At 35.1% G+C, this 72,089-nt stretch overlaps 1 protein-coding gene and 1 long non-coding RNA gene across 3 annotated transcripts; one reads left to right on the forward strand and one right to left on the reverse strand.

The window, feature by feature from the left end:
• Positions 1–28,669: 28,669 nt before the first annotated feature.
• On the reverse strand, positions 28,670–30,942 carry LOC128293939 (uncharacterized). The gene is made up of 2 exons (XR_008284098.1): positions 30,876–30,942; positions 28,670–28,954 (listed from the first exon to the last, which is right to left on the reverse strand). It is a non-coding gene; the product is annotated as an uncharacterized LOC128293939 (long non-coding RNA).
• Positions 30,943–45,024: 14,082 nt separating this feature from the next.
• Positions 45,025–49,576, forward strand: LOC108484298 (equilibrative nucleotide transporter 3-like). 2 transcript variants are annotated; one of them, XM_017788033.2, is made up of 10 exons: positions 45,025–45,253; positions 45,368–45,437; positions 45,547–45,651; positions 47,717–47,872; positions 47,966–48,109; positions 48,184–48,289; positions 48,382–48,554; positions 48,666–48,814; positions 48,917–49,175; positions 49,265–49,576. In XM_017788033.2, the coding sequence occupies exons 2-10, from the start codon at positions 45,396–45,398 to the stop codon at positions 49,376–49,378; spliced, it is 1,248 nt and encodes a 415-aa protein (XP_017643522.1). In that variant the 5' UTR covers positions 45,025–45,253; positions 45,368–45,395; the 3' UTR covers positions 49,379–49,576. The 2 variants fall into 2 exon arrangements, with proteins under 2 accessions (XP_017643522.1, XP_017643520.1); XM_017788031.2 differs by having other exon boundaries at positions 45,114–45,437.
• The last annotated feature ends 22,513 nt before the right edge of the window (positions 49,577–72,089 follow it).

Genomic DNA, 72,089 nt, shown 5'->3' on the forward strand with positions numbered 1-72,089 from the left:
TAAGGTTCATACGGGGCTTTCGAATGTCGTAACTCGATTGGAATGAATTTAGAAATATAGTAATCAAGCTTTATCATGTTCGGCCATAGCATATATAATTTCATGAATTTCATTTCAGCATGTACATTTAGTATTTAATTAAGATTAAATACGCCTATTTTCTTATAAACTTACCTCGGACGATATAAAACGGAATATGGTAGTTAGTCTACAACTTTCGTCTTTCCCCGATCCAAATCTGATTTCTTTGGTTCTTGATCTAAACATATTCTAATTAAGCTCATTCAAACATATTTTCATTCAATTTAGTCCAAAAACACATAAAAGGGAAAATTACCATTTTACCCCTAACATTTACACTTTTTACAATTTAGTCTCTATTGCACAAAACACAAAATATACAAAATTTCATTATACCTATGTTGGGCCGAATTTTACCCATACTCATGCCAATCCATATATTTCATTTATTTCACATTTTAGTCCCTCAAATTATTATTTTTGCAATTCAGTCCTAATTACTCAAAATCATCAAAAACTCCAATACAAAACATGTTAAATATCTTTCATAATTCATCATCAAACAACAAAAATCACAAGCTCTCAACAATGGCATAACTCAAAATATTCATCAAAATAAAAAATTCAAGCATGGGTTTTATAGTACTCGATGCAACAATCTCAAAAACGTAAAAATTATCAAAAACTGAACAAAAACGAACCTTGATTGAGCTTGAGTATGTGTCAAACCCTAGGTTTATTTTCCCTTTTCTTTTGTTTTAATTTCGGAAATGGTTAAATAATATGAACATGGATTCCTTATTTTACTATATTATAACTTATTATAATTTAAAGTTTAATTTACATATATATCCTTAATGATATAATATAAAAACCATATAATATATGCCTTATACAGTCCTACCAATGTATTAATGGTATATTTACAACATAAATGCCCCAACTTAGAAAGCCACTAACAATTCAGTCCTTACGTTTTAAACTATCAAGTTTTTAATTTACGCGATTAAGTCCTTTTATTAAATTGGGCACTCAAATGATAAAATTAAATCACAAGAATTTCACAGATATAAATTCACACAAAATAAACACAGAAAATAATTTAAAATATTTTTCTGACTCAAATTTTTGGTCCCAAAACCACCGTTCCGATTAGGGTCTAAATCGAGCTGTTACATATCCGATCTATATCAACATAACATGGACACATGAAACACGTCGTGAATCTTTTCCAACTTTAAGGGCAAGGCCAATCAGTAAGCAACAGGCCCTACTCTCTCGGTAATCTCATAAGGTCCTATAAAACGAGGGCTCAGCTTGCCTTTTCTACTGAATCTGAGGACTTTTCTCCATGGGGATACTTTAAAAAACGCCCTATCACCGACTTGAAACTCAATTTCCTTTCATTTCAAATCCGCATAGGATTTCTGTCTATCAGAAGTGGCCTTCAAACAGTCACTAATCACCTTAACTTTCTCTTCCTTTTCTTTGATTAAATCAACCTCGTGAATCTGATTTTCTTTAAGTTCAGTCCAATATAAGGGCGTCCAACACTTGCATCTATATAAAGCCTCATAAGGCGCCATTTTCAAGCTCGACTGATAATTATTGTAGGCAAAACTCTACCAATGGTAAGTACTTTTCCCAACTGCCTTGAAACTCAAGAACACAACACCGCAACATGTTTTCTAAGATCCGAATCACTCTTTCTGATTGACCGTCGGTTTGCAGGTGAAATACCGTACTAAAATTCAGTTTTGTTCCCAATGCCTCTTGTAACTTCTTCCAAAACCGCGAGGTAAACCTCGAATCTCTATTCTAAATAATCGACAAGGGTACTCCATGGAGTCTCATAATCTTGGAAACATACAATTTAGCTAATTTCTCAAGAGAATAGCCAGTACTGGTATAAAATGTGTCGACTTTGTTAATCTATCAACAACGACCAAAACAAAATCCTTTTTCCTTGGCGTCAAAGGCAACCCTGACACAAAATCCATTATTACACCGTCCCATTTCTACTGGGAACCATCACAGGCTGAAGTAAACCTGAGGGTACTTGGTGTTCGGCCTTCACTTGTTGACAAACTAGACATTTAGAAACAAACTTCGAAATGACTCTTTTCATTCCTAATCAGCAGTACATTTTCTTCAAGTTATTATACATTTTCACAGTACCTGGATGGATAGATAAGAAACCACTATGTGCTTCTCGTAAAATCTTTTGAATAATTTCATCATCCTTAGGCACACAAATCCTGTCTCGGTACATCATGCAACCGTCGGTACCAACATAAAATTCTGACTCATTTCTCGTCTCACACTGAGCCATCTTAGCTTGTAAATCCTTATCAACTTTCTGAGCTTCATAAATCTCTTGAAGGAACATTGGTTTAGCTCTCATCTCGGCTAGAATTGAACCATCATCAATCACGGTCAATTGAGTATTCATAGCCTCAAGGTGAATAATGATTTCCTACTCAATGCATCGGTGACTACATTCGCCTTTCCGGAGTGGTAGTCGATCACCAACTCGTAATGTAACACCCCGAACCCGAGACCATCGCCGGTGTCGGACACGAGGGGTTAGCAAGCCAAGTTCACTTGTTTTGCCCATCCATTGGACATTTCCAGTCAGGCTGGAAAAACTGCGTCACTGTCGCCTTAAAAATCATATCTCGAGTTTCAAAACTCGGAAACTGGTTTCGTAAATTTTCCTGAATTTAGACTCATATATCCATCCATGGATTTATTTCTAGAATTTTGGTCGGGCCAATTGGTACAGTTTATTAGTTAAAGTCACCCATGTTACAGGGATCGACTGCTCTGACCTTCGCGCGGTATAACTTGAATATCTCTCTGTACAGGGCTTTAATGCTGGTGCCGTTTGTTTCAAATGAAACTAGACTAAAATGGAATCTGTACATATAAGGTATGTCGCCTAATTCTTTCTGGATAATTTATAGTAAATTTTTAAAGTTGCGACAGGGAACCCAGAAACCATTCTGGCCCTGTCTCACAATAGCTTTAATATCTCTTAACCTGTAACTCCTATGACCATTTCGTTTCTTCCATAAGAAAATAGACTCATCAAGGTTCATTTACATAGCTTATTCACTATTTAATTCCATTCCTATGAATTTTGGTGATTTTTCACATTCACGCCACTGCAGCTGGCAGCATCTGTTTTAAGGTAGGTCTTACCTATTTGGTAGTCTCCATGAACCAACTAGTCTTGCCATACATAGGTTCATATATGATCATTTTAACCATGCCAATGGCTGATCATATGACCAACATTCCCATTTCCAATCCATAGCCACATCATGACACCAAATATATACATACAAACCACAATTAGTCTAAGTTCATGCTTCCTTTTCGAGCCATTTTCGCATGGCCGTACATACTTACATTACAACATATTTAACAAACAAGAGGTAGTCCTATACATGCCATCTCAAGTTCAACCAAAATTTATACCAAAATGGAGGCTTGATAGTGTGGATGACTTGACTTCAACGATCCCGAATCCGATTGCTATCGAGCGAAATCTAGAAAACCGAGAGCCAAAGCAATGAGTAAGCATTTTATGCTTAGTAAGTCTCAAGGAATATAATCAACTCTAATTACAGCAATACATTCACATAGTTAAATGCATCATTTCATTAATGCACATTCACATAATCATACTTACTTCACCATCCCAACTCTTATGTTCATACACAAATAACGGCTTCATTAAGGCCGATAACTCGTTCCATCATAGGAGCGGATATTCACACGCTCTTACTCCTAGCGCAGCAAAGCACACACCGCACTTACCTTGTCATTGGGAAATTTCACAAGTGCATTAGCTGAAATTTTCCAGCAAGCTTATAATTTTCAAATCACATACCTTCGGAGTTTAACCGGATGTCGCTACTCGATCAATCGCCTTGGGACATAGCCCGGTTATGGTAACCCGCACCAAGGCCTCACGGACTTAACCCGGATATCACGATTTGCACAAATGCCTTGGTCTTAGCCGGATAGAATGACTCGCACGAATGCCTTGGTCTTAGCCCGGATGTAGCCACTAGCACAATTGCCTTCGGTCTTAACCGGTTATAATTTCCAGCATAATTGTCTTGGGCTTAGCCGGATATCATTCAATTTCTCATGCACACATACATCAATAATCATTGGACATACATATTTCATTTTCGTTACTAAGGCTCAAACACAATTATAATCATTAGCATATTCGCCGGGACTTAGCCGGGTGGAATTCAAATACTCATACACACATAATCAATAATCATACACATCCATATTTCATCTCACATAATTCAAGTAAGGTCACTTCTTGAGGACTTACCTCGGATGTTGTCGAACGGCTTTTACGGCTATTCGATTACTTTTTCCTTCCCCTTGTCCAATTGTGGCCCTCTTAGCTCTTGAGCTAATTCAAACAAATTCAATTTATCAAAACCTCATTGTGCTAGCTTATGGCCGAATATGACAAGGAATTTAAATGGTCATATGGCCACCCTTTAGCTTGAATACACAATGGTCATGCACATTTTATACTACATCAAGCAATTCAATACAATTTATTCGAGCATCAAGGAAAAGCTAAGGCCTTCAATAGGCTACCCAAGGCCGAATATTCATGTACATGTTGAGGTCAATTTTGCACTTAATACCTCACAAAACAGCATGCAATTTACTAATTAATGCTTTGCACATTGTGGCTCAAAACTTATAATATAGCATCAAGCACTTATATGTGTGCTAGGTCAATTGTGCTTGCAATTTCACAAGCATTCTTCCACATTTTCTTCTTTAAACCAATATATTCATCACTTAGTTCATAACCAAACATAATGTGCAATCATATATATGCATATATGAGCATGGCGAATTTTCAAGGTGTCCATAGCCATCCAAAACACAAATTTTAACTAACATGCAAGAAGCATGAATCATGCTCAAGAATGCATCATGGCGAATATGACAATCATGCTCCTTTTCAATTTCAATCATGATAAAACAAAGAAAACTCAAAATCTTACTCAAGAGTAGACAATCCATCATTGCATGCATCATCATCAAGCTTCACACTTAGCATGCAATGGCTTTATCACCATAACAACTTTGGCCAAATACCATTTCCATGGCTTAACAAAGATTTGAGCCATGGCTAACATGCACATCAAGTTAGCAACCAAAGCATGCATGAAACTCCTAACACAACCTCATACATACCTTAATCTTGATGCAAACTTAGCCAAATCTCCTTCTAGATCTCTTCCAAACCAAGCATGAAGCAAAAATCCTCCTTCTTCCTTAGTTTTGGCTCAAAGAAAGGATGAACAAAATTTTTTCTTTCCTTCTCTACAACTCACGGCAATGGGGGATTACCACACTCACACACATTTTTTTTCATTTTTTATCACCCATACACCTTTGTTTATTATTTCACCCTAATGCACCAACAAAACATGTTTCATGACATGTTTAGCCCATCCTCCTTGTCATGGCCGGCCACCACCTATAAAGGGGAATTTGACATGCAAGTCCATTATTTTGCATGCATGCTTTAATTAGTCATCACACATTTCCTATCATACTTTCAAAGTTCATTACTAAGTCCTTTCTTGTGGAATTCACCCTTATAACACTAAATCAATCATCATAAAATGTCATACATGAGCACACACATATTATAGGCATCAAAATAAATTTTAATTATTTTTATGCCTCGGTTTTGTGGTCCCGAGACCACCTTCCGACTAGGGTCAATTTTGGGCTGTCACAACTCTCCCCACTTAAGAAATTTTCGTCCCAGAAAATCTTACCGTAAATAGGTTTGGATATCGCTCTTTCATAGAGTTCTCGGTCTCCCAAGTAGCTTCTTCTATCCCGTGCTTGAGCCATAACACTTTTACTAGCGGAACCCACTTGTTTCACAACTCTTTCACTTCTCGTGATAGGATACGAATCGGTTCTTCCTCATAACTCATATTAGCTTGAATTTCAATTTCGATGGACTAATCACGTGCGATGGATCGGATCTATAGCGTCAAGCATCGAAGCGTGAAAGACATCGTGAACCTTTTCGAGTTCGGGGCAAAATCAAACGATATGCCACTGGATCGACTCGCTCGGATATCTCATATGGCCCAACGAACCTCGGGCTCAACTTGCCCTTACTACCGAATCGAGTATCTTTTTCCAAGGCGATACCTTGAGAAACACTTTATCACCCACGATACTCGATATCCTTACGCTTCAGTCCGCGTCACGACTTCGACGACGATCGGAGGCTATCTTGAGACTTTCACGGATTACTTTCACTTTCTCATTCAGCATCCCTAATCAAATCCACCCGAAAATCTTGCTTTCACCGAGCTCGGTCCAAAACAATGGTGTACGGCATTTACGACCGTACAAGGCCTCGTAGGGTGCCATCTTAATACTTGATTGAAAGTTTGTTGTTGTAAGCGAATTCAATCAATGGCAAATACCGTTCCCATAAACCACTAAACTCGAGGACGCAACATCTTAACATATCCTCAAGTATCCGAATTATCCGCTCGGATTGACCATCGGTTTGGGGGTGAAAGGCGGTCTGAAATGCAACTTGGTACCCAAAGCCTCTTGTAATTTTTTTCCAAAATCGCGACGTAATCTTGGGTCTCTATCCGACACGATAGAAATAGGCACCCCATTCAATCGAATAATTTGGGAGACGATAATTACGCCAATTTATCGAGCGAAAAATCCGTATGACAGGATAAAATGAGCAGACTTGGTCAGTCTATCAACAATGACCCAAATCGCATCTTTCTTACTTGCCGACACTGGTAATCCAGATATAAAATCCATTGTCACTCGATCCCATTTCTATTCAGGTATCATGATTGGCTGAAGTAATCCCGATGGCACTTGATGTTCAGCTTTCACTTGTTGACATATCAGACACCTTGAAACAAATTCAGAAATATCTTATTTCATACCGGGCCACCAAAATTGGCGTTTCAGGTCATTGTACATTTTAGTACTACCCGGGTGGATTGACATTCGACTCATCGTGAGCCTCGCTCAAAATCATCGAAACAAGTTCAATCCTTGGAATACATAATCGACCCTTGAGCGTCAGCGGTCATTGTCGTCAATCTGAAATTCGATTCTTCATCCGAAACACATTCGCTCGCTTAGCGACCAATTCAACGTCGACCTTTTGAGATTCAAGTATTTGATGAATCAATAATGGTTTGGCCTCTAATTCGACTACTAGCACCTCCTCGGGTGAAACGGATAAATGAGCATCCATCGCTCTCAAAGCAGACAGTGCCTTGCGACTTAAAGCATCGGCCACCACGTTGGCCTTTCCCGGGTGATAATCAATGCTGAGTTCATAGTCTTTCAACAACTCAAGCCAACGTCGTTGTCGCAGGTTTAAATCTTTCTGAGTCATCAAATATTTTAGACTCTTGTGGTCCGAATAAATATGACACCTTTCTCCAAACAAGTAATGCCGCCATATCTTCAAGGCGAACACTATGGCTGCTAGTTCAAGGTCATGGGTTGGATAGTTTCTCTCATGCGGCTTTAGTTGTCTCGACGCGTAAGCCACAACTCGACCTTCTTGCATCAACACACAACCTAACCCAAGCAAGGATGCGTCCATCAGATATGACAAACTCTTTACCGGACTCATTTGTACTAGCACTGGGGCCTCGGTTAAACAAGTTTTTAGTCGATCGAAACTTTCTTGACAGCGTTCCGACCAATCGAACTCAACATCTTTTTGGAGTAGTTTCGTCATCGACGCAGCTATCATCGAAAAACCTTTCACAAATCGTCGATAGTATCCGGCAAGCCCCAAAAAGCTCCTAACTTCGGTAACATTCCTTGAGGTTTCCAATTGACTATGGTCGAAATTTTGTTCGGGTCCACCGACACCGATGCGGACACCACATGCCCCAAAAAAACTAACCTCTTTCACCAAAATTCACATTTACCGAACTTTGCATGATAATCGCTTATCTCGTAAGATTTGCAACACTAGCCTCGGTGTTCGGGTTTCATCTCGAATTGACCTAAATGTCATCGATAAATACAACTACGAACCGATCCAAGTATGGTCTGAAAATTCTATTCATTAAATCCATAAACACCGTGAGGGCATTAGTGAGCCCAAACGGCATCACTAGGAACTCATAGTGACCATATCTCGCTCAAGGCGGTCTTGGGTACGTCCAATCTCGGATTCGCAATTGATAATAGCCCGATCTCAAATCTATTTTCGAGAACACCGAGGCCCCTTTAGTTGATCGAACAAGTCATCGATACGTGGCAACGGATATTTGTTCTTTATTGTCGCTTTATTATTGTCGACGATAATCGATGCACAACCATTGGTTCCATCCTTCTTTTCACGAACAACACCGGCGCACCCCAAGGCGAAAAACTCGGGTGAGCAAAACCTCTATCCACCAATTCTTGCAACCGAGCTTCCAACTCCTTTAATTCCGTTAATGCCATACGATACGGAGCTATCGAAATTGGAATGGTACCGGTACCAATTCGATGCCAAATTCTACTTCCGAACAGTGGTAAGCCGGCAATTCTTGGGAAAACATCCGGTATTCACAAACCACGAGCACAGATTCGGGTTTCTTTTTCGATTCCTTGTCATCGAAAGCACGACGCAAGGTACGCCGCCCCTTTTCTTACATATTTCGGGCCAACATCGGCGATATTACGGTGGCAACTCCTTTAAGTCCGTAGACTCAACCCGTATTATCTTGTTATTCGAGCTCCTCAAATCGCGGTCTTGCTCTTTCAATTTACAACCGCATCGTGCATGGTCAACCAATCCGGACCAAGAATAACGTCGAACTCATCGAAGCGGCAAAAGCATCAAGTTCGCGGAAAACAAGAACCTCGGAACACTAGGGACTTTTCTTGCACACTTTGTTGACAAGCACGTAATGACCCAAGGGGTTTGACACCGAATTACAAACTCGAAGAGACTCAATAGGAAAAGTCTTCTTTGGATGCTAAGGTTTCACATATATAAGATTGAGTAGAACCGGGGTCAATCAAAGCAATCACATTAGTATTGAAAAGAGTGAAAGCACCAGTAATGACATCCGGAGAGGCAAGATCCTCGCGTCGCGCAGATGGCATAAGTCCTCGCAGAGCACGAGCCTCGGATCGATGGTAGCATCTCTAGATCCTCTCGACCGCCAATCGACATTGCCCATATTTCTAGGTGGCCTACCTCGAGCAGCGAGAGTACCCGAGTTTCCACTCGACTCATATTCTGCTCAAGCATCCTCGGGCAATCCTTCCTAAAGTGGTCGGCCGATCCACACTTATAGCAGGAGCGATCATGAAACCAACAGCTCCCGAATGCCATTTGCCACAATGTTGACACTCCGCCCTCTCGGCGATCATTTCCACCATCGGCGATCGAAGTGACTCGTGTGGTCACAGGGGTCGATCGCGTCCTCGTCTAGAAAAGCCCAAAGCGCCTCTAGACCGGTTCACATCATCTCGAAATCTCTTGATTGCTGTTGAAGAGACTTTCCGAGGACCTCTTCGAATTCTCCGGTTCCCATATCAGCTTTTTGTTTCTCCTTTCTAAGCTCTTCGACTTTACAAGCTCGCTCAACAAGTACTACGATCTCTCGATTTCGAGAATGCCAACGAACATCCTTATATCATCATTCAGCCCATCCTCGGTTTTTACATAATAGCTTCGGACGAAATGCATTCTCGCGTGTACGGCTAAGCCTCACAAACTTTCGTTCGTAGTCGGAAGCGGACATAGAACCTTGCTTAAGATCAAGGAATTCCCTCCGCTTTTGGTCGATGAATCTCTGACTAATATACTTTTTTCGGAACTCGGTTAGAAAGAATTCCCAAGTCACTTGTTCTCTAGGCACCACAGAAGTCAGAGTACTCCACCAATAGTAGGTGGAATCACGTAGCAAGGAGATGGTACACTTTAAGCACTCATCGGGTGTACAAGATAGCTCATCGAGCACCCGGATAGTGTTGTCCAACCAAAATTCAGCTCGTTAAGCATCATCATCATCCGTAGCTTTAAATTCAGTGGCCCCATGTTTTCGAATCCTATCGATTGGGGCTTACTTGACCTTATTTGGTCGATTACGAGGTATTGTATAAAGGGGTTGCATTTGTCGGGAATGGAGGTTGTGGGACGGTACCGTGTTAGTTCGAATGTATTGATTAAACCATTCGTTCATCACACTATAAAAGGCTTGCCTAGCCTCATCATTCGGATTGCTGGCCATAGGTTGAGAGTCCCGGCGCTGTCCCTTGTACGGAGCAGCGCCACACTCTCCACATCATCAGCTATTGCTCGGTTGGGATCGGGATCCATTGCTATAAACAAACTCAAAGTCAAATTGTCGAAATCACCACACTATCGATTCATCATTTAATGGCATGTATAGCTAGACCCCAAACACCTCACGGTAGTCCTAGAATCGACTAAACCGTGGCTCGATACCAATAAAATTGTAACACCCGAACCCGAGACCATCGCCGTGTCGGACACGAGGGTTAGCAAGCCAAGTTCACTTGTTTTGCCCATCCATTGGACATTTCCAGTCAGGCTGGAAAAACTGCGTCACTGTCGCCTTTAAAATCATATCTCGAGTTTCAAAACTCGGAAACTGGTTTCGTAAATTTTCCTGAATTTAGACTCATATATCCATCCATGGATTTATTTCTAGAATTTTGGTCGGGCCAATTGGTACAGTTTATTAGTTAAAGTCACCCATGTTACAGGGATCGACTGCTCTGACCTTCGCGCGGTATAACTTGAATATCTCTCTGTACAGGGCTTTAATGCTGGTGCCGTTTGTTTCAAATGAAACTAGACTAAAATGGAATCTGTACATATAAGGTATGTCGCCTAATTCTTTCTGGATAATTTATAGTAAATTTTTAAAGTTGCGACAGGGAACCCAGAAACCATTCTGGCCCTGTCTCACAATAGCTTTAATATCTCTTAACCTGTAACTCCTATGACCATTTCGTTTCTTCCATAAGAAAATAGACTCATCAAGGTTCATTTACATAGCTTATTCACTATTTAATTCCATTCCTATGAATTTTGGTGATTTTTCACATTCACGCCACTGCAGCTGGCAGCATCTGTTTTAAGGTAGGTCTTACCTATTTGGTAGTCTCCATGAACCAACTAGTCTTGCCATACATAGGTTCATATATGATCATTTTAACCATGCCAATGGCTGATCATATGACCAACATTCCCATTTCCAATCCATAGCCACATCATGACACCAAATATATACATACAAACCACAATTAGTCTAAGTTCATGCTTCCTTTTCGAGCCATTTTCGCATGGCCGTATATACTTACATTACAACATATTTAACAAACAAGAGGTAGTCCTATACATGCCATCTCAAGTTCAACCAAAATTTATACCAAAATGGAGGCTTGATAGTGTGGATGACTTGACTTCAACGATCCCGAATCCGATTGCTATCGGCGAAATCTAGAAAACCGAGAGCCAAAGCAATGGAGTAAGCATTTTTATGCTTAGTAAGTCTCAAGGAATATAATCAACTCTAATTACAGCAATACATTCACATAGTTAAATGCATCATTTCATTAATGCACATTCACATAATCATACTTACTTCACCATCCCAACTCTTATGTTCATACACAAATAACGGCTTCATTAAGGCCGATAACTCGTTCCATCATAGGAGCGGATATTCACACGCTCTTACTCCTAGCGCGCAAAGCACACACCGCACTTACCTTGTCATTGGGAAATTTCACAAGTGCATTAGCTGAAATTTTCCAGCAAGCTTATAATTTTCAAATCACATACCTTCGAGTTTAACCGGATGTCGCTACTCGATCAATCGCCGGGACATAGCCGGTTATGGTAACCCGCACCAAGGCCTACGGACTTAACCCGGATATCACGATTTGCACAAATGCCTTGGTCTTAGCCCGGATAGAATGACTCGCACGAATGCCCTTGGTCTTAGCCGGATGTAGCCACTAGCACAATTGCCTTGGTCTTAACCGGTTATAATTTCCAGCATAATTGTCTTGGGGCTTAGCCGGATATCATTCAATTTCTCATGCACACATACATCAATAATCATTGGACATACATATTTCATTTTCGTTACTAAGGCTCAAACACAATTATAATCATTAGCATATTCGCCCGGGACTTAGCCGGGTGGAATTCAAATACTCATACACACATAATCAATAATCATACACATCCATATTTCATCTCACATAATTCAAGTAAGGTCACTTCTTGAGGACTTACCTCGGATGTTGTCGAACGGCTTTTACGGCTATTCGATTACTTTTTCCTTCCCCTTGTCCAATTGTGGCCCTCTTAGCTCTTGAGCTAATTCAAACAAATTCAATTTATCAAAACCTCATTGTGCTAGCTTATGGCCGAATATGACAAGGAATTTAAATGGTCATATGGCCACCCTTTAGCTTGAATACACAATGGTCATGCACATTTTATACTACATCAAGCAATTCAATACAATTTATTCGAGCATCAAGGAAAAGCTAAGGCCTTCAATAGGCTACCCAAGGCGAATATTCATGTACATGTTGAGGTCAATTTTGCACTTAATACCTCACAAAAACAGCATGCAATTTACTAATTAATGCTTTGCACATTGTGGCTCAAAACTTATAATATAGCATCAAGCACTTATATGTGTGCTAGGTCAATTGTGCTTGCAATTTCACAAGCATTCTTCCACATTTTCTTCTTTAAACCAATATATTCATCACTTAGTTCATAACCAAACATAATGTGCAATCATATATATGCATATATGAGCATGGCGAATTTTCAAGGTGTCCATAGCCATCCAAAACACAAATTTTAACTAACATGCAAGAAGCATGAATCATGCTCAAGAATGCATCATGGCGAATATGACAATCATGCTCCTTTTCAATTTCAATCATGATAAAACAAAGAGAAAACTCAAAATCTTACTCAAGAGTAGACAATCCATCATTGCATGCATCATCATCAAGCTTCACACTTAGCATGCAATGGCTTTATCACCATAACAACTTTGGCCAAATACCATTTCCATGGCTTAACAAAGATTTGAGCCATGGCTAACATGCACATCAAGTTAGCAACCAAAGCATGCATGAAACTCCTAACACAACCTCATACATACCTTAATCTTGATGCAAACTTAGCCAAATCTCCTTCTAGATCTCTTCCAAACCAAGCATGAAGCAAAAATCCTCCTTCTTCCTTAGTTTTGGCTCAAAGAAAGGATGAACAAAATTTTTTCTTTCCTTCTCTACAACTCACGGCAATGGGGGATTACCACACTCACACACATTTTTTTTCATTTTTTATCACCCATACACCTTTGTTTATTATTTCACCCTAATGCACCAACAAAACATGTTTCATGACATGTTTAGCCCATCCTCCTTGTCATGGCCGCCACCACCTATAAAAGGGGAATTTGACATGCAAGTCCATTATTTTGCATGCATGCTTTAATTAGTCATCACACATTTCCCTATCATACTTTCAAAGTTCATTACTAAGTCCTTTCTTGTGGAATTCACCCTTATAACACTAAATCAATCATCATAAAATGTCATACATGAGCACACACATATTATAGGCATCAAAATAAATTTTTAATTATTTTTATGCCTCGGTTTTGTGGTCCCGAGACCACCTTCCGACTAGGGTCAATTTTGGGCTGTCACACGTAATCCTTTATCAACTCCAACCATCTTCATTGTCATAAATTTAGCTCCTTTTGAGTCATCATACTTTAAACTCTTATGGTCAGAAAATACCCAGCATCGCTCGTGCATACAAATGGTGTCTCCAAATTTTTAACGTGAACATGATGGTGGTAACTCCAAATTGTGGGTCGGGTAATTTTTCTCGTGCGGTTTAATTTGTCTCGACGCATATGCTATCATTTTGCCTTCTTGCATAAGCACGCATCCCAATCCATTTAAGGAGGCATCGTTATACACCACGAATTCTTTTCCCGGTTCCGGTTGCACTAAAACTGGAGCTTCGGTCAACAAGGTCTTTAGTTTCTCGAAACTTTGTTGGCACTTCTCCGTCCATTCAAACTTGACATCTTTTTTGTAACAATTTTGTCATCAGAGTAGCTATCATTGAGAATCCATTTACAAATCTTCTGTAGTACCCAGCCAAACCTAAAAAGCTTTGAATCTTTAACACACTCCTCAGCGGTTTCCACTCAACGATAGCCGAGATCTTATCGGGTCAACTCTGATCCCGTCACCCGACACCATGTGTCCCAAGAATCTGACCTCTCGTAGCCAAAATTCACTTTTACTAAACTTGGCATACAACTACTTATCTCTTAAGGTTTTTAAAATCATCCTCAAATGCTCTACGTGCTCACTCTCATCATGCGAATAAATCAATATGTCATCGATAAAGACCACCATGAACTTATCCAAATACTGCCGGAAAATGTGGTTTGTCGAATCCATAAATACCGTAGGGGCATTTGTTAAACCGAAGGGCATGACAAGGAACTCATAGTGCCCGTACCTAGTCCTAAGCGCAGTTTTCGGTACATCTTGCTCCTTTGCTCTGAGCTGGTAATAACCGGACTTCATGTCTATCTTGGAAAACACGGTGGCTCATTTCAATTGATTAAAAAAATCATCGATCCTTGGCAAGAGATACTTGTTCTTCACTGTCACCTTGTTGAGCTGTCTGTAGTCTATACATAACCTCAACGACCCGTCTTTCTTTTTCACAAAGAGCACCAGAGCACCCCATGTAGAAAAGCTCAGTCTCACAAAACCTTTATCCGTTAACTCTTATAGCTGAACTTTCAACTCCTTTAACTCTATCGAATCCATCCTATATGGAGCAATCGAGATAGGTGCCGTGCCAGGGACTAATTCAATTCCAAATGCAACTTCCCTCACCGGAGGCAATCCGGGTAATTCCTCCAGAAACATATCTAAGAACTCACATACCACTAGTATTGACTCGATCTTCAATTTATATGTTTGAATATTCAATACAAAAGTGAGGTAAGCTTTATACCCATTTCTCAAATATCTCTCTGCAGTCATAGATGATATTACTACAGGCAAATTGTCTAATTCATCCATTTCAACCCGAAGAACATCCCCGCTCCCATATTTCAACTTGATGACTTTTAGTCCACAGTCCGCTATAACACCATGAGAAGTTAACCAATCCATCCCAAGGATTACATCAAATTCATTAAACGGCAACAACATTAAGTTAGCTAGTAAACAATGACCTTTAATCATCAAGGGACAATTTGTACACACTTGGTCAACCAATATATGTTTGCCTAAAGGGTTGGACACTTTTACCACAAATTCAGTGGACTCGACTATCGCATTCATACAGGTTATCAATTTCATACAAATATAGGAATGGGTAGACCCCGGGTCAATCAAAGCAACAGCAGATATATCATGGATAGAAAAGGTACCCGTAATCACATCGGGAGACTTTGCCTTTTCACAGGAACGTATAGCATAAGTCCTTATAGGAGCTCTTCCCTTGGACCTCACAGCAGCATCTCTAGGTGCACCTCTACTGCTAGCCCCACTTTCCGGGTTCTTATGTGGTCTACCCCTTGAAGAAGCGTTACCCAATCTCACACTTTGATCCTTATCTTTCTCGACCATCTCGGGATAGCTACGACTAAAATGGTCCAATGACCTACATTTAAAGCATCTTCTTTCATTACCTCTGCACTCATCAAAATGACGTCTGCCGCACTGTGAAAATTCTGGTCTATTCAAGCGAGCACTACCAACACTTGCGATAAAAGTGGTTTGGGCTTTTGTCATTACGTATTGCTTATTCTTGCACTTGGTCGAGAACCCCACTGACACGTTTGGTTGAGTAGGAAACTCTCTCGATCTCTTGGATGAGGTTTGATGTGATTTCCCCATCTGTCTTTTCTTTGAGTCATAAGACTCAATGTCAGCTTTTCTCTTGTCTTTGGCCAATTCTTCAGCCTTACAAGCTCTCTCGATAAGTACCACAACTCCCTCAAATCTAAAATACCAACTAATAAATGGATGTCTTCGTTCAAACCATCTTCAAACCTCTTGCACATAATGGCTTCTGTAGATACGCACTCTCGCGCATATTTGTTGAGCCTCACAAACTCACGCTCGTACTCAGTCACCATCATATGACCTTCCTTCAGCTCAAGGAATTCTTTCCTCTTTTGATCTATGAACATTTGACTAATCTACTTTTTACGAAACTCCTCCTAGAAGAAATCCCAAGTTACTCTCTCTTTCTCGGTACCACTTAAAAGAGGGTATTCCACCATTGATAGGCTGAATCTCGTAAGAGTGACACTACACACTTCATACACTACTCAGACGTGCACGATAATTCGTCAAATACCCTAATGGTATTTTCCAACCAAAACTCGGCCCTCTCTGGATCATCATCAATATTTTCCCAAAATTCCTCAGCCCCATGCTTATGAATTTTGTCTACTAGAGGTTTCTCTCTTCTAGCCATTTCTGCTACTTGAGGAGCTATAGGGATGGGTTGAGGAATTAGAGGAGGTGGGGGAGGTGGAGTATTCAAATTTCGCATGAATAAACTCCGAGTACCACGCGTCCATCATATGGAGGTAAGCTTCTTTAACCCCTCCGCTCTGACTCATTGTCACGGGCACACTATCAACTGGCGCGGTCCTTTCAGCGGGAGTCGGCGCATTACTTTTTCACGTCATCTGCCGTAGCCACATTAGGATCCATTTACTATATATGAAAACACAATTTATTTTGTCAGAAGTTGTCACACTATCAATATACAATTATGGCATGTATAGCTAGACTCGTACTCTTGCTAGCTTAGTCCTAGAATCGACTAAATCATGGCTATGATACCACTAAATGTAACACCCCTCACCCGAGTCTGAGGCCGGGACTGGGCACGAGGTATTACCTAACTTAAAAACATGCATATGATCATTTTTTAATTATAAAAACTAAATCAAATTTAAAACTTTTCGCTCTTAATCTAAAAATTCTTAATATGGGCCTACAAGGCCCAAATCATCCTTAGGAAACTATCTGGGATTAAATCAAACATCTTTAAAGGCTTTGAAAAGACTGTAACTTGAGATAGATGCACATGCCTATGTGGAAAGATGACACGCCAGTGTGGCCATTTTGACCTAGCCATGCTGAAGGCCCGTGTGATTCACACAGCCTAAGCACAATGGGACACGCCCGTGCCCCAAGCCCGTCTGAATTAAATTCCAAATTCGAACCTACAGGAGTTTTCATATGGCCGAGCACACACCGGTATCTATAGCCTGTGTCCCTTACACGACCATAACACGCCCGTGTTGCAGCCCGAGCGTAAAAACCTTGACATTCTATTTCTGACGTCAACAACCAATTTGAGACACCCGACCAAGGCACACGCCTGTGGCCAAAGGCCGTGTCCTCTACACGGCTGAGACACACGGCGGTGTCTCTGCTCATGTGTTTACTACCATGCATACTGACTTGCAAATTCGAGGTGCAGGGGACACACGGTCGAATAACACACCCATGGGGCTGATCTTGTGTCACACATGGCTTAGGCACATGCCCCGTGTGTCTAGCCGTATGGACAAAAATAGGCTACCTACCAAGCCTTTTTTCCACCCTTACTTACATCTACCTATAAAGTAATACATACCACCAATTTACACAGCAACACAAAGCCAATTCAACCATAACACGATATCTAAGACAACCACAATACACTTTAACAATCTATCAAGAACTTGATTAGTTATGCGATTACTCATCTACAAAATCATCATCATTTGCACTTATCAATAACCAATATTATCCACCATCCATGGCATTGTACAAAATGACTTAAGAGCTATGACAAGCCACTCATTTGGCCTAAAACAATGTGACTATTACAAAAAGACTAGCTCCTATACATGCATTAATCAAAATGATAAAACTAGCTCTACCAATTGCTTTAGGGATAGTGTGACTGGCTTCTCTGACGTAAGGCGATGACACACGAGCTACTTTGGCAGAACTATAAGAAAATAGAAAGGAAGAGAGGTAAGCATAAAGCTTAGTAAGTCGCATGCAATAATAAGTAACTATAAGTGTAATATCCTGAATTAGGGCTTAATCGGAATAGTGGTTTCGTGACCACAAATCCGAGATAGAAATAATTATTTTACAATGATTTTGATGTTTATGATATGATTGCATGATTGTGTGAAAATTTTGTGATGAAATTATATGCCTAAAGTGCTTAAATTGAAAGTAGGGACTAAATCGAATAAGTTGCAAAACTTGCATTCTAGAAGTTTTTAGTATGAAATTGTTTTGGAATATTAATGAGGAGGTCTTAAATAGCAATTTGACCAATTTTAAGTTCATGGACAAAATTAGGACATGGAAGGAATTTTTGGAAAGTTTAGTAGTAAGGGTATTTTGGTTATTTAGTTATTAAAATGAATTAAAAACAAAATTAAAAGCCAATTTTTGTCCATCTTCTTCATTAGGCTGAAATTTCAAGGGTTCTCCATAGCTAGGGTTTGTTTCAAGCTTCCAAGCTCCATAGTAAGTGATTCTAAGCCCTGTTTTCAATGTTTTTTACGTTTTGGAATCCTTAAGCTCGATTAAGCTTATGCTAGCAATAATTCAACCTAGGGTTTATATTTGGAAAAATACCCATAGGTGAAATTTGTGTATTTTGATGTTTTATGATAGAATATGGGGTTTTAAATTATGTTAGACAACTTGTGCTACTCGATTTTTAGTGAAAAGCAGTAAAAGGGCTTAATCGACAAAAATACCTAATAGTCACAAGTATATGTTAGAGAGAGAATTTGATGTTGCCATAGAAGGAAAAGTGATCAGCATGTTATAAAACATAAGAATAAGGAATAAAGTTTAATTCCCGAGCCTAGGGGCAAAAGTGTAATTATGCAAAAGTTTAGGGGCAAAAGTGTAATTTTTTTAAAGTTCGTATTAAATGCTGTTTTGATAAATGTATGTATTAAATACGATTAATTTGGTATTATAGATCAAGAAAAACGAGATTCAAGTCGTGATCGAGGAAAAGAAAAGATTGTGGACTAAATTGCAAAATCTTTATATTTTGGTACCAAGGTAAGTTCATGTGTAAATAATGTAGTATAAATGTTATTTTTAAGTTATTAATGTTAATTATATGATATGCTGATTTTTAATCGTGAAATATTATGCTTTGTGGTTAATGTTGAGTAATATGCAAATTATGTTTACTACTTGATAAATATGAATTGCTACCGAGTATCAATTCCGATATTCCATGGAAGACGGCAAATGTGAGATTGAGGGAAAAAGCCCGTTTGAACCTTAGGAATAGATTAGGATACAAGTGACATGTCACTAGGATGCTTGAGCATCCGAACTCGTTGAGTTGAGTCTGAGTTCACTTATGGATGCAAATGTCCGAACTCGTTGAGTTGAGTCCGAGTTCGTGAGATGTAACTAGGCATCCGAACTCGTTGAGTTGAGTCCGAGTTCATTTATGGATGCGAATGCTCGAGCTCGTTCAGTTGAGTCCGAGTTCACTTAGGGGCGGGTTACATGATTTCTTGATTACATATGTGGCACTTATGTGCAAATTATCCATGTATCCGAAGTTATATTCGATGTGTTCAACGGGTGAAATTTCTAGTTTAATGGAAGAGCACTTAAGATATAAGTGACGTTTTGGGTAAGTGTTGTGAAATGGACACTTTGGACAAGTATGTTCTTAACCCTCGGGTTGAAAATAGATACAACAACGATAAGGTGGTAAGATGATGAATGATGTTTAAAGATGTGATATATATTTTGGTGGTACCATGCTAAAGTTGTTTGGTATATTTGTATTGTTATGTTACTTGTTATTTACATATGAACTTACTAAGCATTTATGCTTACTCCTTCCTTTTCATTCACTGTAGTTTTGAACAAGCCGGCTCAGGAAACGGGACAGGTCGAAAGTTCGATCACACTATCCAAAGGACTTTTATCTTGGTAAATGGCTTGTACAACAACTTAAGTATGGCATGTATAGCAATATACCTATTTTGTGTAAATAATTTTATGATATGGCCATGTTTGGTTGAGAAAATGTTTGATATTGATAAGTCATGGTGATGGCTAATTTAGATCATGTTTGATATCATGGAAGTTTAAAAGTTATCTAGTTCATAAAAATTCATGGAAAGATGAAACTTGCCTTAAAAGCGAATATTCTTGCAGCAATGACATGAATTTGAAAAATCACTAAAAATAGTAAAAATAGAACTAAATGATGAGTAAGTTATGAAATTTAAGATTAATGAGTCTATTTTCAAATGGATTGAACAAAACAGGAATATAAATTATATTTTATGAGATATTTAAACTTTTTTAAACAGGGCGAGTGATTTGGATCCCTATTCGACTTTAAAAATTCATAATAACTTTTACTAAAATAATTAGAAGTTATTATTTATATGTACAGATTCCTTATTGAGTCTAATTTTAATAGAAACAAACCTAATAGTCATTGAAATTTTGTATAGAGATATATCTATTTCGTAATACAGAGGTCGAGCAATCGAACCCTAAAACAGGGGATACTTTAATTAATAAACTGTACAAATTTTCCCAATAAAAAATTCAAGAAAAACATTAGTAAATAGATATATGAGTCTAGATTTAGGGAAAATTTACGGATGTTGATTTTGAGTTTCGTAACTCGAGATATGATTTTTCTTGTAACTGTGACGCGAGTAGCTAGAAAGCTATGAATGTAGAAACAAATGATTTGAAGTTCTTAAATTGATAAATTATGTTTGGTAACCCCTCAAGCTCGACTCCGGTGATGGTCTCGGGCGTGGGGGCGTTATATTTAGTGGTATCAGGGCAGGTTTAGTCAGTTCTCAAACTACGTGTTGTATGTACGGATTTTGCTGTACATGCCATATGTATGAATTGTGATAGTGTGACGACTTGACCTTTTAAATGATTTTATATAGTAAATGGATCCCGATCCATTGTGGCGAGATGAAGTAGAGAGTAATGCGCCACTCTCCGCTGAAGGGGCAAGACCGACCGAAAACCCACCTCCTCATTGTTGGTCGGGGAGGAGGAGAAAGGATCGAAACCTTTCTCTAAATGATGAGTGCATGGTACACTCGAGTTCGTTTCAGACGAACCCAAATGTACGACCTCCCCACCTCCCCAATTCCTCAACCTATGCCTCCAATGCCTCAAGGAGTGGATATGATAAAATTTCACAGAACCCCGTTGATAGAATTCGTAAACAAGGGGTGAAGAATTTAGAGCAAATATTGATGATGATGCGAGAAAGCGAGTTCGCTTGAAAATTCTATCCGGGTATTTGATGAATTATCTTGTGCACTGAAGAATGTTTGAAATGTGCTACATCTTTGTTGAGAGATTCACCTATAATTGGTGGAAGACTTTGATTTGGTGGTACCAAAAGAGAGGGTAACCGGGAATTCTTTCAAGAAGAGTTTGGAAGAAATATATTAGTGAAAGATTTATTGATCGAAATGTAAAGAGTTTCTTGAGTGAAGCAAGGTAATATGACGATCTCGAATATGAAAGAGAGTTTGTTCGATTGAGTAAGTATGCTGGGAATATGTTCCTCTGAAGCCAAGATGTGCCGACGATTTGAAGACGGGCTCAACGAAGACATTAAAGTATTTTTCGGGATCCTTGAACCGAAAGAAATGGTAGTCCTAGTTGATCGAGCTTGTAAGGTCAAGAACTACTTAAAGAGAAGAGGAAGGTAGAGGTGAGACACGAAATTGGAAGAAAAGTCCAATGAGTAAGGCACCTTCACAAAGAACCCGGAAAGTCAAGAAATATGAATCCTCGCTCCCAAGTTTCATTTGGGCAATCATATGGAAATTTTAAGAAGCGAATGTGGGTCCTAAATCTCGAATACATACGCAATCAATGTAGGGAACTCGAGATTTGTTAAACCCGAGTGCCGGTGTGTGGTAGAAATCATTTTTCGTGCAGAGCAAATGAATGTTTTCAATGTGGTTCTCCGGATCATTTTATTAGAGACGCCAGAGAGAGTGAGAAAGAAAAATTTGAGTGTAAAAGCTAGTGGTGCAAACTCGAGGGAAGGTATCCGAGAAAAGTGGAAGTGAAACAAGCAGAAGAATGTAGCCGAGATGCAAAGCAGTTAGATCCGAGGGAAGAGCTCGACTAGAACTTATGCTATTAAAGCGCGTGAAGATGCTTCCTCACCCGACGTGATTACCAAGACATTTCTCTTTATGATATTAATGTTATTGCTTTGATTGATCCTCGGTTCTACTCATTCATACGTATGCATTAAACGGTGTCTAGTATGAATATACTGTTGAAAACACGTAATTTATGATTAGAGTGTCGAACCCGTTAGGCAAATGCGTGATAGTTGATAAAGTAAGCAAGAAATGCCCTTTAATGATTCGGGGTCATTACTTTTCGGCCGACTTGATGTTGTTGCCGTTTGATGAATTTGATGTTATTTTGGGTATGGATTGGTTGACATTGCATGATGCTATAATAAATTTCAAAGAAAAGGTTATAGAATTAAAGTGTGAAAGTGGTGAAATTCTGCGGGTTGAGCCAGACAAATCAGAGGCATTATCTAGTATGATTTCTTCGATGTCGGCTCAGAGATATTTGAGAAAGGGTTATGAAGCTTATTTGGCGTATGTAATTAATACAAAAGAAGTTGAAAAGAAAGTTGAATCAGTGCCGGTTGTGTGTGAATTTGCGGACGTATTTCCAGAAGAATTGCCGGGTTTGCCTCTAGTCAGGGAAGTAGAATTTGGTATTGATTTAATACCGGGAACAGCTTCGATCTCGATTGCTCCATATAGAATGGCACCAACTGAGTTGAAAGAATTAAAGTCGCAGTTGCAAGAGTTGACTGATAAAGGCTTTGTGAGACCGAGTTTTTCCCCTTGGGGTGCTCCCGTGTTATTTGTGAAAAAGAAGGATGGTTTTATGAGATTATGTGTTGATTATTGGCATTTAAACAAGGTGACAATCAAAAACAAGTATCCATTGCCGAGAATTGATGATTTGTTTGATCAGCTAAAAGGAGCGACATGGTTTTCAAAGATTGACTTGAGATCCGGTATTATCACCGCGAGTAAAGAGTCGATGTGCCTAAAACCGCTTTTAGAACAAGGTACGGTCATTATGAATTTTAGTTATGCCATTCGGGTTGACAAATGCTCTCATTGTGTTTATGGATTTAATGAATCGCATATTTCGCCATACTTGGACAGATTTGTTGTGGTGTTTATAGATGATATTTTAATTTATTCAAAAGATGAGACAGAGCATGCTAAGCATTTGAGGATAGTTTTGCAAAGTTTGAGAGATAAGCAGCTGTATGCTAAGTTTAGTAAAAGTGAATTTTGGCTCCGGGAAGTTGGATTTTTGGGTCATATTGTTTCAGGTGATGGTATACGGGTTGATCTTAGTAAAATTGCAGCCATTGTTGATTGGAAACCACCAAAAAATGTAACTGAAGTTAGAAGTTTCTTGGGGCTAGCTGGGTATTATCGGCGGTTCGTAAATGGATTTTCTATAATTGTTGCTCCTATGACTAGAATACTCCAAAGGATGTTAAATTTGAATGGACGGAAGAATGTCAACAGAGTTTCAAGAATTGAAAAGTTATTAATCAAGCACCGGTGTTGATACAACCCGAATCGTAAAGAATTTGTGGTGTATAGTGATGCTTCTCTAAATGGTTTGGGGTGTGTACTCATGCAAGAAGGAAAAGTGGTGGCTTATGCTTGAGAGATGTTAAAACCTCATGAGAAGAATTATCCTACTCACGATTTGGAATTGGTCTGCGGTGGTATTTGCTTTGAAGATTTGGCGACATTACTTGTATGGTGAAAAGTGCCGAGTATATACCGATCACAAAAGCCTTAAATACTTGATGTCACAAAAAGACTTGAATTTGAGACAGCGAAGATGGTTGGAGTTATTGAAAGATTACGAGCTTGTTATCGATTATCATCCAGGAAAAGTGAATGTGGTTGTGACAGCCCAAAATTGACCCTAGTCGGGATGTGGTTTCGGGACCACAAAACCGAGGCATAAAAATAATTTAAAATTTATTTTGATGCCTATAATATGTGTGTGCTCATGTGTGACATTTTTTATGATTGATTTAGTGTTATAAAGGTGAATTTCACTAGAAGGGACTTAGTAGTGAACTTTGAAAGTACGATAGGGAAATGTGTGATGACTAATTAAAGTATGCATGCAAAACTATGGACTTGCATGTCAAATTTCCCCAAAACAAGCTAGTGGCCGGCCATGACATGGTTTATGGGCAAAGAAAACATGTTGAAACATGTTTTGTTAATGCATGATGAATTAAATGATAAAATAATTAATGATGTTGGATGAGAAACAAAAAATCAAAAAATAGCTCATCCTTTCCCCATTCTTTGTGCAAGTGAAAGAAAAACAAGAAAAAATTGTTCATCCTTGTTCTTTCCTTTTTGGCCGAAAATACTAAGGAGGAGATAGGATTTTTGCTTCATGCTTGGTTTAGAAGAGATCTAGAAGGAGATTTGGCTAAATTTGCATCAAGATTAAGCTCAAGAGCTTAGAGGGCCACAATTGGATAAGGGGAAGGAAAAAGTGATCGAATAGCCGTCAAAGCCGTTCGACAACATCCGAGGTAAGTCCTCAAGAAATGACCCTACTCGAATTATGTGAAATGAAAAATTGATGTGTAATGACTATTGATTTATGTGTGTATGAGTATTTGAATGATGCCCGGGCTAAGTTCAAAAGGCGATTATGCTAGTGATATGTTTGTGTTTGAGCCTTAGTAACGAAAATGAAATATGAATGGGAAATGATTATTGATGTATATGTGTGCATGAGCAATTGAATGATATCCTGCTAAGTCCCAAGACATTTATGCTGGTAATTACATCCGGGTTAAGACCCGAAGGCAATTGTGCTAGTGACTACATCCGGGCTAAGACCCGAAGGCATTTGTGCAAATTGTGAAATCCGGGTTAAGTCCCGAAGGCCTTTGTGCGGGTTACCATAACCGGGCTATGTCCCGAAGGCGTTTGAACGAGTAGCTATATCCGGTTAAACTCCGAAGGTATGTGATTTGAAAATTATAAGCTTGCTGGAAAATTTTCAGCTAATGCACTTGTGAAACTTCCCAATAACAAGATATGTGTTGTGTGTGCTTTATGCGCTAGGAGTAAGAGCGTATGAATATTCGCTCCTATGATGGAACGAGTTATCGGCCTTAACGGTTGTTATTTGTGTATGAACATAAGAGTTGGGATGATGAAGTAAGTATGATTATGTGAATGTGTATTAATGAAATGATTCATTTGGCTATGTGAATGTAATGCTTGGTTAAAGCTGATTTTATTGCTTGAGACTTACTAAGCATAAAATGCTTACTCCGTTGCTTTGGCTCTCTGTTTTATAGATTTTGCTTCGGTAGCAAGCGGATTCGGGATCATTAAAGTCGAAGTCATCTACACTATCAAAGCCTCCATTTTGGTATAATTTTGGTTGAACTTTGAAATGGCATGTATAGGACTACCCTAATGTTGAAGGTCATGTACCTTTCGGTTTTGTGTAAGCTTGGATAGCCATGCGAAAATGGCTTATATACGTTTTTAGTATGATTCTATAATAGTTTGTATGATAATCATTATGGGGTATGAAATTGTTTGAAAGGATTAGCCATTGGAATGGTTAATCATAATCACACTTTGTGCTATGTGTGCAAAAAGGGCCATTTGAATCGTGGAAATCATGAAATAGGTAATGGTTACTTTGAAAACAGATGCTGGTAGCAGCACTGGTGTGGTTTTGAAAAATCACCAAAATTTGTAGGAATGGTATTAAATAATGAATAAATTATGAAAATGAACCTTAATGAGTCTACTTTCATGTGGAAGAAACGAAACGGTCATAGGAGTTACATGTTAAGAGATATTAAAGCTATTGTGAGATAGGGCCAGAACAGTTTCTGGGTCCCCTGTTTCAACTTTAAAAATTTATTATAAATTATCCAGAAATAATTAGGAGTCATACCTTATATGTACAGATTCCATTTTGAGTCTAGTTTCATTAGAAACAAACGGCACCAGTATTAAAGCCTTGTACAGAGAGATATTCAAGTTGTAACGCGCGAAGGTCAGAGCAGTCGATCCCTGTAACATGGGTGACTTTAACTAATAAACTGTACCAATTGGCCCGACCAAAAATTCTAGAAATAAATCCATGGATGGATATATGAGTCTAAATTCAGGGAAAATTTACGGAATCAGTTTCCAAGTTTTGAAACTCGAGATATGATTTTTAAGGTGACAGTGACGCAGATTTCCAGCCTGTCTGGAAATGTCAAATTGGTGGGTGAAATATGTGGATTTGGCTTGTTAACCCCTCGTGTCCGACACCGGCGATGGTCTCGGGTTCGGGGTGTTACAGTGGTTGCCGATGCTTTAAGTAGAAAGTTGTTGTTTGCTTTGAGAGTTATGAACACTCAGTTGAAAATTTCAAATGACAGTTCGATTCTAGCAGAGTTAAGGGCAAGATCGATGTTTTTACAAGAGATTTCTGAAGCTCAAAAAAAATGATCAAGATTTGCTAGCCAAAAGAAAACAGTGTGAAGCTGATACGGGATTAGATTTCAGAATCGGTTCTGATGGTTGTTTGATGTTTAAAAATCGGATTTGTGTACCGAAAAATGATGAGTTGATTCAAAAGATTTTGCATGAAGCATATAATGGTTGTTTAACGGTTCATCCGGGCAGTACGAAGATGTATAATGACTTGAAGAAAATGTACTGGTGGAGTGGAATGAAAAGAGATATTTCCGAGTTTGTATCAAAGTGCTTAGTTTGCCAACAAGTGAAAGCTGAACACCAAGTACCTTCGGGATTACTCCAGCCTATTATGGTTCCTGAATGGAAATGGGATCGGATTACTATGGATTTTATATCAGGGTTGCCCTTAACTCCAGGGAAGAAAAATGCCATCTGGGCAATAGTTGACAGACTGACTAAATCGGCTCATTTTATTTCGGTACTTACAGATTATTCTCTTAATAAGTTGGCTGAATTGTATATCCGAGAGATTGTTAGACTTCATGGGATACCTTTGTCAATCATTTCGGATTTTTTGGAAAAAGTTGCAAGAAGCATTAGGTACAAAGTTAAATTTTAGCACTGCCTTTCATCCACAAACTGATGGACAATCAGAGAGAGTAATTCAGATTCTTGAAGACATGCTCAGATGTTGTGTATTGGAATTTCAAGGTAGTTGGGAAAAGTATTTACCGTTGGTAGAATTTGCTTATAATAATAGTTATCAGACAAGTTTGAAGATGGCACCTTATGAAGCATTATATGGTCGTAAATGTTGGACGCCATTGTATTGGACTAAACTCAAGGAAAATCAGATTTATGGAGTTGATTTAATAAAAGAAACCGAAGAAAAGGTGAAAGTGATTCGAGATTGTTTGAAAGCTACTTCAGATAGACAGAAATCTTATGCGGATTTGAAACGAAAGGAAATGGAGTTTCAAGTTGGTGATAAGGTTTTTTTGAAAGTGTCTCCATGGAAGAAAGTCCTTAGATTTGGACGAAAGGGCAAGTTAAGTCCGCGTTTTATTGGACCATATGAAATAATTGAAAAAGTTGGACCGGTAGCATATCGGCTAGTGTTACCACCCGAATTAGAGAAGATTCATGATGTGTTTCACGTATCTATGTTACGTCGGTATCGTTCTGTAACACCCCGTACCCGAGTCCGTTACCGGAGTCGAACACAAGGTGCACACAGACTTAGCTTAATTGTTTTCACGGTCCATAAAAAAAATTTTCCAGACTAGCTGGTTACTGCGTCACTTTCGCTTTAAAAATCATATCTTGAGTTTTAAAGCTCAAAAATCAGTTTCGTAATTTTTACCTGAAACTAGACTCATAAGTCCATCAACATATTTTTTTCTAGAATTTTTGGTCAGGCCAATTAGTACAGTTTATTAGTTAAAGTCTCCCCTGTTGCAGGGACCGACTGCACTGACCTTCGTGCATTACGAATTGGATATCTCCCTGTACAGGGCTTAAATACTGATTCCGTTTGCTTCTATAGAAACTACACTCAGAGAGGAATCTATACATATATGGCATGACTCCTAATTATCTCTGGTTAATTTACAATGAATTTCCAAAGTTGGAATAGGGGATCCAGAAACCGTTCTGGCCCTGTTTCACGAGAACTTTAATATCTCTTAATATATAACTCATATGACCGTTTCGTTTCTTCTATATGAAAGTAGATTCATCAAGGTTCATTTACATAATTTATTAACTATTTAATACCATTCCTACTATTTTTAGTGATTTTCACATCCACATCACTGCTGCTGTCAGCATCTGCCTTTAAGGTAGGCTTGACCTATTTCATGGTTTCCATGATTCAATTGGCCCCTTTGCATACATAGCACAAGGTGTGATCATGATTAACCATTCCAATGGCTAATCGTTTCAAAACAATTCCATACCTCATAATGATCAACATACAAACGATTATAGTACTATGCTAGAAACGTATATAAGCCATTTTCGCATGGCTATCCGAATTTACACAAAACCGAAAGGTACATAACCTACAACAAAAGGGTAGTCCTATACATGCCATTTCAAAGTTCAACCAAAATTGTACCAAAATGGGGGCTTTGATAGTGTGGATGACTTCGACTTCAATGATCCCGAATCCGATAGCTAACGAGCAAAATCTATAAAACAGAAACAGAGAAAATGGAGTAAGCATTTAATGCTTAGTAAGTTTTAAGCAAAACAAAGTGTTCTCAATCACTATCATTGGTCATTCATATCAACTGCTCGATGAAGTTAATCCGGGCTTCATCTCGATCTATAATATCATTAAACGCAACACTTGGCTGCCACATAAATACTTTCGAATAATAATGACCTAGATGGTCAAATATTTCCCAAGCACATTCTTCATCGATTTTCAACTTCAATAATCCTTTCCACTTGTTCATAATCACATCCATGCTTTTAAGTATTTCAACATGACAAGTACTAAATTACCATAGGCACATAAAGAACCAAACATATTCCTTATCACATATCGTAAGCTTACAAATCATAATCCTTACCTTGTACTGGCACATCTAGCTCAACCCAACCCATACTCAAATCATAGGCTTTTGGGCAGAATATGCACTAATACATAAGAATATTTCATCGCATACTTTACTATACAACATACCATTACCAATTAGATCATTCTCATATTTGGAGTTATAATATTAGTCACATTTACCTACCTCTTTGATACTGATAATTCACCTCGAAATCACCCCACCGATGGGTAAGTAATACGTACCTGAACATCTTAAATACATAATACTTATTTGATGGTAACTTAATGCGATACTCAATATCAAAGTCTTACTTGAATCCTAGCCTTTAGCCGTCGGGTCTTTAAAGCTCGGATCTAGTACGAGCCACAAGCCTCACGGACATTAATCAGATAATATTCTCGCATAAAGCTGCGGGGTTTTAACCGGATATAATATTGACACAAATGCCCTCGGGACTTATCACATTTATACACTTTCATATTCATCGCATTGGCCATTCGGCCTTATCACTTATATACACTTTGACATTCATCACATCGCCATTCGGCCTTATCACATATATACATCTCATACATGTTTCATACTAGCCATTTGGCTTTACCACACATATATCTCATACATATTTCACACTAGCCATTTGGCTTTACCACACATATATCACATACATATTTCACACTAGCCATTTGGCTTTACCACACATATATCACATACATATTTCACACTAGCCATTTGGCTTTACCACACATATATATATTTAACTTGTATATCAATTTCAGCAATGGCTTATAAGCAACTCAAATGGTTTTATTAAGGTTTACAACAAAATCCCAAATTCAGCACAAGCTGTTTTTCCTGAGCAACAGTCATTAAATTATTCATAAATGGAGCTACGAAACTCCAAATGAAGTGCCGTTAATTTTTCCTGAATATAGACTCGTATATCTTCCATCTATAAATTTTTCAGAATTTTTGGTTTGGCCAATCAATACCAGATTTTTCTTAAAGTTTCCCCTGTTTCACTGTTTGACTAACCTGACCAGTCTTCACTACGAATCAAAATTATCATTGTACAGAATTCAAAGTATGTTCTATTTGATTTCATTTGAAACTAGACTCATTAAGGAGTCTAAGCATATAAATTTTATCTTGTAACCATTTTTGTACAAATTATAGTGATTTTCTCAAAACAGAACAGGGGATTTCGATGTCATTCTGACCCTGTCCCACACAACTTTAAATATCTCTTTATAGGAAATTTCTTTGCTTCCACGGTCTCTTTTATAGGAAACTAGACCAACTAAGCTTTGATTACATATTTTATTCAGCCTATAATTCCACAAAAAATTTATAGTGATTTTCTAAAATCACGTTACTGCTGCTGTCCCAAGCAAACTATTACATTTTGCTCTTAAATTTCCAAGTCCAAACACTTATGAACTTACCATTTGAGTTTAAGACATATCATGGCCACATCATATCTTATTAAATCAACTCATTATGTCCTAATATGATTGAATTTACTCAATGTTTAATACTTAAAACTTACCTCGGGAGTGGTCGACGATTAGATGTCCACGGCTATTCGTTTACTCTCTTTTCCCCTATCCGACTTTGATCTCTTTGCTCTTAAGCTTAAGTAAAACAATAGATTTGCTTAAGTACTTAACTAATATTATTCACTTAACAATCACATATCATTTAATCTTTATCTCAATACCAAACCGAGTTATGAGATCATACACCACACCATCAATTGAAGGTTAATTCATGGTAACATTAGTATTGAAAGGTTGCGTTGTGGGCAGCCTAAGAGGACCCGCAACACTTGGCTTAATTGTTGTAATATATCACGTTCGGAGGCTGATTCGGACAGCATTAATAGTACAACATTTAGACAGCATGAACAGGGCAGCAATTAACGATACCAACAAGGTAAAATTCGGACAGCAATTTAACGGTTTCAACAATTATCAAACACAAGAAAATAAAAGTTCAAGGAAAACTCACCAAGGTTCCCAACACCGATTCCACCTATTCAATTTGCTCTTTCCTTGTCTACTACCACCTTCTCCTACCTTGTTAGCTAAATACAATCAACCCCAAAGTTACAAAATAGATTATAACAACACAAGCATTCACTAGATTCTTTTAACACAAGTGAGAAACTCTTCATCTACTAGACATGCAACATTTGCAACTAGAAAAGAGAATCTTCTCTTCTCCCACATATTCGTCAAGCTCAAATCAGCAATGCAACCAGAATTTGTCAACGAAAAGCTATGGGCAAGGGAGAGTTTAGAAGAGTTACCTTCTACTTGAAAATTTTAACTTCTAAGCAAACAAATTCCATGGTTTTCCACTACATGCATTGCCTCTCCTTTCTAGCTTCATTCCTTTCTTCTTCTTTTCATTTCAGCTAAGAAGAACCGATTTCTTCTTTTCTTTTGCTTCTCAAGTCACGGCAATGGGGAAACATGGATGAGACAACCTTTTTTTTTTTTTCTTCATCACCCTCCCTTTTCATTTCTTTATTACTAACCCTTTATTTTATTCTTTCTCCCCGACACACTAACACAACATGTTTCCAACATGTTTCACCCCATAACATTTTGTCCCTCTCATGCTCATGGCCACTACCAAATTAGGGGAAATTGACATGCAAGTCCCCCTTTTATTTCATGCACTAATAGATCCTTATATTTTGACCTATCACATTTCAAAAGTGTCGCACATAAGTCCTATTGACTAAATTCACATGCAATTTACTAAATCAAAGCTTAAAACTTTCACACATTCAGATTCACATATAATAGTCATAAAATATGACGGCTAATTATTTTATGACTCGATTTTGTGGTCCGAAACCACTTTTCGACTAGGGTCAAATTAGGGTGTCACAACTCTCCTCCTTTAGGGATTTTCGTCCCCAAAATTTCTACCGATGCATAGTTTAGGATAACGTCCTCTTATTGAATTATATTCATATGAGCATTTCTACAAGTATGCACATATATCTCATTTTCTTGATTTCATAAGCAATAATCACTTAATTTAATTCACAAATGCATTTCAAACACATATTAAGCACATATTAACATGTATAATTCACATCATCAACCCACATATTTGTAACCCACATTTTCATTCATGTATAAGCTGTAACCTGACCGAAAGTATAAATATACTCAAACATCCCAATAAATATCCTTTATAACTCCATCGTATCTCAATATTCAACTTAACTTATTTCCAATGAAAATTCAACTTCCACACACGAACATTTAATTCATTCAAGACATACTAATATACCTCATTGCTGGAATTTTTGCAAGCGTATTAACTGAAATTTTTACAGCAAGATTGCTCATTTCGAATCACGTACCTTGAGATTTAACCGGATATAGCGACTCGCTCGATTGTCTTGGGACATAGCCCGTTATAGTGATTCGCACAATTGCCTTGAATTAGCCGGATTTAGTAACTCGCACAAAAACCTTGGGACTTAGCCGGATACCATTCAATAACCAAGCACATATATCAACAAATCAATACACATTCTTATTACATTCTCATTACCAAAGCTCAAACACAAGACACTTATCATATTTACAATTTCGGCTCAATAGCCACACACCAAGAGCATGATTTCGATTTGCTTAAAACATGATCTAATCAAATCATAATTTAAGCTCTATTTACTCAAGAACTTACTTCACATTACCAACCCTTATGTTCATACACAAAAGATCAACTTAGCTAAAGGCGGTAGCTCGTTTATCAACCGGCGAATACTTACTTGTAAGGGCTCAACTAATTCAAGCACATATGGCTCTTACAATGCCATATCCTAGATATGGTCTTACATATTCTCACATATCGAGCCGATGCCATGTCCTGCATGGTCTTACATTATCTCAAATCAATGCCTTCGTCCCAGACGAGGTCTTACATGAATTCCACTTCACACACTTAGTGCTCTTATTCATTCGTTATTACACATTGAAATGACTTACCCAAGTCTATAAACATCACGTATGTACACTTTTAAACATATCGTTTCATATAAATTTGAATTCGTATAATAATGAACACTTAAACTTTGCTCAATTTACCGACACGAAGCCTACTAGGCACGGAGGCGAATACGCCACCAAGATGATTGCTCTTGGGACCTAGCCCGGATACATCACTAGCACGAATGCTCCTCGAAACTTAGTCCGGATACATCACTAGCACGAATGCTCTTCGGAACTTAGTCCGGATACGTCACTAGCATGAATGCTCTTCGGAACTTAGCCCGGATATATCACTAGCACGAATGCTCTTGAACTTAGCCGGATATATCACTAGCACGAATGCTCTTGAACTTAGCCGGATCGCCACTAGCATGAATGCTCTTGGGACTTAGCCGGATATATCACTAGCACGAATGCTCTTGGGACTTAGCCCGGATCATCGTCGAGACCTTTAGCTCGGATGAAATCTCCACACAAAGCCGTAATTTTAATCCGGACATAATCTTTGTACCTAGCCATCGGGTCTTTACCCGGACATAATCTCTTCATACGGTCAATGGGTCTTTAAACTCGGATTCACATCATGAGTCTCATACATATTTATTCACATGTTATCATGTTTCACATGGCACAAATCACATTTATAATTTAATCAATTCATTCACATGTAAACATATAACATGATTCTTGACTTTAAGTCGTAAATATCATTCAAATCTAATACATGTATGCTTCTTTTACTAAACTTTCAGCTCAATAAGTAATCACACAAAAGCATATATCCCCAATCTCTTCCTTTGTTCATTTCTCTAATAACCTTATTATGATAAGGACAATGGGACATCATTCATCTATCATAAATGTATATCATGGCATTTTAAATTAAATACCAAATTCACTTACTCAAAACGTACTTATGTTATACCCTTCTTAATATTGACACATCATAAGCATGTCTCAGTCCTCTCAATACCATCTGCTATAGCTCGATCGGGATCGGAATTCATTACAATAAATAAATACATTTTCAATTGTCAGAAATCACCACACTATCAAATAATCACATAATGGCATGTATAGCTAGACCCAAACGTATTACGGTAGTCCTAGAATCGACTAAACCGTAGCTCGATACCAATAAAATTGTAACACCCGCACCGAGTCCGTTATCGAGTCGAACACAAGGTGCACACAGACTTAGCTTAATTGTTTTCACAGTCCATAAAAAAAATTTTCCAGACTAGCTGGTTACTGCGTCACTGTTGCTTTAAAAATCATATCTTGAGTTTTAAAGCTCGAAAATCAGTTTCGTAATTTTTCCCTGAAACTAGACTCATAAGTTCATCAACATATTTTTTTATAAAATTTTTGGTCGGGCCAATTAGTACAGTTTATTAGTTAAAATCTCCCCTATTGCAGGGACCGACTGCACTGCCATTCATGCATTACGAATTGGATATCTCCCTGTACAGGGCTTCAATACTGATGCCGTTTGTTTATATAGAAACTACACTCAGAGAGGAATCTATACATATATGGCATGACTCCTAATTATCTCTGGTTAATTTACAATGAATTTCCAAAGTCGGAACAGGGGATCCAGAAACCGTTCTGGCCCTGTTTCACGAGAACTTTAATATCTCTTAATATCTAACTCATATGACCGTTTCGTTTCTTCTATATGAAAGTAGATTCATCAAGGTTCATTTACATAATTTATTCACTATTTAATACCATTCCTACTATTTTTAGTGATTTTTCACATCCACATCACTGCTGCTGTCAGCATCTGCCTTTAAGGTAGGCTTGACCTATTTCATGGTTTCCATGATTCAATTGGCCCCTTTTGCATACATAGCACAAGGTGTGATCATGATTAATCATTCCAATGGCTAATCGTTTCAAAACAATTCCATACCTCATAATGATCAACATACAAACGATTATAGTACTATGCTGGAAACGTATATAAGCCATTTTCGCATGGCTATCCGAATTTACACAAAACCGAAAGGTACATAACCTACAACAAAAGGGTAGTCCTATACATGCCATTTCAAAGTTCAACCAAAATTGTACCAAAATGGGGGCTTTGATAGTGTGGATGACTTCGACTTCAATGATCCCGAATCCGATAGCTAACGAGCAAAATCTATAAAACAGAGAAACAGAGAAAACGGAGTAAGCATTTAATGCTTAGTAAGTTTTAAGCAAAACAAAGTGTTCTCAATCACTATCATTGGTCATTCATATCAACTGTTCGATGAAGTTAATCCAGGGCTTCATCTCGATCTATAATATCATTAAACGCAACACTTGGCTGCCACATAAATACTTTCAATAATAATGACCTAGATGGTCAAATATTTCCCAAGCACATTCTTCATCGATTTTCAACTTCAATAATCCTTTCCACTTGTTCATAATCACATCCATGCTTTTAAGTATTTCAACATGACAAGTACTAAATTACCATAGGCACATAAAGAACCAAACATATTCCTTATCACATATACGTAAGCTTACAAATCATAATCCTTACCTTGTCTTGGCACATCTAGCTCAACCCAACCCATACTCAAATCATAGGCTTTTGGGCGAATATGCACTAATACATAAGAATATTTCATCGCATACTTTACTATACAACATACCATTACCAATTAGATCATTCTCATATTTGGAGTTATAATATTAGTCACATTTACCTACCTCTTTGATACCGATAATTCACCTCGAAATCACCCCACCGATGGGTAAGTAATACGCACTGAACATCTTAAATACATAATACTTATTTGATGGTAACTTAATGCGATACTCAATATCAAAGTCTTACTTGAATCCTAGCCTTTAGCCGTCGGGTCTTTAAAGCTCGGATCTAGTACGAGCAACGAAAGCCTACGGACATTAATCAGATAATATTCTCGCATAAAGCCCTGCGGGTTTTAACCCGGATATAGTATCGACACAAATGCCCCTCGGGACTTATCACATTTATACACTTTCATATTCATCGCATTGGCCATTCGGCCTTATCACTTATATACACTTTGACATTCATCACATCGGCCATTCGCCTTATCACATATATACATCTCATACATGTTTCATACTAGCCATTTGGCTTTACCACACATATATCTCATACATATTTCACACTAGCCATTTGGCTTTACCACACATATATCACATACATATTTCACACTAGCCATTTGGCTTTACCACACATATATCACATACATATTTCACACTAGCCATTTGGCTTTACCACACATATATATATTTAACTTGTATATCAATTTCAGCAATGGCTTATAAGCAACTCAAATGGTTTTATTAAGGTTTACAACAAAATCCCAAATTCAGCACAAGCTGTTTTTCCTGAGCAACAGTCATTAAATTATTCATAAATGGAGCTACGAAACTCCAAATGAAGTGCCGTTAATTTTTCCTGAATATAGACTCGTATATCTTCCATCTATAAATTTTTCAGAATTTTGGTTTGGCCAATCAATACCAGATTTTTCTTAAAGTTTCCCTGTTTCACTGTTTGACTAACCTGACCAGTCTTCACTACGAATCAAAATTATCATTGTACAGAATTCAAAGTATGTTCTATTTGATTTCATTTGAAACTAGACTCATTAAGGAGTCTAAGCATATAAATTTTATCTTGTAACCATTTTTGTACAAATTATAGTGATTTTCTCAAAACAGAACAGGGGATTTCGATGTCATTCTGACCCTGTCCCACACAACTTTAAATATCTCTTTATAGGAAATTTCTTTGCTTCCACGGTCTCTTTTATAGGAAACTAGACCAACTAAGCTTTGATTACATATTTTATTCAGCCTATAATTCCACACAAAAAATTTATAGTGATTTTCTAAAATCACGTTACTGCTGCTGTCCCAAGCAAACTATTACATTTTGCTCTTAAATTTCCAAGTCCAAACACTTATGAACTTACCATTTGAGTTTAAGACATATCATGGCCACATCATATCTTATTAAATCAACTCATTATGTCCTAATATGATTGAATTTACTCAATGTTTAATACTTAAAACTTACCTCGGGAGTGGTCGACGATTAGATGTCCACGGCTATTCGTTTACTCTCTTTTCCCCTATCCGACTTTGATCTCTTTGCTCTTAAGCTTAAGTAAAACAATAGATTTGCTTAAGTACTTAACTAATATTATTCACTTAACAATCACATATCATTTAATCTTTATCTCAATACCAAACCGAGTTATGAGATCATACACCACACCATCAATTGAAGGTTAATTCATGGTAACATTAGTATTGAAAGGTTGCGTTGTGGGCAGCCTAAGAGGACCCATAACACTTGGCTTAATTGCTGTAATATATCACGTTCGGAGGCTGATTCGGACAGCATTAATAGTACAACATTTAGACAGCATGAACAGGGCAGCAATTAACGATACCAACAAGGTAAAATTCGGACAGCAATTTAACGGTTTCAACAATTATCAAACACAAGAAAATAAAAGTTCAAGGAAAACTCACCAAGGTTCCCAACACCGATTCCACCTATTCAATTTGCTCTTTCCTTGTCTACTACCACCTTCTCCTACCTTGTTAGCTAAATACAATCAACCCCAAAGTTACAAAAATAGATTATAACAACACAAGCATTCACTAGATTCTTTTAACACAAGTGAGAAACTCTTCATCTACTAGACATGCAACATTTGCAACTAGAAAAGAGAATCTTCTCTTCTCCCACATATTCGTCAAGCTCAAATCAACAATGCAACCAGAATTTGTCAACTAAAAGCTATGGGCAAGGGAGAGTTTAGAAGAGTTACCTTCTACTTGAAAATTTTAACTTCTAAGCAAACAAATTCCATGGTTTTCCACTACATGCACTGCCTCTCCTTTCTAGCTTCATTCCTTTCTTCTTCTTTTCATTTCACTAAGAAGAACCGATTTCTTCTTTTCTTTTGCTTCTCAAGTCACGGCAATGGGGGAACTTGGATGAGACAACCTTTTTTTTTTGTTTTTCTCATCACCCTCCCTTTTCATTTCTTTATTACTAACCCCTTTATTTTATTCTTTCTCCCTAACACACTAACACAACATGTTTCCAACATGTTTCACCCCATAACATTTTGTCCCTCTCATGCTCATGGGCCACTACCAAATTAGGGGAAATTGACATGCAAGTCCCCCTTTTATTTCATGCACTAATAGATCCTTATATTTTGACCTATCACATTTCAAAAGTGTCGCACATAAGTCCTATTGACTAAATTCACATGCAATTTACTAAATCAAAGCTTAAAACTTTCACACATTCGTATTCACATATAATAGTCATAAAATATGACGGCTAATTATTTTTATGACTCGATTTTGTGGTCCCGAAACCACCTTTCGACTAGGGTCAAATTAGGGGTGTCACACGTTCGGATCCTTCACATATAATTTCACCGACAGAAATTGAACTGCTATCGGATATGACTTATGAAAAAGAACCGATTAAGATTTTAGCTCGAGAAGTCAAACAACTAAGAAATAAAAGTGTTGCACTTGTAAAAGTGTTGTGGCAAAAGCATGGGGTAGAAGAGACTACATGGGAACCTAAAGAAACTATGAGAAACCAATACCCACACCTGTTTACCGGTAAGATTTTCGAGGACGAAAATCCTTAAAAGGGGGGGAGAGTTGTAATATCCTGAATTAGGGCTTAATCAGAATAGTGATTTCGTGACCACAAATCCGAGATAGAAATAATTATTTTACAATGATTTTGATGTTTATGATATGATTGCATGATTGTGTGAAAATTTCGTGATGAAATTATATGCCTAAAGTGCTTAAATTGAAAGTAGGGACTAAATCGAATAAGTTGCAAAACTTGCATTCTAGAAGTTTTTAGTATGAAATTGTTTTGGAATATTAATGAGGAGGTCTTAAATAGCAATTTGACCAATTTTAAGTTCATGGACAAAATTAGGACATGGAAGGAATTTTTGGAAAGATTAGTAGTAAGGGTATTTTGGTCATTTAGTTATTAAAATGAATTAAAAGCAAAATTAAAAGCCAATTTTTGTCCATCTTCTTCATTAGGCCGAAATTTCAAGGGTTCTCCATAGCTAGGGTTTGTTTCAAGCTTCCAAGCTCCATAGTAAGTGATTCCAAGCCCGCTTTTAATGTTCTTTACGCTTTTGGAATCCCGGAAGCTCGATTAAGCTTATGCTAGCAATAATTCAACCTAGGGTTTATATTTGCAAAAATACCCATAGGTGAAATTTGTGTATTTTGATGTTTTACGATAGAATATGGGGTTTTAAATTATGTTAGACAACTTGTGCTACTCGGTTTTTAGTGAAAACGAGTAAAAGGGCTTAATCGGCAAAAATACCTAATAGTCACAAGTATATGTTAGAGAGAATTTGATGTTGCCATAGAAGGAAAAGTGATCAGTATGTTATAAAACATAAGAATAAGGAATAAAGTTTAATTCCAGAGCCTAGGGGCAAAAGTGTAATTATGCAAAAGTTTAGGGCAAAAGTGTAATTTTTTAAAGTTCAGTATTAAATGCTGTTTTGATAAATGTATGTATTAAATACGATTAATTTGGTATTATAGATCAAGAAAAACGAGATTCAAGTCGTGATCGAGGAAAAGAAAAGATTGTGGACTAAATTGCAAAATCTTTATATTTTGGTACCAAGGTAAGTTCATGTGTAAATAATGTAGCATAAATGTTTTTTTAAGTTATTAATGTTAATTATATGATATGCTGATTTTTAATCGTGAAATATTATGCTTTGTGGTTAATGTTGAGTAATATGCAAATTATGTTTAATACTTGATAAATATGAATTGCTACGAGAGTATCGGCCCGATATTCCATGGAAGACGGCAAATGTGAGATCGAGGAAAAGCCCGTTTGAACCTTAGGAATAGATTAGGATACAAGTGACATGTCACTAGGATGCTTGAGCATCCGAACTCGTTGAGTTGAGTCCGAGTTCACTTATGGATGCAAATGTCCGAACTCGTTGAGTTGAGTCCGAGTTCGTGAGATGTAACTAGGCATCCGAACTCGTTGAGTTGAGTCCGAGTTCATTTATGGATGCGAACGCCCGAGCTCGTTCAGTTGAGTCCGAGTTCACTTAGGGGCGGGTTACATGATTTCTTGATTACATATGTGGCACTTATGTGCAAATTATCCATGTATCCGAAGTTATATTCGATGTGTTCAACGGTGAAATTTCTAGTTTAATGGAAGAGCACTTAAGATATAAGTGACGTTTTGGGTAAGTGTTGTGAAATGGACACTTTGGACAGGTATGTTCTTAACCCTCGGGTTGAAAATAGATACAACAACGATAAGGTGGTAAGATGATGAATGATGTTTAAAGATGTGATGTATGTTTTGGTGGTACCATGCTAAAGTTGTTTGGTATATTTGTATTGTTATGTTACTTGTTATTTACATATGAACTTACTAAGCATATATGCTTACTCCTTCCTTTTCATTCACTGTAGTTTTGAACAAGCCGGCTCAGGAATCGGAACAGGTCGAAAGTTCGATCACACTATCCAAAGGACTTTTATCTTGGTAAATGGCTTGTACAATTACTTAAGTATGGCATGTATAGCAATATACCTATTTTGTGTAAATAATTTTATGATATGGCCATGTTTGGTTGAGAAAATGTTTGATATTGATAAGTCATGGTGATGGCTAATTTAGATCATGTTTAATATCATGGAAGTTTAACAGGTTATCTAGTTCATAAAAATTCATGGAAAGATGAAACTTGCCTTAAAATAGAATATTGCTGCAGCAATAACATGAATTTGAAAAATCACTAAAAATAGTATAAATAGAACTAAATGATGAGTAAGTTATGAAATTGAAGCTTAATGAGTCTATTTTCATATGGATTGAACAAAACAAGAATATAAATTATATTTTATGAGATATTTAAACTTTTACGAAACAGCGCCAGAGTGATTTCTGGATCCCCTGTTCTGAGTTTAAAAATTCATAATAAATTTTACTAAAATAATTAGAAGTTGTTATTTATATGTACAGATTCCTTATTGAGTTTAGTTTTAATAGAAACAAACCTCATAGTCATTGAAATTTTGTATAGAGATATATCTGATTCGTAATACACAGAGGTCAGAGCAGTCAAACCCTGAAATAGGGGATACTTTAATTAATAAACTGTACTAATTGGACCAATAAAAAATTCTATTAAAAAAATTAGTAAATAGATATATGAGTATAGATTCAGGGAAAATTTACGGATCTTGATTTCGAGTTTCGTATCTCGAGATATGATTTTTCTTGTAACTGTGACGCGAGTAGCTAGAAAGCTGTGAATGTAGAAACAAATGATTTGAAGTTCTTAAATTGATAAATTATGTTCGGTAACCCCTCAAGCTCGACTCCGGTGATGGTCTCCGGCGTGGGGGCGTTACAACACATGTCTTACACTAACTCTCGTCTCAATGTCGATGCATGTCCCAGACATGTCTTACACTGATTCTCATAATGTGGCCGATGCATGTCCCAGGCATGTCTTACACTAGTACACATATCACCCAATGTCATGGCATGAATACACAAATTTATTCCTAATGTTCAACCAAGAGTCTTTATTTCATTAATTTCTCAACATGCATACTCAAATTCACAATCAAAACAATTTATGCAATATCAATTCAATTACACATCATAACAATATAGTTGCATTATTAACATACAACTTACATCAGATTACAAAATGTAGGTAATTAGACGATTTACTCTACTTGCTTGGCCTTCCCCTAGTCTAAGTCCAGTTTTCGTGTTTCTTGATCTAAAATAATGAAATTTACTCATTTAACCTCTAAATAAATTTAAGCAATCATAAATTCACATTTTTGGCAAAATGACCATTTCACCCCTAAGCTCGAAAATCGATTTTTATTGAATTTCTTCAAATCTTAAGCCTAGCTGACCCCTTTTTTACTCTTATAGTGACCCAAAATTCCCATTGTTTAACAACATTACTATTCATTTTACAAACTTTACAAAATGGTCCTATTAGGGTTTTCATGAGAAGTCTTTTCACAAAAGTTGGTTACTACACAACTAAGATTCATTTTCTTCCATAAAAACTCAGCAAACATCATAAATCCTTTCATTGAAAATCCCTAGACTATCAACCATTTTGCAAAATGGTCCCCTCATTAGCTAGCTCATGCCATAAGGGTTCTAAAAGTACCAAAATTATCAAAATACGCATCTAAATCACTTACTTGAGAGAGATATAAGTTGTTGAAATTTCAAGCTTCCAAAACCCTTAGAATGGCTGAAAATTTTGGTGGAGGAGAAAGAAAGAATGAAAAAGATCAAGGCTAGTCTCTAGGGTATTATTTTATCATACATTAAGTTAACAACTCCTTTGACCATTTGATTTTCTTGTCCCCTATGGCCGCCCATCAGCTTCTAAAGGGTCTAATTGCACTTTAAAGACCCCCAATTTTGGTTTCTAGCTATGTGGTACATCTATCAAGTAAAATATAACTTTTACCCCTTATGCGATTTAGTCATTTTTCGAAATTAAGCTCACAAATGCTAAAATTACCTCACCAAAATTTTCATGCACTAATATAATCATGCTATAACACCAAAATAATAATAAAAATAATTTCTTGACTTCAAATTTGTAGTCTCGAAAGCACTGTTCGACTAAACCCAAAATTAGACTATTATAGTAATATTCACCATATAAGTAATTTTTAATTTAAAATGTCATAATTAAATTGAACAAAAATCATTTGATTATTTAATCCACTAAACTTTCTAATATTAAAAATATAAAAAAAACTGTAAAGTAGGAGCATAATTAAACTTTTTATATAAAACAATTGAACCAATCACTCTCCATATTAGAAAAAGTTAGCAAAAACTCAAATTTTAGGTGCCACTTTATCAGTCAACTCTTGAAGAAAAAACGATTTTCTAATCACTTTTATTTCGATTAATTGCATGATTTTTAAGTTAAATTAATTGATAATTAAAATTTTAAAAATTATTAATTAATTTTTAATTAAATTAAATTTGACCACTAATCAATTGACTAAATTAAATCGATTCAATGATTAATTAAATTTTAATTGAATTATCAACATCCTTACCCTTAATTCAAAAATTAAATAGAGTTAAAAACAATATATTTTTTAAATTTTTTAAAAAGTGGTATTTACCACTAATTTTACCATTGGGTTATCCTTAATTTTCTTTACTTTTTTTGGTAGCCTAAAGTAAATCGCTAGGTTGCCTTAGCTTGGAAACTTGGAGGCTGCCCATGTGGGCCACTCCTTATCATAATTCCATGGCCATCAATATCTAATCATATGGTATGCTTTTACATTAATAAATATCTATGCGCTGATCGTTCCATCGATACACATGCCGAGGAGGTCCATAACTATTGCTTGCCTTTCTTCTGCAAATGATAGTTATGATAATTTTGAATTCAAATTAATAAGTTAAATTTTAAAATGATTTTATTTTTTATTCATTTGAACTCAATTTTTTTTTTAAAAAATTCGGTTACTGCCCATTTACGATGACAGCTGCTTTGTTCTTTTATATCTGCCTTTTCCACCTTATTTCCATTTCTCCCAACTCCACCTATTGGAGTTCACATTCATTAATTGGCACTAAAGAATACCTCAGCTTATCTTGTTGACTTTCTTATACAGTGGAGCACAAAATACTCCTACTAAATATTTTCTCTCATCGTCTTAACTCCTTTGATTAAATCCTATTTTTAATACAATAATAATAAATATATATGTTTGTGATGATTATAGTTGAGTTGCGCCTTTTGAATATTTATTAATTTAATTGCGAATATTAATCATTGAATGTAACTTTTCTTTTAAAATTTATTTTCTTTTAAATTTCAACTACATATTGATCATTAGTCATTAGATATAAATCGAATTTCAATATCATTAAATAAGTAAGTGTAATAATTCAAGTTGCTTAATTGGAATCACCAGCAATCACACTAATTTCATCCCAAAAGGAATTTTTTTGTAATTTTCATGAATAAGGAAAGAATCTTTTATATAAAGCAAAATTTTTATTTCAAATTAAGTATAATGATAAATTTAGTAGTTAATATTTATATTTTTATTAATTTAATTTTTATTTTTATTATTTAAATTTGATTATTAGTCTTTAAAAATGAAAATATTAATTAAAATATTAATTTTAATAATATTGGCATAACAACTCACATGACAGTTTACGTGCGCTTCATGCTAACGTGTCACTATTTGTCTAATATGCTATGCCAACAAATAATCTAAAAATTATAAAAAATTTAAAAATAAAATAAAGTTCATAATTTTTTAAAAAATTTAGCCTAAAATATGTGGACAATTTTTTAAAAATAATTTAATTAATATTTTCATAAAAATAATTAAATTGTTTTCTGAAAACTAAATTTAACTTAAAAATAAAGAGTAAAATAAAAAATATAAATATTAAAAATTAAAATTATACCTTTAAATTATTCATATCAATAAATAATTACCTTAACTCCATAACTTTCGTATACGGATCCAGCAAAGCTTAACTCGGCCACAACATTAATATGATAAATAATTAATAAAAATAATGCATTAAATATAATGATCTAAAACGGATCCCATCATAAATTATAATCAATTTTGTTTTTGTACATATGGATTTCCTTTTCTTGAGAGAGGGAAAAGAATCTTTATTTATATAATGGTATCTCTTCCTTCATTTATTGTTTTTCCCTTACAAAGTCATGTTGTTGCCTTTCACACCCTCTATTATACTATTCAGCTGTTCACACTTCACATCATCCTTCTAAATATAACTGTAAGCTCTTCTGTGTATATATATTTTTTTCCATTCTTGCTTATGACCCTCCTTGGTTGAAGAACACCCAGTTTTGATTATCCCTACAAAGTTAAGGTCTTCGTTTTCTGACAGAATCTTGAAGAATACCCAGCAAGTAAACATGACTAATGTTAATGGAGGAGAATCCCCTTCAAGGCTTGAGGTTTGTGCTTTCTCGTCTTGTTCGTTTGAGTTATCAATGAGCTTAGAGTTATCTTTTTAAATTTAATTACATGTATTATTGACTTAGTTTATTGTTAAAAAAAAATCAGGGAAAACTGAGTGCCATGATTGTTTGTTGGATTCTGGGATTTGGATCTCTCATCTCTTGGAATAGTATGCTCACAATGGGAGATTATTATTATAATTTGTTTCCTGTAAGTAAACTCTTCTTACTTTGTGTTTAATGTTTATTCTTTAATTTTTTTCAAATGATATATATGGTTTTAAACATAAATTTTAATTTTTTTGAATTACAAGTTTACGTCTTTTTATCTTTCCACAGATATTATAATATATTCTTTTCTCTTTTATTGAATTTAAAACATAAGATAATGAAAATTTTAATATTTATCCCATAGTAGAGTTATATTTATTGACTATTAGTATAAGTTCATAAAAGTTGTGTCATGGTCAAATTCAATTGATCTTTTTCTATTTATGCAAAATCCGGCTGGGCTTTTGTGTGTGTTTTATTATTAAATCTTAATTTCTTAATAATGGTATTTTTATTCTTATTTCTAAGAATAATATTATTTATCAAGTAAAAATTTATAAGTTAACTCAACATTACCTTCATTTCCTTCTATTTTCTCTTTCTTCCTTTTATATAATATTTTTAGATGAAAGGATTCATTTACAGCAGTTTTATATATTTTTGTATTGTAGCTTAAAATTTTCTGATTATTTATTTTATATAAAAACTTTCAATTATTTAATAAATATTAATATATATAATATTCTAGATCAATATGATAAATATCGAATTAGATTAAAATTTACAAAATAATAAGTACAATTATATTGATAAATGATTAGATTTTTATTAAAACAAAATCAAACCCAAAAATTGTGAAAAACACGTGTAAAATATATTTTTAATAAAACCCCAAACCATAAATATTAAAATTTGATGATAAAAAATTGTTATAATTAAATTTGGAAATTTTTTGGATAATTAAAATAAAAAGATAAATAGTGGGATGTAAACTCATAAAATATTATTATATTTGGCTGGCTTTAATTTATATTTTGATAACAATACATATTTATATATGAGCAATTATGCATAATATGATAAAATAAATCCATTTTTGTGAATTTTGTGAAAATAATAGGATGATTTACAACAATAAAAGAAGATTTATATGTTTACTTGCAACAAACGAGGATAAAGGAGATTATACGAAGTTTAAAAATGGTAAATATTCTATTTTTAAAGTTAAAAATAGAGATGGTGGCAAAAAAATAAAATAATTCTGCAATAAGAAAAACTTCAATTTATATTTTTTCGATACTGTTTAAATAGAAAAATGTAAAAGATATTTGAAAAAATTTAAAAATGAAAAGAAAATTAGAATAAACATAAAGGGCTGAATTTACTTGTGTATTTAAGTAATCTTTAGTTTTGTTTTTAAACTATATATGTATAATTTTTTTCTTAATATTTTATGTTGTTTTAACTATCTAAAATTCTTACAAATTATTGATACATAAATTGTTGTTATTGGAATTAGATCAGATAAATTAATTAGATTAATTCGATAAAAATTAATTGATATAGGCTAGAAGTCTTTCAATGAATTATTACATAAAAATTGATGGTTGAATGAATTTTATAATATTTTAATATTTAATTATTATTCAACCTACAATTGAATTAATTAAGGAAAAATTGATAATCTGATCAGTTTATTAGTATAACATTGAAATAAACCAGTCTATTTCATATTTGTCACTTTTATATCTATCTTCGTTGCTTGTCTTTTATTCACATTTTGTATATTTACTTTCTTTACTTTTTTCTGGAATACTTCCTTTATTTTCTTAGTTTATATTTGTTTACTCATATTAATCATTTTAGTTAATTAACTGTTTTAATTTATTATGTTGAAATTAATTTTATACTTTTGTGAATTTATATTGGTATTATGAATATTAGTTATAACTTTTAATGTTAATAGATTAAAATTAATTTAAAAATTTCAAATAAGAATTTTTTAAAATTAATAATTTTAATATAAATAATGACTATTTCATAACTATAGTTCGTTTTACAGGGTGACATTTTAATTGTCACAAAGATACATTCACTATCATGTTAATTAACTGCATATTCCAAGCATTAAACGTCGTTGTTCTGTCAATAGTTCAATACATATATTATCCAAATCTCATAAAAATGAGTTCCTAATCTGATGATGTGTATGTTTGCATTTGAAGGACTACCATCCTTCAAGGGTGCTTACTCTGGTTTATCAACCCTTTGCCTTTGGAACAATGTCAATATTGGCATACAACGAATCAAAGATTAATACTAGACGGAGGAACATATTTGGATACTCACTTTTCGTTGCAAGTACTTTCATGCTCTTAGTGGTAAAGTAAAACTGCTCCTTTATTTTACACACTCCATCATCCACTTCATTCTCCAACTAACCTCTATTTTTCCCCCCATCATTTCTTCGATAGTTAGATTTAGCTACATCAGGGAGAGGAGGACTTGGATCTTTCATTGGTATATGTGTTATTGTTGCTTTTTTTGGAGTTGCAGATGCCTGTGTTCAAGGTGGAATTGTTGGCGATTTGTCTTTCATGCTCCCTGACTTTATCCAGGTTGGTTTTCTTTATTTTCTTTAACACTTGATTAACAGTTGATTTAACGGTTAATTGTTGGTTTTATGATTCAGTCCTTCTTTGCTGGTTTGGCTGCATCTGGTGCCTTGACCTCTGCTTTAAGGCTTATCACAAAAGCAGCCTTTGAAAAGTCTAACAATGGTCTTCGTAAAGGGGCTAGTATGTGCCTTTTCTTTGCTATTTGACAAAACCGTCATTAATTTGGCTACGTCTGTTAGTTCGTTGAAACAAAAATTCTCTCCTTTTTGCAGTGTTGTTTCTAGCTATTTCTACATTATTTGAGTTCCTATGTGTCCTATTGTATACATATTTCTTCCCCAAATTGCCAATAGTGAAGTACTTCCGCTCCAAGGCAGCTTTAGAAGGATCAAAAACTGTTCAAGCTGATCTTGCGGCTGCTGGTATCCAAACAAAAGAAGACCATGTAAATACTGACCTTTACCAAATATTTCTCAAAACCGCTTTTAACCTTGCTTTAAGTTAATACAACTTCCTTCTTATTCTTCTTTTTTTTTTTTTTTTGTCATTTTCACAGAATGAACAGAATGAGAGGCTAAGCAACAAACAATTATTCATTCAAAACATAGATTATGCGCTTGACCTATTTCTAATATACGTCTTAACACTATCGATTTTCCCTGGATTCTTATACGAAAACACTGGTGAACATAAGTTGGGTACATGGTAAGTTTTCATTCATTCAGTGAAATGACATTTGAAGTTGCTTTACCTAAAGATCTAAATATCCACTTGAAGATAAATATGATACGATTGATGTGTTTCTAGGTATCCACTTGTGTTGATAGCATCTTACAATGTGTGGGATTTGATATCAAGATATCTTCCCCTTGTGAAATTCTTGAAGATAGAGTCAAGGAAAGGCCTTACGATTGCAATACTTTCTCGTTTCTTACTGATCCCTGCTTTTTACTTCACTGCCAAGTATGGTGATCAAGGATGGATGATATTGCTCGTATCATTCCTGGGATTAACAAATGGTCACCTTACGGTCTGCGTGATGACTGCAGCACCTAAATGTTACAAGGTTAGTGTTGGCATAGTAAGTTGCAGTATGAAATTTATCGTAATATTCTTTGTAATCTCTAACAAAAATTTCTTGTTTTCTTTTGACAGGGGCCTGAACAAAATGCCTTGGGTAATATACTAGTGCTATGTCTATTACTTGGGATATTTGCGGGGGTTTCTTTGGATTGGTTGTGGCTCATTGGTAAAAAGAATGCCTTTTAAAAGATTCAAGGCTTAGGTTGTTATTTGATGTAGAAATTTGATTTTTCACAAATGCTGAAATATTAGATTTTATCTTTTAATTTGTGAGAATGTTGAACAATGCCATGCCGCTATAACCAACCTTCGAGATGCTTAATATTTTAATCTAATTCTTTAAAAAAAGTAATATACTTAGCTTTAGAAAGTAATATAGTTAGATTAAAATCGACTTGCAAATTAGTTTAAAATCAGTTATACATTCAAGAAGTGAATTAAAATTATAAATACTATTAATAAAGTATAACCAAAAAAAGTGTTTGACCTCCATTTGTTGATGGAGATTGTAACACCTCTCACCCGTATTCGTCGTCGAATTAGGGTTACAAAGCATTACCGATCAAAATATAGTTCAGAACAATCATTAATTACTATTCATACATAAAGTGATATATTTTCCTTTACAAAATTTTTCCATACTCAAATTAATAACCATCCTCTTATTCATACAAATCAAATTCGTTAATATAAAACACATAACCAATTAAAATCAAACATGTATTATTAATCATATTACATATACGAACCATGCTTCAAAATTCAACCATATCAATGTCATAGATATAATCAAATTTTCAAACCAATTAACTTACATAAAAACCATACTACATATTCTTTATTTTATATACAAAATTCGAACCTTATGAGCATCAAATTTCATAGCATGCAAATGACTAAATCATTAACCAACATTTTTCATCTCATGTACCAAACATGCATTAATACTCCCCTTAGTACAATTTCATTACTTCATCGAAATACTAAACATACCATTTTGCTTATCTATACCCATCCGCAATTTAATCCATACCAACCATATCACATGGCATAATATTCATTAACATATAAGACTATAGTTAACATTACATCATGGCCAACTATACTTTTAATGCTTCCATATTATACGCATATCATCCTAAAAACAAAAGTCATTTCCAATCTCAAATACCAAGCCATAATTATCCCACTCTATTAACTATTTAATGAACAAACCAATTCGTATATTATGCACTTTCACACAATAATCTAAGTTAAACTATCCACACGTCTTTATAGTCATACATATATATATATATATAAAACACATAAACAAGCATCACTTAATAACCAAATACAATTATAATTATTGCCAACTCATGCGCATTACACTAAAGCCACATTAAACATTTTTGAACACAAATAACAAATCAAAGTACAAGACTAATTATCATGCCCAAAAATACATATTCACAACCAATAAATTAGCCATCTATTCGGTCATCAAATTTAACCTCAATAAGTTATAACATTTTATAGTTAATTAACATTATTAACTAGACATATTATACTTGCTCAAATGATCGACCAAACATCCATAAACATAGTCATCTTTTGCCACTAAATACCGTACCAAATGACCATTTTCACAAGCAATTACTTATACATACTTAGCCTATAGGAACATATTCATTATATCAAAAACACACGCATCAACTAATCATTACTCAAGCCGAATCATATAACTGAACATACCATAGATATATACCATGAAACATACTTCCCAAAATGAGTTTATATCATGAACGAAAATACATCATATTGAACATCATTATCAAGACATCTTCGCATGGCTATTTATAAACAATTCAAAACTAACCATAACAAAACTAGCCTATACATGCTATATGTCTTAGTTACAAACTTCAAAAGTATTGAATAATGGTCGATAGTGTGACGATGATCCCTGACGATCCCTGAGCTCAAAGCTAGCTTTATATATCTATAAAACAGAGAAAGAATGCACAAAATAAGCTTTGAAAGTTTAGTAAGCCATAAACAAATTATTCATCACAAGAACACATAAAACACAATTCGAATAGGCCAAATTTAGCTAATCTTATACACATATACAATCACTTTTCTCATATAATCCATATTACCACATCAATTAACTCTACTTGCCTTTTTTTTCAATGAATATATAAACCTCATATGTACCTGAATTATTTAGATCAAATTCACCTTCGGTCTCGATTTGACATTGCCCGATGAACTATTCGGAATTGTTAGGGATACACGGAAATCATATAAAGCTCATACAATGCCATATCCAAAATATGGTCTTACATGTTAACACATATCGATGCCACTGTCCCAGACAGGGTCTTATACGAATCATATACGATGCCAATGTCCCAGACATGGTCTTACACATTTTCTCACTTTGATGCCAATGTCCCAGACATGGTCTTACATGAAATCACATCTCTAAAGCCTTATGTCATGACATCAGTATTTGATACATTTCCTAAGGTTCGTTCGAGGCTTACGACTTCGTAATTAAATCAATTCATGCACGAAACTAGTCAACCAATGCTCAAATCAATTCGGTAACATATATTTTAATACATACAATTCAATTCGGCTACATATAATATATATACATTTGAATTTAAGAACATTAATTACTTATAAACTTACCCCGTTTGGAAACGAACGGATCAGAACGACTATTCAACAACTTTTGACTTCCCCCGATCCAAATCCAATTTCTTCCTTTCTTAATCTAAATAAATTTAAATTTAACTTATTTAATTACATATTCATTCAATTTCACCCAAAAATACATAAATGAACATTTTTCACTTTAGCCCCTAACATTTCACATTTTCTCAATTTTAGTCTCTATTTCAAAACAACTCAAAATACACAAAATTTCAACATGCTCATGTTAAGAAGAATTTTCCTTAGGTCCTTAGCAGCCCATTAATTTCATTTATTTCACATTTTGACCCCTCAATTTACAAATTTCACAATTTAGTCCTTAACAAGCATTTTTTTTCAAAAAATCACTTAATAAACTATGATAATTTAATAACAAATATTTATTTTTCATCATCAAACAACAAAAACATCAATATATCAACAGTGGAAAATCAAAAATTCATCATCAAATCTGAAAATTAAAGCATGGCTAACTAGTATACGAAGCAACAATCTAAAAAACATAAAAATTATCAAAAACCGAGCAAAGAACATACCTAATTTAGAACATCAAAGTGCCGAACTTGCAAGCTTCAGAATGGTTTCTTTTTCTTCTTAATTTTTGGCCAGAAAGATGATAATGCATGCATTTTATGTTTTTTTTTTATTTTAATTACATTTTATTATCCATTTACCATAATAACCTTAATGATTTAATAATAAAACCATGTAATGCATGCCATTATCGCCCATTCATGTATTCAATGGCCTAATTTCATTTTAAGGACTTTAAAATCAAGAAACCATATCAAATAAGTACTATAACAACTAGAAAGCCATTTTACATTTTATGCGATTTAGTCCTTTTATCAAATTAACTAATCAATCGATAAAATTAAATCACAAAATTTTCACACATAATAAATAACATGCTGTAAACACCAAAAATAATATTAAAATAATTTTACAACTTCGAATTTGTGGTTCCGAAACCACTGTTCTGATTTAGCTAAAACCGGGCTATTACAACTCTACCCTTTTAAGGATTTTCGTCCTCGAAAATCTTACCAGTGAATACGTTCGGATATTGCTCTCTCATCGCATTCTTGGGCTCCCACTTCAATGCTGTGTCGATGCCATAAGACTTTCACTAATAAAATTTTCTTATTTCTCAATTCTTTAACCTCGTGATCTAAAACTCGGATCGGTTCTTCTTCGTATGTTATATCGGATTGAATCTCAATCTCAGAGGGGAAAATCACATGCGGGGGATCTGATCTGTATCGTCGAAGAATCGATACGTGACATACATTATGAATCTTTTCTAACTCAGGTGGCAACGACAATCTATAAGCAACTGGCCCGATACGCTCGATAATCTCATACAGCCCGATGAATCTCAGACTTAAGTTGCCTTTTCTGCCAAATCTAAGTATTTTCTTCCACGGAGACACTTTCAAAAACACTCGATCCCCGACCTGAAACTCAATATCTTTTTGTTTCAAGTCTGTGTACGATTTCTGATGATCTGACGCTGCTTTCAGACTTTCACGAATCAATTTCACTTTCTGTTCAGTCTCTTTAATCAAATTGACCCCGTGAATCTTATTCTCGCTGAGCTCAGTCCAATATAAAGGTATTCGGCATTTGTGACCGTACAATACTTCGTAAGGTGCCATTTTTATACTTGATTGAAAACTATTATTATACGCAAATTCAATCAATGGCAGATATCGTTCCCACGTACCTTCAAGCTCAAGAATGCAACATCTCAACATATCCTCGAGTATCTAAATAATCCGCTCGAATTGACCATCTGTTTGCAGATGAAAAGCAGTACTAAAGTGTAGCTTTGTACCCGTGCATCTTGCAATTTCTTCCAGAAACGTGATGAAAATCTCGGATCTCTATCTGAAACAATAGAAATAGGTACTCTGCGCAATCTCAAAATCTGAGAGATGTACAACTCAGCAAGTTTATCAAGTGACTAATCTGTGCGTACCAAAATGAAATGAGCCAATTTAGTCAGTCTATCAACAACCACCCATATCTCATCTTTCTTACTCGGAGATAGGGGCAAACCTGATACAAAATCCATCGTGATTCTGTCCCATTTCCACTCGGGAATCATAATCGACTGAAGTAACCCAGACAGTACCTGATGCTCAGCTTTAACTTGCTGACAGATTAAACATTTTGAAACAAATTCAGAGATATCACGCTTCATACCAGACCACCAGTAAAACTGTTTCAGATCGTTATACATTTTCATACTTTCCAGATGAATAGACAAACGACTACTATGTGCTTCGCTCAAAATCAACCGAATTAACTCTAAGTTTCTCAGAACACATATTCGGCCTCTAAATCTTAAACAATCATCAGTATCAACTCGAAACTTTGAATCAAAATTCAAATCACTTTGAGCTCATTTTGTTAACAATTCATTATCAACTTTTTGAGCTTCGTAAATCTATTGTATAAATAATGGTCTCACTTTCAACTCAGCTACAATCGAGCCATCATTAGATAAAGCCAACTGAGTATTCATTGCACGTAGAGAAAATAAAGATTTTCGGCTTAAAGCATCAGTAATGACATTGGCCCTTCCTAGATGACAATCAATCACTAATTCGTAATCTTTTAGTAATTCAAGCCACCTCCGTTGTCGCAAATTCAGATCTTTCTGAGTCATCAAATATTTCAAACTCTTGTGATCAAAAGAAACATGACATTTCTCACCGAACAGATAGTGGCGCCCAATCTTTAACACGAACACGATAGCTACTAATTCTAAATAGTGCATCAGATAATTCTTTTCATACAGCTTTAATTGTCTCAAGGCATAAGCTATGACTTTGCCTTCCTGCATCAAAACATAGCCTAGACCATTCAACGATGCATCACTATAGATTACGAATTCTTTACTTGATTCTAGCTGAATTAACACTGGAGCTTCGGTCAATAAAGCTTTCAGCTAATCAAAACTTTTCTGGCACTTGTTTGACCACTCAGACTTAACATCTTTCTGAAGTAGTCTCGTCAACGGAGTTGCAATCATTGAGAAAACTTTTACGAATTGCTGTAATAACCGGTAAGACCCAAAAAACTTCGGACTTCGGATACATTTCTCGGAGGCTTCCAATCCAATATTGCCAAAATCTTACTCAAATCTTGTAACAACCCGATTTAGACCCTAATCGGAATGGTGGTTTCGGGACCACGAATTCGAGTTAGAAAAATATTTTAAAATTATTTTCTATGTTTATTTTGTGTGAATTTATATCTGTGAAATTTTTGTGATTTAATTTTATCGTTTGAGTATCAGATTAAATAAAAGGACTTAATCGAGTAAAATAAAAATTTAGTGGTTATTTCTAAAAGGGGCTGAATTGTTAGTGGCTTTCTAAATTGAAGCCATAAAGTTGTAATGATGCCAATATTAATATAGATGTACAAGAATGGCTAAGGAAAATAATGATTTTTATTAAATTATAAAGGTTAAATTAGTAATATGGTTAATAAACATATAATAATTAAAATAAGTTAACATATTCATATTTTATTTCATTTTTTCATCCACCGAAAATAAGAAACTAAAGAAAGAAAAGAGAAAACCTATGTTCGACCACCCTTTCAAGCTCGATTTAAGGTTCATTCTTAGTCAGTTTTTGATAATTTTTACGTTTTTGAGATCGTTGCTTCGAGTACTACAAAACCCATGCTTAAATTTTTTATTTTGTTGAATATTTTGAGTTATGCCACTGTTGAGAGCTTGTGATTTATGTTGTTTGATGATGAAATATGACATATATGTTTTAGATTAACATGTTTTGTATTGGAGTTTTTGATGATTTTGAGTAATTAGGACCAAATTGCAAAAATAATAATTTGAGGGACTAAAATGTGAAATAAATGAAATATATGGACTTGTATGAGTATGGGTAAAATTCGGCCCAACATGGGTATATTGAAATTTTGTATATTTTGTATTTTGTGTAATAGGGACTAAATTTTAAAAAGTGGAAATATTAAGGGTAAAATGGTAATTTGCCACTTATGTGTTTTTGGACTAAATTGAATGAAAATATGTTTTAATGAGCTTAATTTGAATATGTTTAGATCAAGAACTAAAGAAATCAGATTTGGATCGGGGGAAAACGAAAGTTGTCGACTAGCTGCCTGTTCCGTTTTGTATCGTTCGAGGTAAGCTTATAAGCAAATAGACGTACTTAGTTTTAATTAAATACAAGGTATATGTATGCTAAAATGAAATATATAATTTTATTTATGCTAAATCCAAATGTGAATAAGCTTGATTACTATGTTTCCAAATTGGTTTCGACCGAGTTACGACGTCTGAAAGCCTTGTATGAACCTTAGGAATAGTTAGGATACATATGTCATGACATAGGATTCTGATATATGTGTGCGAGTAATACCATGGCATCGATATGTGACTTCGATATATGTGTGATCGATATGTGATTAGATATTGTAAGCCCACGTCTGGGACGTTGGTATTGTACGATATGTGTGATTATTCGAGTGTCCTATCTAATTTCGAATGGTTCATCGGTGAAAAGAAAATAGTGAATGGATGTGTAAAACAAGCTAAATGATCAGGTATGAGTTAGCTTGTTGTTTACTTGAGATAATGTAAATAAGTAGCTTGATATTTGTTACTAATTATGCGTGATACAAATAAAGATTATATGTGAATTTGCTAAGTGTATTCGACCTTGTAAATAAATGGTATGAATATTGTAGAATTGATTCTTGGATATGTGTATATATGTGAGCATGTTGTTCGGCCATATAAGTGGTATATGTACATGAAGTTATATTATGGTTCTTGAGCTTATATAAATGTGTATGTGTATGTTTTATTATATTAAAACATTTTGGCTTAGAAAGTTGAATGATATTGGGTCAAATTGATTAAGAGAGTATTCGGCCAAGGTAAAATTTGTGTATGAAGATGTATTATTTATCCCATTTGTAGGTTTAAGGTTAGGCTTGATAACGATAATGAAATTTGTATTAGCTTAAAATGAGTTGAATAAATTATTTGGTTGTTTATCTGTTTATGACTTACTAAGCTATGATAGCTTACTCTGTGTATTCATGTTTACTCTGTTTTATAGATTTTGGATTCAAGTTACAAGCTCGGGGATCGTCAGCAAAGTCTATACACTATCAACCGCTTTTGGTATTTTATAAGTTGCATTTCGAAACTATGGCATGTATAGGTTGGAATGTGTTTTGAAATAATGAACTTCGGTTATGTACAAAGGCCATGTGAAAATGGCTTATTTTCTATGCTAGAATTCGATTTTGGTTTTATTTAGGGTTTGAGTTCATTTTGATTATTATGCCGTGTGCTATGGATGATTATAAATCATGTTACATGATCGTATCATAAGGATGGTAGTTGAATTCGGATGTGACATGAATGAATTTGGCTATATTATATATATATGCTTGGTCTTGGTTGAGCTATATTGAAAGTGTATCCAATAAATATAATGTTTGTGATGTTGCTATGTGTTTCGGCCACATGGTGTATAATAGATGTTAATTGTGCTAAGGTAGTTCATGCATTTGTAATGTAAGAATCAAGACATTTATGCATGAATTAGATTCGGTGTCCACTTATAGACTATATTAATGATGTTATGGTACTTAAATTAATTATCATGATAATTTAGACATATAGGGCCTTAACTTAATATAAGGAGTTTGGTTTAATGACAAAGAATATGTGTGTTTAGATATTCGGTCATGGCATGTAGATGAGCTTTTATATGTCTTTACATGTACATATATACGTTTATATTATGGTTGATATGTATATGTGCATGGTTGTATAGATTCATTGATTATTTGTAAGGTTATGAAAATGTGTAAATGAATTGTGATAGCCGAGTAGGTAAAGAATGGAATGGGTTTTATATATGTATCCGAATGCTTGTTCTTAATTTGTGTAAATATGCATAACACATGAAATTTATATAGGCTAATATATATATGCTGCATAAAATAATAATAAGGTTGGTAATGATATTTGTTTTAATTGATGTAAAATTTGTGCATACACATGACTTTTATAAAACAAGTCTAATATTCAATAATGAAGTTATTGATGTGTTCTATGTCCTGTATATGTATGAAATGTTTAATATATGTACATATATATTTTTGGTTATGCATTATTTATGCTGTGTTGTGCATGTTGGAATTTTTAAGATTTGATATTGATTGGGTTATAAGCATAAATGTGATCTAGATCTCGAATTGCAATTTATAATAAATATTTGTATAAATAATAGTATGATCGATAATGCCTCATAATCATAATCAGGCGACGGATACAGGCTAGGGTTGTTACATTTTATTGGTATCAGAGCTACGGTTTAGTCGGTTCTAGGACTAATGTAGTATGTGTAAGTGTAGCTATACATGCCATATTATATACTGTGATAGTGTGATGACTTCTGACATTTGAAAATGTGCTTTCATATAGTGAATGGATCCCGACAAAGCTGTAGCTGATGATGTCGAGAGTGTAGCACCTGCTCCCACTTAAGGGAGAGCACAGGTTGATTCTTGATCGATTTCGAGTAACCAGGAAGTAGAGGCTAGACAAGCCTTCTACCAATTGATGAATGACTGGCTTACTCAATATATCCGGACTAACAAGGCTGCACAATAACCTCCATCATCGACTAATCCATCTTCGATGCCTGCTATACCTTAACTAAGTGATCCGCTAAGATTATATAAGCCACCTGTTGATAAAATTAGAAAACACAGGGCTGAAGAATTTAAAGCTACTGATAATGATGCTGAGCAGGCTGAGTTTTGGCTTGATAATACTATCCGTGTGTTGGATGAGCTGTCCTGTAAGAAATATATCAGTCAGAGATTTATTGACCAGAAGCGCAAATAAGTTTTAGAGTTGAAACAGGGTCGGATGACCGTGACAGAGTATGAGCGGAAATTTATGAGACTCAGTCAATATGCCTGAGAGTGTGTTTCTACTGAAGCCATAATGTGTAAAAGATTTGAAGATGGGTTGAACGAAGACATTAAACTGTTAGTTGGCATACTTGAGATAAAAGAGTTCATAGTACTGGTTGAGTGAGCCTGTAAAGCTGAAGAGCTTGGGAAAGAGAAAAGAAAAAACTAACTTTGAAGCTAGAGATGCACGTAAAAGAACATCCGGTAAGTCAATCCAGTCAGCACCAAAGAAGTTTCGAGATGATTTTAGCCATTTTAAAGCCACTACGGGTTATTCTAGATGGGATTAGAATAGACCACCTGTGAACTAGAGAGCTACCTCAGTAGCTAGTGGGGGGAATGTCAGATCAAATCAACCCGAGTGTAAACAGCGCGGCAAATGACATCCCGACAGTTGTAGGTTGCATGATCGAGCTTGTTTTAAATGTGGATCGATGGATCATTATATTCGTGATTGCCCAGTGTTAGCTGAAGAAAATCTAGTGCAGAATATAAGATTGGGTAATACTGTAGCTCGAGGTAGACCACCCAGAAATATGGGTAATACGAGTGGCAGGTAGAGAGGGACAAAAGATACAGCAGTCAAATCTAAAGCTCGTGCACCTGCCAGAGCCTATGCTATTCATGCACGAGAGAAGGCTTCATCCTCAGATGTCATTACTGGTACATTCACTCTTTATGATACTAATGTAATTGCATTGATTGATCTTGGTTCTACTCATTTTTATGTGTGTGAGACATTAGTATTCAATAAGACTTTACCTGTTGAGTCTACTAAGTTTGTGATTAGAGTTCAAACCCCTTGGGTCGGTGTGTTATGGTTGACAAAGTGTGTAAGAATTGTCCCTTAATGGTTTGAGATTTATGTTTTTCGGCTGATTTGATTTTGTTGCCATTTGATGAGTTCGACATAATTTTGGGTATGGACTGGTTGACTTTGCATGATGTTATTGTAAACTGCAAAAGAAAGACTATTGATTTACGGTGCCAGAATGATGAGATTATTCGGATTGAATCTAATGATCTGAATGGGTTTCCAGCAGTGATTTCTTCAACGTTAGCTTAGAAATATGTGAGAAAAGGCTGGAAAGCTTACTTTGCATATGTGTTTGATAGTGAAGTGGCTGAAAGAAACATTGAATCAGTACCTGTTGTGTGCAAGTATCCAGATGTGTTTCTTGAAGAATTACCGGGTTTGCCACCTATTCGGGAGGTAGAGTTTGGTATTGAGTTAATGCCTAGGACACTCCGATATCCATAGCTTCGTACAGAATGACACCTACAGAATTAAAAGAATTGAAAGCTCCGTTGCAAGAGTTGATAGATAGAAGCTTCGCGTGATCGAGTTTCTCTCCACCAGTGTTGTTTGTAAAAAAGAAAGATAGAACTATGAGAATGTGCATTGATTATAGACAGCTCAATAAGGTGACTATAAAGAATACATATCCGTTGCCACAGATTGATGATTTGTTTCATCAGTTGAAAGGGGCTATAGTGTTTTTGAAGATAGATTTAAGATCGGGCTACTATCAGTTGTGAGTTAAAGACTCCGATGTGCTAAAGACTGCATTTCGAACGAGGTACGAACACTATGAGTTTTTGGTTATGCCTTTCGGACTTACTAATGTACTTGCTATTTTTATGGATTTGATGAATCGGATCTTCAGACAGTACTTGGATCGGTTTGTGGTTGTGTTCATAGATGACATTTTGATCTACTTCCATGATGAAACCGAACATCTCGAACATCTAAGACTTGTATTACAGACTTTGCGAGATAAATAGTTGTATGCGAAGTTCAGTAAATGCGAGTTTTGGTTAAGCGAAGTCAGTTTTCCGGGCTATGTTGTATCAGTATCAGGTATTCAGGTTGATTCGAGTAAAATTTCAGCTATACTTGATTGGAAACCCTCGAGGAATGTTTCTGAAGTCTGAAGTTTTTTGGGACTTACTGGTTACTACCGACGGTTCGTGAAAGGCTTCTTTATGATTGCAGCCTCGATAACAAAGCTATTACAGAAAGATGTTAAGTTTGAGTGGTCAGAAAAGTGCCAGAAAAGTTTTGATCAGTTGAAAACCCTTTTGACCTAAGCTCCAGTACTAGTTCAGCCAGAATCGGGTAAAGAATTTGTTATTTATAGTGATGCATTTTTAAATGGCTTGGGTTGTGTTTTGATACAGGAAGGAAAAGTTATAACTTATGCCTCGAGACATTTAAAGCCACATGAAAGGAACTATTCGGCACACGACTTAGAATTGGTAGCTATTGTGTTTGCATTGAAGATATGACGCCACTATCTGTTCGGTGAAAAATGTCATGTTTATTCTGATCACAAAAGCATGAAATACTTGATGACTCAAAAAGATCTGAATTTGAGACATCGTCGATGGTTAGAGTTACTAAAAGACTACGAGCTTGTGATTGACTATCACCCGAGAAAGGTTAATGTTGTTGCTGATGCTCTAAGTCGGAAATAATTGTTTGCTTTGCGTGCAATGAATGCGCATATGGCTATATCCGAGGATGGTTCGATAATAGCTGAATTAAAAGCAAGACCATTATTTGTTCAACAAATTTGTGGTGCCCAGAAGGTTGATAATGAGTTGATAGCAAAATGAGCTAAATGTAATTCAAATGTTGATTCAGAGTTTCGAGTTGATGCTGATGACTATTTGAGATTTTGAAACCGAATATGTGTCTCGAGGAATTCAGAGTTAATTCAGATGATTTTTAATGAAGCTCACAGCAGTCAATTATGTATTCACCCAGGTAGTACGAAGATGTATAATGATCTGAAACAGCTTTATTGGTGGCATGGTATGAAACGATACATTTCTGACTTTGTTTCCAAATGCTTAATTTGTTAACAGGTAAAAGACAAACATCAGGTACCTTCTGGATTACTTCAGCCAATCATGATACTTGAGTGGAAATAGGACAGAGTTACTATGGATTTCGTATCTGGTTTACCGTTGACACCGAACAAGAAAGATGCAATCTGGGTTATTGTTGATAGATTGACTAAATCGGCTCATTTTGTTCCCATACATACAGACTACTCGCTTAATAAGCTAGCAGAATTGTATGTATCCCAGATTGTGAAATTACACGGGGTACCTATATCTATTGTTTCGGATAGAGATCCAAGGTTTACATCACGGTTTTGGAAGAGATTGCAAGATGCATTAGGTACAAAATTACATTTCAGCACTGCTTTCCATCCGCAAACAGATGGTCAGCCTGAGCGAATCATTCAGATACTTGAGGATATGTTGAGATGTTGCATTCTTGAGTTTGAAGGTATGTAGGAACGATACCTACCTCTGATTGAATTTGCGTATAATAATAGCTTTTAATCGAGTATCAAAATAGCACCTTACGAGGCTTTGTATGGTCATAAATGTTGTACACCATTGTATTGGACTGAACTCATTGAAAATAAAATACACGGGGTTGATTTGATCAGAGAGTCGGAACAGAAAGTAAAAGTGATTTGTGAAAGTCTGAAAGTAGCATCAGATCATCAGGAATCATATACAGACTTGAAACGTAAAGATATAAAGTTTTAGATCGGAGATAAAGTCTTCTTGAAAGTCTAACCGTGGAAGAAAATACTCAAATTTGGTTGTAAAGGCAAATTGAGTCTGAGGTTTATTGAACCGTATGAGATTATAGAACGCATTGGCCTGGTTGCTTACAGACTGTTGTTGCCACCTGAGTTAGAAAAGATCCACAATGTATTCCATGTTTCAATGCTTCGTAGATATCGATCTGATTCTTGACATGTGATTAGTCTGTTTGAGATTCAGATTAAGCCCGATATGACATATGAGGAAGAACCAATTTGTATTCTGGCTCGCGAGATTAAAGAGTTGCAAAATAAGAAGATTCCGTTAGTTAAAGTACTGTGGCATAAACATGGGGTTGAGGAAGCAACGTAGGAGCTAGAGGATGCAATGAGAGAACATTATCCGAACCAATTCATCGGTAAGATTTTTGGGGACGAAAATCCCTAAGGGGGGAGAGTTATAGCAGTCCGATTTAGACCCTAATCGGAACGGTGGTTTTGGGACCACGAATCCGAGTTAGAAAAATATTTTAAAATTATTTTCTATGTTTATTTTGTGTGAGTTTATATCTATGAAATTTTCGTGATTTAATTTTATCGTTCCAGTGTCCGATTAAATAAAAGGACTTAATCGCGTTAAATGAAAATTTAGTGGTTATTTCTAAAAGGGGCTGAATTGTTAGTGGCTTTCTAAATTGAAGCCTTAAAGTTGTAATTATGCCATTATTAATATAGATGTACAGTAATGGCTAAGGAAAATAATGATTTTTATTAAATTATAAAGGTTAAATTAGTAATATGGTTAATAAACATATAATAATTAAAATAAGTTAACATATTCATATTTTATTTCATTTTTTCATCCACCGAAAATAAGAAACTAAAGAAAGAAAAGAGAAAACCTATGTTCGACCACCCTTTCAAGCTCGATTTAAGGTTCATTCTTAGTCAGTTTTTGATAATTTTTACGTTTTTGAGATCGTTGCTTCGAGTACTACAAAACCCATGCTTAAATTTTTTATTTTGTTGAATATTTTGAGTTATGCCACTGTTGAGAGCTTGTGATTTATGTTGTTTGATGATGAATATGACAGATATGTTTTAGATTAACATGTTTTGTATTGGAGTTTTTGATGATTTTGAGTAATTAGGACCAAATTGCAAAAATAATAATTTGAGGGACTAAAATGTGAAATAAATAAAATATATGGACTTGTATGAGTATGGGTAAAATTCGGCCCAAATGGGTATATTGAAATTTTGTATATTTTGTATTTTGTGTAATAGGGACTAAATTTTAAAAAGTGGAAATATTAAGGGTAAAATGGTAATTTTCCCATTTATGTATTTTTGGACTAAATTGAATGAAAATATGTTTGAATGAGCTTAATTTGAATATGTTTAGATCAAGAACTAAAGAAATCGAATTTGGATCGGGGGAAAACGAAAGTTGTCGACTAACTGCCTGTTCCGTTTTGTATCGTCCGAGGTAAGTTTATAAACAAATAGACATACTTAGTTTTAATTAAATGCAAGGTATATGTATGCTGAAATGAAATATATAATTTTATTTATGCTAAAGCCGAATGTGAATAAGCTTGATTACTATGTTTCCGAATTGGTTTCGACCGAGTTACGACGTCCGAAAGCCCTGTATGAACCTTAGGAATAGTTAGGATACATATGTCATGACATAGGATTCCGATATATGTGTGCGAGTAAGACCCTGTCTGGGATAGTGGCATTGATATGTGATTACATGTAAGATCACATCTGGGACGTCGGCATTGTACAATATGTGTGATTATCCGAGTGTCCTATCCAATTCCAAATGGTTCTTTAGGCAAAGAAAATCATGAATGGATGTGTAAACTGAGCTAAATGATCAGGAATGAGTTAGCTTGTTGTTTACTTGAGATAATGTAAATAAGTAGCTTGATATTTGTTACTAATTATGCGTGATACAAATGAGGATTATATGTGAATTTGGTAAATGTATTCGGCCTTGTAAATAAATGGTATGAATATTGTAGAATTGATTCTTGGATATGTGTATATATGTGTGCATGTATATTTGACCATATAAGTGGTATATGTACATGAAGTTATATTATGGTTCTTGAGCTTATATAAATGTGTATGTGTATGTTTGATTATATTAAGACATTTTGGCTTAGAAAGTTGAATGATATTAGGTCAAATTGATTAAGAGAGTATTCGACCAAGGTAGAATTTGTGTGTGAAGATGTATTATTTATCTCATTTGTAGGTTTGAGGTTAGGCTTGATAATGACAATGAAATTTGGATTAGCTTAAAATGAGTTGAATATATATTGGGTTGTTTATTTGCTCATGACTTACTAAGCTATGATAGCTTACTCTGTGTATTCATGTTTACTCTATTTTATAGATTTTGGATTCAAGTTACAAGCTCGGGGATCGTCAGCAAAGTCTATCACACTATCAACCGCTTTCGATATTTTATAAGTTGCATTTTGGAGCTATGTCATGTATAGGCTGGAATGTGTTTTGAAATAATGAACTTTGGTTATGTATAAAGGCCATGCGAAGATGGCTTGTTTTCTATGCTAGAATTTGGTTTTGGTTTTATTTAGGGTTTGAGTTCATTTTGATTATTATGTTGTGTGCTATGGATGATTATAAATCGTGTTACGTGATGTATCATAAGGTTGGTTGTTGAATTTAGATGTGACATGAATGAATTTCACTATATTATATATATATGTTTGGTCTTGGTTGATCTTTATTGAAAGTGTATCCAATAAATATAATGTTTGTGATGTTGCTATGTGTTTCGGCCACATGGTGTATAATAGATGTTAATCGTGCTAAGGTAGGACATGCATTTGTAAGGTAAGAATCAAGACATTTATGCATGAAGTAAATTCGGTGTCCACTTATAGACTATATTAATGATGTGTATGGTACTTAACTTAATTATCATGATAATTTAGACATATAGGGCCTTAGATTAATATAAGGAGTTTGGTTTAATGACAACGAATATGTGTGTTTAGATATTCGGTCATGGCATGTAGATGAGCTTTTATATGTCTTTACATGTACATATATACGTTTACATTATGGTTGATATGTATATGTGTATGGTTGTATAGATTCATTGATTATTTGTAAGGTTATGAAAATGTGTAAATGAATTGTGATAGCCGAGTAGGTAAAGAATGGAATGTTTTTATATATGTACTCGAATGCTTATTCTTAATTTGTGTAAATATGCATAACACATGAAATTTATATAGGCTAATATATATATGCTGCATAAATGAATAATAAGGTTGGTAATGATATTTGTTTTAATTGATGTAAAATTTGAGCATATGCATAACTTTTATAAAACAAGTCTAATATTTAATAATGAAGTTATTGATGTGTTCTATGTCCTGTATATGTATGAAATGTTTAATATATGTACATATATATATTTTGGGTTATGCATTATTTATGTTGCGTTGTGCATGTTGGAATTTTTAAGATTTGATATTTGATTGAGTTACAAGCATAAATGTGATCTAGATCTCGAATTGCAATTTATAATAAATATTTGTATAAATAATAGTATGATCAGTAATGCCTCATAACCCTAATCCAGTGACGGATACGAGCTAGGGGTGTTACAGACCTGCTTGAATACCCAATGCTGACACAATATGCCCTAGAAAACCGACTTCGCGCAACCAGAATTCACATTTGCTGAGCTTTGTAAATAGCTGCTTATCTCGCAAAGTCTATAACACTACTCTTGTAACACGCCTCACCCGAGTCCAAGGCCGAGATAGGGTACGAGGCATTACCAGACTTAAATACAAACAATCATGTAAAAATTGGGCCATAAAATTTGATTTAGATTCAAATTAATCATACGCTTGCATATCGTCCCTTGGGTTTACGAAGCCCAAAACATACATTGGGAGAGGTCCATGACTAAACTGATAACCTTGGAAAGTTTTGGGAAATATTAGAAAATTCTTCCATGAAACAGGGTCACACGCCTTTATGGACATAGGGGCACGCCCATGTCCTCAGGCCATGTAACTCTCTGTTTATGACGATAGCAAACAAGTTGAACCACATGGCCAAGCCACACGCCCATGTGCTAAGGCCGTTTTCCCCACACAGTTGAGACACACGGCCGTGTCTCAGCCCGTGTGGCCAACACTTAGGCTATTTTCCAAGCCTTTATGTTATCCTTAATCTTTCACATCTATATACACGCCAAGGACACGTATCATGGCATTATTTCAATGATTTAGCATCCCATATTAAGACACATTCACAAGTATTAGAACATAGCATAGATAGATAGGTTCACAACAATAGTTCATATGACCCACACCTTTTGGCCGTATACAAATAACTCAATAGAGGCCAATACATTCAGCTAATCATAATTACACATATTATAAAAACCAAGCCCCTATACATGCCACTTACTTGAAAACGCTTAATATATATCAATATTCCAAAGGTGATGGCTTGATAATATGGTGCTGCCTCCGACGATCTTCAATCCCGAGCTAACCTAATAAAACTAAAGAAAAGGAAAGGAAGGGAGTAAGCTTTATATCTTAGTAAGACCGTATGAAAATAATAACCAATTTATCCACTTGCTTCTCATGGTAATACAACCATATTTGCACTTTTACTGATGTCCAGGTCAAGCTATTTTCTCAAATCACGGTCATTAAATTATTTATATCTGGAGTTACGGAACTCCAAATTAGGTTCTACTAATTTTTTCTAAAAACTATACTCGCATATATTCTTACCATAAAATTTTAAAAATTTTTCATTTAGCTAATCTGTACAGTTTATTTTTAAAGTCACCCTTGTTTTGCTGTCTGACAGTTTCGACCCCTCTTTGCTGAAAATTATTTATCTCCTCATACGGGATTCAGATGATGCTTCCTTTTGTTTTTTTTTAAAATAGACTCATTGAGGATTCTAATCATATAAATTATAACCCATAATTATTTTTGTACAATTTTTAATGATTTTCCCAAATCAGAACAGGAGATTTCGAAATGATTCTGACTCTATCTTCCAACACTTCCAATATCTCATGATATGAACTTATTTTGCTTACACAGTTTCTTCTATATGAAACTGAACTCAATAAGCTTTAAGTTAATATTTATTCAGCCTCTAATTCAATTTCCACATTTTTTGGTGGATTTTCAAAATTAGACTACTACTGCTGTCCAAAACTATTTCAATGCTAATTTTACCCTTTCATAATTATCTCTAAATAGGCTTTTATGCCAATCAATTTCTCTTTTGATATTCATTAGGCCACAAGGTGAAGGGATAAACATTTCATGTCCCAATTTAATTCGACCTAAAAGCCTCATATATAATCATCCATCAAATTTACCACATAATTATACACCATAGGTATCGACCTAATATTTACAAGGTCGTCACAAAGTCATTCTCATAGGTATGACTTACTCATTTACATTCGTACCAAAAGTCCAATATACATCGAGCTCATCACTCATGAATTTTTTGTACATACCTATACCCTTTCAACAAGATCATAAACATAACTTCCTCATTTTCATTCCTTGCTAATCATACAACATAATTTGAGCACGCATTTCATGAATTTCATGTAAGTACTTGTACTACTCACAACATGGTCATAACCTCTCTTATTCCGACACAAACCGTAAATTTACTATTGAACCATTTGGAATACTATAGGATATTCAATAAACCTCAAGCATAGGGAAAGGTATCGATGCCATGTATTGGACATGGTCTTACACTGGCTCACACCTCAAAGTTGATGCCATGTCCCAGGCATGGTCTTACACTGACTCTCGTATATCGAGGCCGATGCCATGTCCTAGACATGGTCTTACACTAGCTCTCATATCTCGAGGCCGATTCCATGTCCCAGACATGGTCTTACACTAGCTCTCATATCTCGAGCTCGATGCCATGTCCTAGACATGGTCTTACTCTAGCTCTTATATATCCCTAGCATCATGGCATGAATATCCAATCTATTCCTACGGTTCAACCGGGAGTTTCCTGTATTAATCTCATCATACATTACAAATAGCCACATTCAAAAATTTTATACAAAATCAATCATTAAATGCATAATATCGATAAAGTTGTAATATTTACGCACATCTTACTCGTTTCAATGGAATATCATATTCCATCAAATTTCCATTGTATTTAATCATCACATAAATGTTATTAACTTTTGGCATTACTTTCTCATACTCAATATCATCAACATATAATTCAATACAATCATAGCAAGATAGATTTCAAGTATATTAACAATAACATGGATAATATGCTTATTTAGTCACACAGACTTACCTCGAATGCAAAAACGGCTAATTATTCCCTTTTTGTCTTAAACCACGTTCTTTCTCGATTTAAGCCTGAATCTCGATTTTCTTGATCTAAAATAATAAAATTTAACCACATTAAATTAAACGTTCCACAATTCATACTTTGGCAAAATAACCATTTTGCCTATAGATTTTCACAAAAATTACGATTTTACCCCTAGGTTTGTAAAATGATTTTTATCAAATCTCCTCATTAACCAATCCTAGCCCAACTTTTATTACTCCTGTAGCAATTCAAAATTCTAATTAATTCACAAAATTCCCATCCATTTAGCAAACTTTACAAAATGGTCCATATTAGGTGTTTTCATGAAAATCATTTCACAAAAGTTGTTTATTTTACAACCGTGACTCATTTTTTATTTTACAACCATGAATCATTTTCTTCCATAGATTTTTAGGTAAAAACATAAATACTCTCATGGAAAAACCCTAAACTTTCAACCATTTTGCAAAAAAGTCCCCTCATTAGCTAGCCTATGCTATAAGGGTCCCAAAAGTACAAGAATCATCAAGAAAAGCCATCAAAATCACTTACTTGTAAGGGATATAAGTTGATGATATTTTTGAGCTTTCAAAACCTTCTCTTTACTGGTATTTTCTATGGGGAAGGAGGAAGATGAAAGATGATACCTTTTTTTTCTTTATTTTATTATATTACTAGTCAAAATAAGTCACCAAACTCACCTAACCATTGAAAATTTTTATCTCTTTGTCTTTATGGCCAGCCAAGCCTTTCTTAAAGGTCTATTTGCTCATTAAATACCCCTAATTATGATTCTCTAGCTATTTAACACATTTAGCTAGCGAAACAAAACTTTTGCCCTTTATGCGATTTAGTCATTTTTCTCAATTAAGCTTATAAACACTAAAATTAATTCACCAAAATTTTCATGTACCCATATAATATGCTATAACACCAAAATAATATTAAAAATAATAATTTCTCTGGCATCAAATTTGTGGTTCCGAAACCACTATTCTGACTAGGGCCAAAATCGAGATGTCACAACTCTTCCCCTTTAAGGATTTTCGTCCCCGAAAATCTTATCGGAAAAGTGGTTTTGGTATTCACATAAACTTTTATTCTCCATAATCATTGATAAAGAACTTTCACTCGACTGTGTTTTTAATACTTATCTCTTTACTTTCTCATATCAGTCTCATAAGCGGTTCATTGCTATACTACACCTTGGATGAATTTCAACCTCTATCTGAGAGTTCATATACACAAAAGTTCGATCTATGTCATCATGTCACATATACACACATACTTGAATCTTTTCAAATTTGAATAGTAAAACTAGTCAGTTCATTTTGACCTTATACTCTCTAATTTCACACAGTCTGATTAATGGAGACTAGTATTCCAAGAAATCCGACAATTATAAAGACACGAAGTCTCATTAATCTGATGAGCGGGAATTCAGTACATACTGGCATGATTCAAATTTTTCCTCTTTCCAAGACAGGAATAATTCTGATATGGCCTCGAGAATAATCCTTTCTCATTTCTATTCTAATATCAGCACTAGAGAAGATAGCTCCAGTAAAACCTGATGTTCGGCTTTAACCCCATTAACAATTCTGATCTTTCTGTAGCACAGAAAGCTCTAAGCTATCATATTATCTTATTGTCTTAAGACACATCACAATTCATACAACAGTGCATCACTGAAAATTTAAGAAGTCTCTGCCCAAGTACAAACTAGACAAGTTCAAATGCTTCGGTTAACAATATTCTCATCAGTCCAAGTTTTGCTAACATGGAATATGTAACACCCAAAAATTTATACAATAAGATATTACTCTTAATATAGTAAAATAAGGAAATAAAGTGACAAGAACAGGAAAATTGAGTTATGTCACTGGGAAGTATATTATGACATATTGATTCAAGAAAGGACTAAATTATAGAAATGAGAAAAGTTTTGTGGCCCAAGAGTAAATACTCAAAATTTGAGGGATTAAAGTGTAAATATGAAAAAGTTGAAGGGCTAATAGTGCAAATATTTTAAGGGTGGAAGGATCTAGAAACCAAGGAAAAATTGAGGAATTGGGACCAAATTGAATAGGTGAAGAATTATGAGGGACTAAATTGCAATTTTACCAAAATTAAGTGATGACTCAATAATGGAATTTTAAAAGATCACAAAGGGCAAAATGGTCAATTGGAAGAGAGAGAAATCTAGAAAGTAATGATTGATATTGGAGATATTTTAGATTAATTAATTAATTAAATATTAGTTATTAATATTTTAATTTGATTTTTATATGATATTTTATTATTTTATTATTATTTTATTAGTATATATAAAGAAAGAAAGATGAGGAAATTCTCATCCATTTTCCATGCATTCACATTAGGAAGAAAACAAGAGAAAAAAGAAACTTTTCATTCTTTAGAATTTAGTCCTTCTACCAAAAATTCACCATTTTCACCTAGAAATCAAAAGAATTTCCATAGCTACCAAGGGAGAAAAATGTTAAGAAGACTCTGGGGAGTTAGAATATCAAATTGGATTTAAGGAATAGAAGTTGGAGGAGAGAGAAAATCAAATTAAAGATTGGAATCAATAGAACAAGGTAAGTACATCAATATTTCAATATATTTTTAAGTTTGTCATTATTGAGGAAACATGGAAATAATGTTATAGTAGAGTGTTCTTATATAAGGTTCTATGATCTTGATGAGTTAGTGAAGGGAAATAGGAGAAAGTGATGGGAAATATTGTAGAGAAAGGGAATAAGGGTGTTATAAACATGGTAAATAATATCTTGCATTAAAACAGTTTTAGATAGCAGCAGTAGGCTAACTTTGAAAAATCACCAACAATTATGAAAGTTGAATTAGACATTGAATAAAATATGAAATTAAATCTTATTGAGTCTAGTTTCTTATAGAAGAAATGATGTAATCAATGGAATTATAAATCATGAAATATGATAAATTTTGTGAGACAAGGTTAGAATGATTTTGGGTTCCCCTGTTCTGACTTTGGAAAATCATCAAAAATTTGAGAAAAATAATTAGGGGCTTAAATTTATATGTTTACAATCCTAAATGAGTATATTTTCAAGAGAAACAAACGAGAACATCATTTGAATCCTGTACGAGGAGATAATTAATTTGACAGCAGAATAGAAGTGTCTTTAAAGAATAAACTTGTGACAGCCCAAAATTGACCCTAGTCGGGATGTGGT

This window comes from Gossypium arboreum, chromosome 6 (assembly GCF_025698485.1).
Source record: "Gossypium arboreum isolate Shixiya-1 chromosome 6, ASM2569848v2, whole genome shotgun sequence".
In the NCBI taxonomy this organism is placed as follows: Eukaryota; Viridiplantae; Streptophyta; class Magnoliopsida; order Malvales; family Malvaceae; genus Gossypium; species Gossypium arboreum.

Bases quoted from the DNA above. Each gene is read 5' to 3' on its own strand.
- LOC108484298 (XM_017788033.2), top strand. From the start codon at position 45,396: ATGACTAATGTTAATGGAGGAGAATCCCCTTCAAGGCTTGAG. The intron at 48,555-48,665 runs GTAAATACTGAC...TCATTTTCACAG, and splicing joins TCCAAACAAAAGAAGACCAT to AATGAACAGAATGAGAGGCT. The intron at 49,176-49,264 runs GTTAGTGTTGGC...TTCTTTTGACAG, and splicing joins CAGCACCTAAATGTTACAAG to GGGCCTGAACAAAATGCCTT.